The 72,089-nt window shown below is 38.9% G+C and overlaps 1 protein-coding gene across 2 annotated transcripts; it reads right to left on the reverse strand.

Annotated features, from left to right (window-relative positions):
- Positions 1-23,168: 23,168 nt before the first annotated feature.
- SPOPL (speckle type BTB/POZ protein like) lies at positions 23,169-45,217 on the reverse strand. Of its 2 annotated transcripts, none has more exons than XM_004703877.2 (10): positions 45,094-45,217; positions 44,793-44,914; positions 44,368-44,519; positions 41,989-42,116; positions 35,099-35,276; positions 34,958-35,013; positions 33,487-33,609; positions 27,139-27,281; positions 26,992-27,045; positions 23,169-24,087 (listed from the first exon to the last, which is right to left on the reverse strand). In XM_004703877.2, the coding sequence occupies exons 1-10, from the start codon at positions 45,169-45,171 to the stop codon at positions 23,943-23,945; spliced, it is 1,179 nt and encodes a 392-aa protein (XP_004703934.1). In that variant the 5' UTR covers positions 45,172-45,217; the 3' UTR covers positions 23,169-23,942. The 2 variants fall into 2 exon arrangements, with proteins under 2 accessions (XP_004703934.1, XP_045155228.1); XM_045299293.1 differs by having other exon boundaries at positions 45,079-45,149.
- Positions 45,218-72,089: the final 26,872 nt, after the last annotated feature.

A 72,089-nucleotide genomic window follows, 5' to 3' on the forward strand; every position in this document is an offset into this window, starting at 1 on the left:
CAGAATTTTAAAAGACTGGGAAGCTAATGATGTTGGTTGAATTGAAAGTTAGGAACGTTTCAAAAATAACCCTTCTGGAGATTCTGTTGAAGGATTCGGGACATTAGGAATTATCATCAAATGAAAGCATACAGGCTTCATCAAAGATCATGTTTGTTTCATAGAACTTGTTTCTATTGCCTTAATTTTAGGAACTTTACAAAGTACGTTGTTGCTATCAAGCTTTTCACCTAACTGGTTCTATTGACAGGAAGTCCAAATTAGACCAAATTCCCTGAGGGATTACTGTTCAAATTTTTTATGAATTTTAATTTTGAAAAACTTTGCTAAGGCAAGACCTCCTAGCATTTTCAGGAACATGCTTACAGCAATACCTAAATTCAGATATGACATCTCAATCTTGAACTATTTAAAATAATAACTTACAAAATGTAAACTGGACCTAGATACTGCTTTAAGTAATGAGGAAGATTGTGATGTAAACTATAGAACTTTTTAGAGCTTGATTAAAACTTTTTAATGATAGAGATAATTTTAATATGAAATGCATTATTACTTTTGAGCATGAGATATAAGATTCCTAATACATATCTGGCATGCTCAGTCCAGAACTACATGTTTGAAAGTAATTAAACTATTTTAATTTTTATTCCAAAATATTTCTCAGCAGTATGTGCAACCGTTGAAGATCCAGTGCTACATCATGGTTCTCTCCTGATCCCCAAGTTAAATGTAAACAAGAACAAACAAGAAAAGGCAGAACATGACTGCGACTAGATACTTGATTAGGCAAGATTCTAGGGCAGCTAGATCAGAGAGAAAAAATTGGACCAGTTAATTAATTTGCTGTTTCTCTGTATCTAAGTTCTCCTCCCACTCAATCTTCTTCATGTCTATCTTCTAAGTTGGCAGTCACTTAACTCACAAATCTCACAATCACCTGCCTTTCAAGAATATAATCTACTCCCTTCAATTCAACTGCAGCTCATAAAACCTCTACCAACTGGAGTAGAACTGCCTCGGCAACCTAAAAACCAAACCCAAACCCGCTGCCAGAGTCAACTCCAACTCGCAGTGACCCTAGCTAGGATTTCTGAGGCTGTAGATCTTTCCCCTTCAAAGCAGCTGGTGGGTGTGAATCACCAACCTTTGGTTTGCAGGTGAACGCTTACATGATAGTGGCCCTGGAGCTCATTTGCCGTGGGTTAAGTGCTCCGGTCCACAGCCACTGTATGCATAGCACGAAACTCTGCACAGCCTTACACCATCCTCACAATTCTTCCTATACCTGAGCTCATCCATGCAGCCACGGTGCCAATCCGTGTCATCCTGGGCCTTCCTCTTGCTCGCTGCCCCTCCACTTTACAAAATATAATATCCTTCTCCAGGGACTGATTTCTCCTGGCAATCTGCCCAAAGTATGTAAGACCAAGCCCTGCCATCTTTGCCTCTAAGGAGTGCGCTGGCCTTTGACACGTAGGGACAAATAAAGACTCGTCCAACGTTTCCTTTTGTAGCACAGGAAATCTTGCTGAGGAGTTAGAATTACGCAAGGACAAATAGTTTATTAATGGTAGAATCCAATGTCTTAGTGGCTTAAAATATAACACTGTCAGGGCTACAGTTTGGTGTGTTCTGCTGTTTAAACACAGTTTTGGTCACATGTGGAAACTTTACCCATGACTGAAACTTGCCTTGTGGGTTGGCCATCTGGTTCTTAAAACCAAAGATTTCTCTGAATATATTTTTCACTTGCCACCTGTGTGTGGTTTGGAAGGTTACTGTGTGATTCAGATTTGCAAGCCAAAGGCATCTAATAATAGAAGTAGTGTTTTAGAAGGAAAAAAGACCCCTAATTCAAATGTAATTTAGAGACCCATTTATTATTACACAAGGCTAAGACAAATCATCCAGTTAATGGTGTCCAAGGATTCACAGCAACTCAGCCTCTTAGATAGATAGGACTTGGAGAATAAAGGAAGCAGACACAAATCATGAGTGGCAGCCAATCAATTCATCACAGTTGCAGGTAGGGCTGTGGACGTGGGAAAGGGACCATGATTAAGATTGGACACTATTACAGGTTAGAAAGATTAAGAAGATTGGTTCAGAGTCCTCTGACTAAGGTAACCACGACATGATTCGTGACTATGCCATCTTGTATCTCAATGTCCATCAAGGACACAGGCAGGCAGGTCTCTGACAGCAAGGCTGCCCATGCTGGAACTGGCTAGCGGAGTGGTAGTAAACCCTTTTAAACACATTGCTTGAGGCCAAAGCTTTTGACATTGCTAGTCAATGGACAGAGAGAATCAGCGGAGGCTGAATCAATGTTGGAGTTGTGAAGTCAAGGCAGGTTCCGACTCATGGTGACCCTATGCACATCCGAAGGAAACAAGCTGCACAATCCGCACAATTGTTCAGGTTTGAGCCCGTTGGAGCAGCCACTGCATCGATCCACCTTGTGGAGGGCCTGCCTCTTTTGCCGCTCATCTACTTTACCAACCATGATGTCCTTCTCCTGATCTCTCCTGACAACACGTGGAAAATATATGAAATGAAGTCTCATGATCCTGCATCTAAGCAGCATTCTGGCTGTACTTCTTCTAAGACAGATTCTCTTGGCAGCCCACAGTACTTTCAACATTACTCTCCAGCACCTCATTCAAACGCAGTTTCTTCTCTGATCTTCCTTATTCAATGTTCAACTTTCACGTGAATATGAGGTGAAAATTTCATGGCTTAGTCCTCAAAGTAAGATCCTTGCTTTTCAATACATTGAACAAGTCTTGTGCAGTAAGTTTACCCAGTGCAAACCTACTGCTCAGATTTAAACTCTGAGACCATAGGAAAAAGCAGACAATCTGTCTAAGTATCTAACCAGCAATCCCAGGGACTCATTTGGAAAGATTTCCTTCTCCCTACCCCACCCCCTCTTCAATCCCTCATTTGAAATTTAAACTGGCATTTCAAGCAGATTAGAAGTTTGTGAGAAAACACTATATATACCTATCTGAAGCTTCTAATTTATTGAACCCAGGTGCTTGAATTTAAAGAAAGCTGGACGGAACAGAGCAGAAGCCCGCCAGGCTGTCAGGAAGAGCTTTTCCCTAAAGGACTGGCTTGCAGATGGGAGCACAGCTGCTGGTGACACTGACCAGGCAGGGCTCCCAAGCAGAGAAAAATCCTGAATACTTGCCTTTCCACGTTGTTTTTTTGCTAGGGTTTTCCTTTGGCATGCCACAAGAGTCTTCTGACAACCAAGCACTCTTGTTTAAAGTGTTTCAAACTCAACCGCTTCTAGAGTCAAATGGAGTATCAATTAGGCACCTCCTTTTCCAGGGAAGGCAGAGAGTGGCAGTGCCTGGTAACCCAGTGCTGTCTCTGCCCTAAGACTCATTGCCCCAAGACTAAGCTGTGGGCCAGGGGCAGTGTGCCTGCAGAAAAGGAGCAGTTCCCCTCAAGAGGAACATTTTAATGGGTAAAGGAGAATATGGCCCCAAATAATATGCAAACTAATGTGTCATTAGCATCCTAAGGGAATAACTCAAGCATTCTAAATGGAATGAATGAATGAATGAATTCCAGCTATGGTGGCTCAGGAAAAGATACAAGCCCAGGGAGAGTACCGTATGGGTCTCATCTTCCCTCAACAACCAGTACCACCTGCTGATAGTATTGTAGTTATTCTGGAGTACATGCTTGTATGCAGGCAGCTCATACATAATCAGTAAGTTATACCATTTCCTCTAATGGTTTGAGAAAAGCAAGTTCTTTCTTCTATATTTGCAGTTTCTCTGTAAATTTGTGATTGTTTCAAAGAAACAACATTTTGAAAGACTAATACTAAACAAATTTTAAAGACTAATGCTAAAACACATTTTTTAAAGACTAATATTATGTTTACATAAACATACAAAAAGAGCCATAGAAGGATTATTATTTGTGATTCAGAATATTTATGTAATGACTTTTTTATACCTTGATAATATAGCCATGAGTGGCTTATCTAACATGGATAGGAAGAGAAATAAAAGATCACTATTAGTAGATGGCATAATATACTTGTAAAAATAAGAAAAATCAACTGGAAAATTACTATGAGCCGTAAGAGAATTCAATAAAGTAGCAGAGTAGAAAATTAATACATAAAAATCAATAGATTTCATGTTTACCAAAAGCAAGGCAAGAAAGTTAATACAAAAGAGAAAAAACCACATTTTTTTAAATAAAAATAAATCATTTTATTGGGGGTCTTTTACAAATCTTATGACAATGCATTATTCAGTTGTATTAACCACACTTGTACATATGCTGACATCAACATTTCCAAAACATTTTCTTTCTACTTGAGCCCTTGGAATCAGCTTCTTTTTTCCCCTCAGCCCCCAATGAATCTTTGCTCAATTATATATTATTGTTGTTATTTTGTGTCTTACACTGTCCATTGTCTCCCTTCACCCACATTTCTGTTACTCATCCCCCTGGGGGGTGGGCGATATATCCAACCTTGTGATGGGTCTAATTGAAATAACAAAAACATATGTGAGCATGTAATCCCAAGGGGAGGAGAGAAAGAACCCTATAATATACGACAGGGGTTGTGGCTGCATGATATGTGCGTTATATTTCAATAAAACTATTTTTGAAACATCAAGGAAAGTATTTTTAGAAGTTTTTGGAAATGAGATGAAAAGATAATGGGATTTTCCCACAAACTTGTTGGTCCCTTGTTTGAGTCTTATGTGAGACCAACATTATAGAGGACACAAGATGTAAACAAAAGGAAAGACATGCTTATGTGGAAGACTCAATATCACAAATATGTCTGTTTTCCCTAAAGTATTTAGAAATGCAATATTACAAGTTCCACCAAGATACTATTTTTTAATTACTAAAAAATGTTGATCACAATATTTATATGGAAAAATAAACACAAAAAACAGCCAAGATTGAGAAAGAGAAGCATTGAAAGGGATCTGGAACTAATGAATGTCAAAGCAGATTATGGATTTGCTATCTTTAAAATCATGTGGTCTGAGTGCAAGAATGGACATTGTGGCCAAAGGAACAAGACCAAGTGTCCAGAGATACAACTTTACAAAGAAGCCATCTGAAATGTGAGGGATACTCGAACGCTTCTCTAAGTGATGTTGGAAAAATGAGATAGCATGAGTGTGGTACTTACATAAATTTATGTCAACTTGAAGATGTTTAAAAATGTAGGAGTTGAATCCAACCTGTCAATCAGGTCACAGCTTCAGGGTGCCTCCTTGTGGGTGTGGCATTCTCGTAAGGAGGGCCCTGGGAACCTCCCAGTGTTAGTTCTGATTGGCCAAAGAAACAAATCCAGGGAGACTCATATATGTAGAGGTAAGAGCTTCATATCAAAGAGTAATTGTATATTAAGAAAACATCCCAGCCCACTTCAGACCAACTCAAGTCTGATATTAGCCTATATGTCCGATACTGGTCTATAAATTCTCGATTCCCGTAACATATGCAATGATGCCAAAAGGAGTAAGATCACATGCCAGTGGGTGGAAAGTCTTGTGGATCCAGTGGAAGTGAAAGCATCTCAACGCTGGCATGGGTCTCCACGTGGCTCCTCCAGCTCTCCGAGTGTCTCAACCAGCAGGAAAGGGAAAGCAGAAAGAACGTGCGTTCTGCCTCCAAGAAGGAAGAGATGAAGTTCCCAGAATTCTCATGATCAGGCCACGCCCACAAGGAGACACCTTCAGGCTGTTACCTGACTGACAGGCTAAACACCCCATCATTCTATTTATCAAGTCATGAAATTATGTAACTACCACACTCCCCCTCTCTCTGCCACTCACCCTGAGTGCTGTTACAGTCCTGCCTTATTTCCACCGATCTTGGATTTACACAGCTCTGCATCCACCAGCCTGTGATCTTCCTGCATGCTGCATCATTGCATGTGATTGGGCTGCTACATTTCTTGATATGAAACTCTTTTTAAAGCATATGAGTGTCATTGGATTTGTTTTTCTAACCACCCCAGCCTAACATAATTAGAAAAAAATATATTGGTCCAACCTCGCATTCTGAAGTAGGGGAAATTCCATATCAATCAAATAATTAAAGGCTTTAAAAATATAAAAAGGAACAAGAAAACATGAGCAAAATTCTTTGCAATCTTGAAGCAAGACTACAATGACTCAAAATCTAAAAGCTATTGAGGTTAAGATGGATACTTGGATAAGTTTACCTCTATAAAAATGAAAATCTACATGTTAAAATAAAAAACAAATTAAAGGGAAAAAACAAACACAATAAGAAAGGTGAAATACAAGTCAATGGGAGCAGTGTTTACATCTATTAAATAACATAGTGTTGGAATTAGTTAAAAATTAGCACCTTATCATTTGATATCCTTTTTCTTTTTTTGGCTTTAAAAAAAATCATTTTATTGGGGGATCATACAACTCTTATCACAAACCATACATCAATTGGGTAAAACACATTTGTATATTCGTTATCCTCAACATTCTCAAAACATTTGCTCTCCACTTAAGCCCCTAACATCAGCTCATTTGTCTCCCTCCCTCCCTCATGAACCCTTGATAATTTATAAATTATTTTGTCATATTTTACACTGTCCGACGTCTCCCTTCACCCACTTTTCTGTTGTCCATCCCCCAGAGAGGAAGTTATATGTAGATCCTTGTAATCAATTACCCCTTGCCACCCCACCCTTCTGGTATCGCCATTCTCACCACTGGTCCTGTAGGGCTCATCCGTCCTGGATTTCCTGTTTCCAGTTCCTATCTGTACCAGTGTACATCCTCTGGTCTAGGCAGACCCACAAGGCAGAATTGGGATCATGATAGTGGGTGGGGAGGAAGCATTTAGGAACTAGAGGAAAGTTGTATGTTTCATCGTTGCTACACTGCACCCTGACTGGCTCGTACCCTCCCCACAACCCTTCCGTAAGGGGTTGTCCAATTGCCTACAGATGGGCTTTGGGTCTCCATCCCGCACTCCCCCTCATTCACCATAATATGATTTTTTGTTCTTTGATGCTTGATACCTGATCCCTTCGACACCCCGTGATCACACAGGCTGGTGTGCTTCTTCCATGTGGGGTTTGTTGCTTCTGAGCTAGATGGCCACTTGTTTACCTTCAAGTCTTTAAGACCCCAGATGCTATATCTTTTGATAGCCAGACACCATCAGCTTTCTTCACCACATTTGCTTATTCACCCGCTTTGTCTTCAACGTTGATCTCCTTTTCACCCATTTAAAATTTGTTCTAGTTTTTAGTATTTTCTACTTTCTGTTCAGTTGAGGTTTTCCTGCTTTACTTTATTGTTGTTTTCTTTGTATTTTTTTTTTTGCATATGAAATCCAGGATAGGGAAATCTATAGAGACCATAATTGGAATAATGACTTCTTGGTGGTGTGATTTAAGCGGTTGGGTGGCAATTGGGCAATAAAAGCAATGAGTACAAGAAGAAAATGTTCTAAAATTAATTTGGGTGGTGATTGTACTTACTTGCATTTAATTCTTAATATGAGTGAACCATTGAATTGTATGATATGTGAATTATATGCCTATATAATTGATAATTATATTTGTGCCTCTTGAGTCAATCAATCTCTTTCTTGAGGCAGGAAAAGAGCAAAGCCAGCAAAAGGAGAAAAATGGGGTAAGAGAGATGCAAGACAAAGGCAGAGCTCCAAGGAACCAAGAAGTAGAAGCTAAAAGAGACAGGGAAGGACCTTCCTCAGGGCCAACAAAGAGAAAGCCTTCAAAAATAGATTTTTGCCTGTGTGATATTTCTGTTAGGGCTTCACTAGATAACAAACACACAATTAAATAAATTCTTGTGGGGAGGGGGGAGGAAATAAAACTCTTCCTTAAATAAATGATAAGACACTAAACTGCATTCAAAATCATCTAGATACAAATTAAAACCACATTAACATACTACACAACAAATGTTGCTGGTAAAGTTGTGGGGAAATGCCATTTCCATTCATTATTTGGTAGAAGCACAAACAGCCCTGTGGAGGCAATAGGACAGTAACTATCAAATTGCAACTATATCTATTATTTAATCATACAATTCTATTTCTTAGAATTCCTGTGAATGATCCCTCTACACATATGAGCAATGTCAATGTTATCTACTACAACATTGCATACAATAATTTGAAGATTCTAATCAGGAGGTCAGCTAATCTGAAATGATTTCAAAAATCAGTCCCAGCATCCTTTTCACTGAACCAACCCTAAGAAGTCCCATCATTGACCAGGAAGATGAGAGATCACTAAATTTCCATGTGGATTAGACACACTGATAAATACCAGTAGATACAAGAGTAATACCTACAAGTCATGATTCTAGGGGCTTCCAAAGCATCGGAAAAAGGAAGGAAGAGGAATGAAACGCTGCCTGATTTGAACACACAAACAGGCAGATGTCTGATCCAGGCAGAAGGAACATAAAGCACGTGAGGAACATTTAATTTACAGATTAGCAAAATGCTGCAGCTTCATCTGTTTGCTACTCTGGCTTTTCATTCTGCTAGGTTCTAGCTCAGAAAGTTGGTCACACATGCGTTTTGGGGGGAGTGGAGAAGCGAGAGGGTGGGCCTTCTTATTAGACAGACTGTTACAATCACAATAAAGGGGATGAACGTCAAATGCAAAATAATTATATCTTCCCTCAACTGATCTGCTCCTGTTCACCTACTCTTTCTTTATAATGGTATTTAAAGTCATTTTTCCCCCAAGGAAATGGCAAAGGACTTGCTCTTAGAAAATGTGAGATTAATAACAGCAAACGTCTGAGTAAAGACAATCACAGGAAAATGCAAATGCAGAATGATCACTGCCCCTTACATGGGAGGAGAGTCTATTCTCCATCTGTTGAGCTGGGTGACTCTTTACAATTTCACGAAGTTAAAAAACAAAATAAGTTATTATAGTGGAAACCTCCTTCACTAACTTTCAATTCTCAATGTGAAATTAATGACAAGATCACCAACGTTTCACTCCCTGCTTCTCACGTGGATTCAGATTCAGTGATCTTATAGACCCCTAAGGGATCTGTCCATCTTTAAGGAGGCAGACAGCCTCGTCTTCCTCCCACATTGCAGGCCATGGTTGTAAACCTCTGATCTTTTAATTAGCACCACATCCCCACAGACTAGCCCCTGGGAAAGGACATTATGCTTGGTACTATGGAGGGCCAGTGACAAAGAAGACTTTTAATGAGATGGATTCACACAGTGGTTGCAACACTGGGCCCAAACAATTGTGCAGGACCGGCCGCGTTTCATCCTGTAGTCCACAGGCTCTTTTTGAGTTGGACAGGATTTGAGAGCACCTACACACAAAAACAGTAGCAGATGAGTGGAAAGAGTTCTTAATAGCAGTGCAATTGAAATATTACTTTGTAAATATCCACAATGTCGACATTTCCTTTAGAACTGAAGCTACCAAGTGGACCTATTTTCATTGCAGAAATAATTGAAACCCAATGTATGCTCTGTACTAAGTCATTAATAAGATCTCTAAATCTGTTTTCCATTAGAGAGGGAATTAAAGTAAGCATTTATACAGAAGGCTTCAATTGTTCATGAAAAAATTCCCTTATCTTTTCATTCCATTTTCTCCTGAACATTTTGAAGGCCCTTTGTAGATGGAGCAATAGCCGAGAGAATATCAAAAATTTTTCTTTTGGTATCTCAAGGCCTAGTGTCCTGACTGCTCCGTACTGCTGGGAGGAGACAGGGAAGTTTGAAAGACCTCGTGCTCATTTACAAGAGAAAGTCATTAAACACAAGGACACCCAAAGGCTTTGGCCAACATCTGCTCTAGGACACCGCTGATCCATTACAGAGAATTAAGAGTCCAATTGCTAGGCTCTAAAAGCACAGAAGTCATTTCTGAGAGGAGTTGCGTCTGTGGAATGATTCATTTGCGTTTACTGATTAACCGGTTATATGAGAAATGGACTTACGGCTTTTCCTAGAAAAACAACATGATCTCACTGACAGGGGCTGTTTTCAGGTTCTGAGAGACTTGACGTTTATACACTTTAGAGGAGACGGCTCTTTAGGAAATAAGAACTAAATTATTAAAATAAACTTTGTTCAAATAGTGAATATTAAAAATAAATATTCAGAATGATAAATTATAATAAATTTAAAAATTTTGAATGCTGACAGATTCCAGAAATCATAAAATATAGCACAATATTTTTGTATTTGTTGTTTGCCCAACACACACTATACCTCCCCTATAATATTTTGGCTGCATAATACTTTGGATATTTCCTTGTATTGGTGGTAATTTCAGAAAATAACATTCTCTGAAGACAGAAACAGAATGCAGCCAAACATGGCTGATATAGTTCATGTTAGAGTATTAAGTTTAAAAAAAACAAAATATTTTTGGCTCCCTAATCCATTATTGGTAATGAAATGCAATATGTAAAGATGCATGAAACATAATTCAGCACCCAGGTGTACCACTGCCTATAATATGGCTACAGGTTTTGTAGCTTACATATGCAGAGATTTCGATGAATTTCACACATATTCCATCAAAAAAGAAAACAGTTCATGCATTAATATTTTTATGTAATTACTGAGCTTTATAGGATAGAATGTCCATTATGTATTCATGAGAACGGAATTTACTTCTTGAAATTTTACACATCTAATGGTTAGAAGAATTATATACAGGCTCCATATATATTTTAATTATTGTTTCTCCGTCAATACTCATATACTTCAATGGAAGGTGCAGTAGAACATATTCATATTATGATACAACACTTGGGCCTGCATCTTTTTCACATGTTACAAAGGGATTGGCATGGTGGGCAGTAAGAATATTCCTTAAAGGAATATTCTTTGCCAGAACAGCTACCAAATGGCTTACCCATTCATTAGACGTTTGAGCCACTTATAAATTCCTTGTAAAATTCAAACTAAATTCATTTCCATCTTAGTTTCCTTAGTTATAGCGCCCTAATACTTATGGCCAATACAATCCCACCCCATAGGGGGCAAAGATTGCTAATTGCTATGAAAGTATCTTATTTTGTGAAGATTATGAATATGCCATAATATTGCCAGGATCTCTCCCAAGGCTGTGGAATGTACTCACTAATGCATGTGAGTGGTCGTAAAGTTTCAACTTCATTATGGGAAATTTTATTTGCATACCAACCACATCAGCCTTTTGGAAATACAGGATCTGTACACCCCTTCACATTGTAGCCATCAGTCGGATTTTATGGCTTCAGATTCTAATTTGTGTACATCAACTGCTTATAGTTTGTTTCCAACCTCACCATGTCACTGTTCTTACCTTTACAAGCCAGCCTCGTCTTTTTTTCCATTTTGTCTTACTATTTCTTACCTTGGAAACTTAAACTGACTGCCATTTGCCTCAACTAAGGGTGAAAATTCTTAACTAAACCTCAGGTTGCCTTTAATTAATAAATAGTTCATCGTTAACTAGCGTTAAGAGATAATGTTTAGTTTAATTAAACAATGATTGGTAGTTGATGGTGGTGTTGGGTAGTTGAAAGCTACTCCACTCTGAGAGCCCCGGATGCATCAGATGTTACACTCACATCCACTCTTTCATTGAGTCCTCACTACATTCCTAAGACAATAGACATAGAAACATGTTTAAGGAGGAGGCAATAAACTCAATCTGCCCATGACCGCACAGTTAGTAAGCAATGAAGCTTGGATTGCACCGCCACCTGCCTCAGGTTTCTCAGTTTAATTAATGTATGCGGAGACCAGGAAAATCTAACTGTTGTGGCACCCGACTCTTCATCACATGGCTTGGAATGAGTGCCTGCTCAGTGCCCATGAGGACCACTTCATCACTGCTGTGTAGTTTACGACATCCTTCCTCTGAGCCCTACGGACATTTATCTGTCTCATTAAGTCAGAAAACTATGCGAAGGTCGGAGCAGAGACATATTCTATATGCCTATTAGATTTGGGCACAGTATAAAGTCCAAGAAAAGTTTACAAAGTCGAAATAGTGCCCTTCGGATTGGAAGGCAGTCTAAACACAACGGGGGAGAGCTGCCTCCTGGAAGTAGAGATTACTTCCATGACATGGAGTGGAATGCCAAAGGCGGGAACAAAAAGGGATCTGTGAATTTGGAAAACACGGCCTTGGTAATAAAACTGATGTAGGAAATCTCATGGCAGAAGTTTGCAAGCCCAGTGACTCTTTCACTGAAAACACTCTCTACCCCGGCAACCACACACGCAGCGACTATGAATGAAAACAAGAGTGGAAGGAGTTACAACTATGGAAAGAAGATAGAGCAGCTCCATAACATCCATCAGAATAAGACTAGGAATCAACTGCAGGATCATCAATAGCTCACATGGAAGTTGAAACAACGTAAATAAAGCCATGAGAGCTAAAATGCAACTTTGAGTAGACTCCACCTGAACTTGGAGACCACTTCCAGGAGTTGTGCGATGACCCGAAAGAACAGCTTACATAAAGAAAACAAAAAATCATTTAAAAAAGGAACAAAAGGAAAGATCAAAATGATTTTCAAGAGATGGAAACTTGTTCTTGATCATGGAGCAGTAGAAAGAATTAAAGAACTGACGAAGTAAAACAAAAACATGAAACAAAAGAACCCTGCAAGATTTCTAAAATCAGCGCGAGAAGACTAAGTATTCTAATGAAATGTGCAAAGACCTGGGTTAGACACTAAAAGACATTGCTTGACTTTTAAAAAATGTTCCCAGTCAACAATTCATATACATTTTGTTACATGACATTGACTACAATCTCCACAATGTAGTGTCACCTATTCTTTGTTCTTCCGGTTTCCATTATTTTCTTGTCCCTTCGAAACTTTGTCCTTGAGTAAACGCTGCCTTTTGATCTCAAATGATTATTGTAGGGTGTACCTACTCCCTAGTATTATTGCTCCCCTAAAGGACCTGTCTATTGTTTGGTTGACATTTGAGCTATGGGAGTTTCAGCCTTGTCTAACATTGTCTTAGGAGTGCCTCCAGTCTAGATCCCACTAGTAAGCTGCATTATGATTCTGCTTTGTTAAGACATTTTACTCCAAAACTCTGGTATCTTCTAATGTGCTCCTTTCAGAACAATTGATAGCGGTGGTTGGGCAACATTCACTTTCTCCAGTCTCAGGGTGGTGGAGACTGATGGTCACATAGTCCATGAATCGAATTGTTTTTAATGTGTCTTCTTCATGTCTATTTCCTCTGCCTGAGAGACAGTAGTTATGCCATAGCTGCTATTAAGACACCAGTTGATACAAAAGTATGATGTAGAATATTGTCTTTGTGGACTGTGATGCCAGTTGACCTTGGTTAACTCCTGAGACCATGGTCCAGTGGCTCAATCTTCAAGGTGTTTGATTACGTTTAAAATGTTTTCATAACTTTACCTCCTGTATGTTTCGCCACACTTGTTAAAGCAAAGGCAAATTCACATGTGCCCTCTATCAAACGTACATATATTCACATGTATAGTCACACTGTCCCTTGCACACACTCGGCAACCTATCTACTCACCGATCATAGTTCTTCCACAATTGTCTATGTAACGATATTTATGTGTTGCCTTTAACTCTTGCAGTCCTCCCAGTGTTATCTGCCTTTTTGCTTTTGCTTTGCTGATCTCTTACCAATTGTATATTGTCTTCCCCTTCACTCCTGTTATCACATCTACTCTCTTCTAGTAAGTTATTTACCTCTGGTTAGCATCAAGGAAGTTGTGTAAAAACCTTACCTTGACTTTTTCCAATAGTTGGCTCATACAATATTTTTTCTCTTAGGATTGACTAATTTCACTCAACATAACCTTAAGTATAATGTTTACTTAATTTAACCTACAGTATAATGATCTCCAGGTTAATTCATGGTATGAGGTATTTCACAGATTCATCATCATTCTTTAAAATTACATAGTACTACCTTGTGTGAAAGTCAATCCATGTACAGTCATTTAGGTGGGTTCCATCATTCCACTGTGGTGAAAAGTGCTGTGATGAACACGGGTGTGTATCTATCTAGTGGTGGTGTGACTCTTATTTCGCTAAGATGCATATCAAGTAGAGGGACTGCTGGATCATATGCCATTCCGATTCCCAACTTTTCAAGGAAGCATCTTGCAGTTTTCCATTGTTGCAGGATCCCACAACCCCACCAACAGGGTATGAGGGTTCCTGTCTCCAACCCTCACCAAATTTGTTGCTTTCTGTTTTGTTTTTCAACTTTGCTATTAATGCTGGGGTGAGAGATCTCAATTGTTTTGAAATGCAACTCTTGAATAGCTAATAATCATGAGCATTTCTTCATATTTATTGGCTGACTGAATGTCTTCCTTGGTGAAGTGTTAGCTCATGTCCTCTGCCCATTTTAAAATTGGATTATTTTTCTTTTTGTTGTCAAAATATTCAGAGATTAGTTCTTTGCCACATAATTTCCCCCAATCTATGGGTTATCTCCTTATTCTTTTGGTGGCATATTTTGATGCATGTGAGCATCTTTTAGGAGGTACTGCTTACATAGTTTGTCCTCTGCTATTTATGTGGGTTCGGTTGTTTGACCGTGTATGTATTCCACGTATTGGAGTCCTAAAATTTGTACCTTTATATTTTAAAAAATAATCTTTATAGTGAGGTTTTACACTTAGATCTTTGATCTAACTTTAGTTTTTATATATGGTGTATGGGTCCTGCTTCGTTTTTGTCAAATGGATATTAAGTTTTGCCAGCACCATTTTAAAAAAAACTACCTTTTCCCCATTTAATAAGTTTTAGCTCTTTGTTAAGCATCTGCTATCTACTCATATAGTGGATACGCTTCCCTTTAGGTTCTCAATTCTGTTCCATTTGTCTATCTTTTGACTACCATGGCTGGGTAAGTTTTTTATGCTTAACATTTCTAAAACTGAAACAACAAAGGACAAAATTTTAAGCCTCAAATTGCAATATTGAAGGATTTATAGGCAAAATATTGACTGATAAAGGAAGCATCAAAAGAAGCTGTTATATATATTCATTGTACCAAAAATAATTGATAAGCATTCAACCATTTCAATTGATAGCAAATGACTAAGAATGAATGGTTTTGAAGAAAGAAGTCCAAGCTACAATGAAGACACTGGTCACAACGTAAGCTCCAAGAATCCACAACCAGTTGAGATGGTATAACAATGAATGCAAATGGAAATGCTTACTAGTTTATGCTGGGAAATTTAGAAGACAACTACCTGGCCAGCAGACTTGAAGAAATCCATGTTTGTGACCATTTCATAGCAAGATAATCCAACAGAATGTGGAAATTATCAAATATCACTATTAGCAAATGCAAGTAAATTTTTGACAACAGTTCATAAATAATTGCAGCAATACAGCCAGATTCAGATGTGAAAGAAGGGATGGCATTGCTGATGCCAGATGGATTTTGACTGAAAGCAGATGACCAGAAAGATGTTTATCTTTGTTTTTACTGACTATGCAAAAGAATTTGGTTATGTGAATCTTAAGAAATTACGGATAATATTGCAAATGGGAAATCCAGAACACTTAATTGTGCCCACATGAAACCTGTACACAGACCAAGAGGCAGTCACTTGAGCAATACCGCGTGGCTTAAAAATCAGAAAATATGTGCATCAAGGTTATATCCTTTCGTACACCTACTCAATATCCATGTTGAGCAAATAACCTCACAGGTTGTGCTTTATGAAGAACACAGTATTAGAATTGCAGAATTATTAACAAGCAGTGAGGTAGATGACACACCTCAGCTTTTAAAAAAAGCAAAGATGTAACTTCCAAGTCATGACATTTTTAATCTTTTATATGCAAGAGAAAGCTAGCAATGAATAAGGAAGTCTGAAGAATTTTTTGAATTATGATGTTGGTCATAATGAGCCACCAGAACAAGTATGTCTTGGAGGAAGTCAGAATGCTCTGTAGAAGCAAGTATGGTTTAAGTATGTTGGACATGTGATCAGCGGGGAGCAGAGCCTGGTGAAGGACATCACGCTTGGTACAGTCAGTGAAAGTAACTTGAAGATTCACCATGAGTGGTAATATGCGCTGAAACACAGCAATGATTATGATGGTGCAAAGGCCAGCAGTGTGTCATTTTTGTAAACGAGATTACTATGGGTCCCATAAACTTGCAAGGCATAGAACCACCATCATTACTGAGTTTCAGTCAGTTGAACGACCATGTCTGTTACCTGGGGGCCTCCATACTTTCCTTTCAAATTTAATCCTGATCATTAGGTAATACTGAGATGTGCTCCTTAATATCCTCTATTTCCACTTTCCCAACACCTACATGAAGGGGCTCAAAAAGTTCATGGGCAAATGCAAGAAAAAGGTAATGGAATTTTCCCATGGACTTTTGAAGCCCACTTATACGTTGTTAAATTTCATCAGAACAGTGCTTATCTCTGTCAGTTACACTCAGCTACCACAATCTGATGAACGAGATCATTGGCAAATAGTGACGGTTTATTTTAGTAGGGTTTCTGGGACTGCAGATCTTTATGGGAGCAGATACCCTCACCTTTCTCCCTCCGAACTGATACGTCTGAATGATTATATTGGCAAAGAATATTCAAAGTACTGTGAACAGCCAGAACAAATCTGCTTCAAAGGTACCGCCGGAATTCTCCTAAAAAGTGAGGCTGGAGAGACTGTGGATGGTGAGAAACCTTCTCATGGATACTGTGGACAAATTACTGGAAATCAGGCCCTGAGAAGGATATTATGCTTGGTGGAGGGTCAGCACAAAAGAGGAAGCCCCTCAACGAGATGGTCGACAAGGTGGCTGCAACAGTGGACTGTAACAATGGAGGATGGCACAGGATGGGGCTGTGTTGGACATAGATCTGTTAGAACCGATTTGATGACACCTGAAAACATAAAATGCATAGTTCCTGCTTAGTGGCCTAAACACTGGCCTTCTCTTCCTTGTATACAGTGGGATGTTACTGTACTCATTTTCACTGCCACCAATGTTCTACAAGAGTCTGGCGCCACCGTCAATTTCACATCCTAGCTTAGACGACATTGACTAGAGGCACCTCCAGTAAACGGCCTTGATTTCAACTTAGAGATCACTTTCTGAAGAATGCGATCTGCAACACCCATATCAACATTAAATTCTCTTGCAATTTTAACCGTCGTTATCACACTGTATTTCTTTTCTCCCAGACAACAGATTTCAAGAGGACAAAAGTTTGTAACAAAGAGTTCAGTTGGGTCAAGCCATTCCATTTTATCAGCTGTTGAGATCTAGTTGAATCATTGCTCTAATCTCTCTATTCTTGTTATCTGAAAACACCTCTCAACTTTTTCTTCTATTGCTTCAAGTCTGCTTTACTATTTCTCGATTGTTTGTTTTTTGCAAGTTTAATGCACTGAACTTGACAATTCTTTTTTGTCTTAAAATTTTATTTTACCTTGCATAAGCTTGTTCAATTTTCAAGTACCTGGAGCTTTTTTCTTTGTCTGGAGCAAAGAAGAGTAAAGAAAATCAAAGACACATGGAAACTATTAGTCCAATAGACTGATGGACCACAAGAATCCCAGCTTCCAAAACGCTGTGACCATAATTAGATGGTACCCAGCCACCACTGCTGACTGCTCTGAAAGGAACTGCAAGAGGTGGTCTTGGATAGAGTGAAAGAAAATGAAGTATAGAACTTAAAATCACAAGAAGTACAAGGCTTACTGGTCTGACAGAGACTGGTCGAATCGAGACTGTGGCCCCCAACACCCTTCACATCTGGAACCAAACTCAAACCTTGCAGTCCAACTTTCAGCCAAACAGCAGACAAGGTCTACTAACAGGTGAGCAGTAACACGAGGGAAGTGATGCACTCCTTCGACTAGCCAACCCTGCTAGATCTGAAGGGCAGCACTTGCGCAGGGATAAACTTCGGAAGACAGGCAGGAAGGAATGGAAGCAGTAACACAGGCAGGTAGTGGGAAGAGTGCTGTCCTACGGTGGGAATTGTAACCCATGTCACATATCAAAATACCTATCAACTGTGGAGTAGAAAACCAATTTGCTCTGTATACTTTTACCCAAATGAGAAAAAGTCAAAACAAAACATTCTAAAACTGTGGTCCTCAACCTTCCTAATGCCACGGCCGCTTTAAGACAGTTCCTCATGTTGTGGTGACCCCCAAGCATAAAACTATTTTTATTACTACTTCATAACTAATTTTGCTACTGTTATTTATCATAATGTAAATATCTGATATGCAAGATGTATTTTCGTTACAAATTGAACATAACTAAATATAATTATAGTGATTAATCACAAAACAATATGTAATTATAGATTGTGAAATATTTGTTTTTCTGATGGGTCTGGGTGACCCCTAAGAAAGGGTCGTTTGACCTCCCAAAGGGGTCACGACCCACAGGTTGAGAACTAAAACCTGCTTATGGAAATAATTTTACAGCAAGGCGATGGTCATTTTTCAGGGCACTGGTTGGTTTTTGTATTGCCATTCTTATTGCTAACCCTGCCATTTTTCTCTATTCTTTATTAAGGTCTGGCTTGAATTTGGGCAAAAAGATTAGGATCAGATCTATTGGAATTTGGTTATAATTTCATGGACTGGCAAAGAAGGATACTTGAATCCTTTACAAAAGGACTAAAGTTGTGGGGCAAGAGACAGAGGTGGAATAGCAAGCAGTCATAATAAAAATTTACATTTTTTTGGCCAATATCCACTGCAGATGTATGCAAATCTCCCCAGCACATCACTACACAAGTTACTAACAAAGTTACATCGAAGATTTCTAACATGTCTTCCATTTAAAAATAGCAATCAAAGACACCACCACTCTGTACTCTGGTAGTACATAAATGAGTTTGAGGTGGCAGCACGGAGGAAGCCCAGCATCCCAGTGTTCTAATGTGAAGTGTTAAGAGAGATGGCTGCTGTAGATTAGGAAGCTATAGTGTGTGTTTACCAATAGTATGTTTTTATAGACAAGCTGGATTATCAGCATTTAGAACAATACCACCTGTACAAGTGCACAGAAAATATTCTGTTAGGGAGTTCTTTATTTTTTTAAGGGGAATCTAGTTTGTGTGTAGATGCATATGCCCTGGGTAAATATGGCAAGAAGTTATTTACTGTGCCTTTTTATTGCCATCTTGGCCATAATTTGTAAGCATTAATTCTTGAGTTACTGCTACTAAACTGGTCGAGAGATGCACTGCCCCAAATATGCATTTTTGGTTGCAGCAAATAATTGTGATAATGGAAATTCAGACAAGAGCTAGGAAAAAGGTGATTTTCAGTGTTATATTATTGCTACATATTAGTCAGTCAGTCAGTATTGATGGTAGGCATTTAATATGTGTGTGTTACTATTTCCTAATTAAAAATAAGTAAGTCTTCAATAGGTTCTAAAAAATACAGTTTCTCTGTGTTCGAAAGGAGATTGCACAATTTAAATGACAGCATATTAAAGATGACTCTTTTGCAAGACAACATACTAATCTATAATGAAGATTTCCTATTTTTCAAATAAACACAAAATAAGCCAACTAATTGTGAATAAGTAATAACAACTTTATTTTAACTCGACGTGCTGAAATGCAAAAAATATTTTCAGCAACAAGATACAAAAAGTATGTATCTTACCGTTAACATCAACTGATTATTAAAAATGAGGCTGAAAATTTCATTATAAGTCTTTATGCATTTGGATCTTGAAAATCAAGCTCCCCTTCCCCAAAATAAATTTTTAAATAATTGTAGCAGAATTTTTCGTTTTCAAAAATGGGACTCACTTAAGTTACATCTTCATTCTAAAAACCTAAAGGCAAAATTAACTGGGTTACAGTATACAATGATAAACTCTTAACAGAAAAAGATTTAAATATAAGAATTCCTTTTCAAACATAAAGTCCACATACTACAAACAGAAGACACAGTGTGGTGATTTCATTTCTAATGAAGAGAAGTCTTGCATATGGTAGGCACTCAATATTTGTTCAATGGGACCTAAAATTTACATCATTCCTTGACACCTTAAATAGAGCTCTTGCTATGTACAAAAAAGGCTTCCAAAATACTTGTATGTGTGCTGAAAGTGCTGTCTTTATAGTCTGAGAACATTAAGATACACCTACCTATCCCCTCACCTAATTCTGCGAGTATTTCCATTTTATCCATCAACGGAGGGCTAGAATGGCTGAGTCAGAACACTTCCTCTCTTCACGTACGCCTATGAGAAAAGGTTGTTGAGTTGGATTTTCACACAATGCTACTTACTGAACAAAGTTCCCATTCTGGTAGAAATACTGGGTAGCATCTATGATTTAGAAAGAAGTCTTTCTTCAAATCTATGCACAAAAAATCGAAGGGAGCACACATACATTCGTAATTCTACTTTCTACAATTTAAGTGCTAACTTAGGGCTGCTATAAAAATAAGCTAACAAAGTTCATGACAACTTAAGGGAACACTACTATTTTCAAACCTAATGTTATAGCTGATGTCTTAAAAAGGCACTGTTTGCACATTTCATCATGCAATAAACTGGTCACATTTTCGAAAATTTCCTCTATCACTTTAACTTGTCCCTCCCAAATAAAGCACACTTAAATGAAATATTTCAACTACCCTAGACTTTTAACATTTAACTGAGTCCTGTTTTCAGAAATTCATTCTTCTGAATATACCACACACAAAGCAAGTAAGGATGCACACGCGTACACACACATACACAAATGACCACGTGATACATGCAGGGGTGTCTTCAATGACTATTTCAAGGCAATGACACATGAGTATTCAAGGAGGTAACATATTAGCAGGCCATATTATGGCACCTTCATACTTGTGCTCCAAAATACCGACACATGTTAAAATTGTAAAAGGAGAAAAAAAGCGCACAAAGAGAGTGTTTCTAATTCATACTCCAATGGTTGTCCCTATAATATGTAACATTTAAGACCATTCGCTACATTGCTATGGAGAAGCCTGTTCAGGTGACAAGAGGGAACCAAAAGCAGGCATAGTTCCAAAGGCAAGACTGTTCTGGACAGAAGTGGTTTGCATTGAAAACCATGTTTGTGGTCTCAAATTTAAGAAAAAGGGAATAAGAAAGGCTACTAAGAACACTCACTGCAGATTTTTTTTCATTGCCTCAAGAACCCACAACACCGAAAATATACATAATAAATTAAAAAAGTTAAGTCAATTTGCATACAATTGTTAGAATGGTAGGCATTATATTATCTGAAACATGGACATTTCTACAAATGTGGATATTCTTACATTTAGAGCACAGTGTCTGACATTTTTGGTAAAAAATGTGCTACCAAACTTAAAAAAAATTCTTTATAATAAAATCCTCAAGATCTGCAATAAACATTAAAGTAACAAAAAGTTGAAATGTTCATAATACCATTTATTACCAAAGTCACTATGGTAAGAGCTTAGATTCTAACAGTGAACTAATTCACAATCTGCTTGTGTGCATTTGATATAAAATGGAGACACTAGTACTTTCATATGACAACAAAATTCTACAGCCTGAGGAAGAAATTTTTCTCTTAGAAGACCCTAAGCAAAATCTTAAATTACAAGTGTAAGCCTGTGTTTTAACTTTCACACTGTAAACTTAATGGGCTCACTTACAGTGGAGTCAACAAAGTGAGCTTCTGAACCCCATTAATATCTTACATAGGATGGAGTTCAGTAACAGGTAAAAATCCTTTCTCTAGCTCAAAGTCCTCCAATTTCAAGTGTAAGTGAACACACAACGATCCAATTAAATTTCCCAGAAAGAAACTAAGATCTGAATATGGTCTTTCTAAAACTCGCTTGTTGTAGATAACAAAATGCTAATTTGACTTTTTCTTTCAAGGTAAATATGAACCACTCTTTTGCTATATTATAATTATATCAAGATAACAAGATAGCAAAAATAAAATCTAGTTTAAAACAACAAACTTCATCCCCCTCCTCCCACCCTCAATTTTGTCCTAAATTCAACCACTAGACAAATTAGACAAATTTTGACTTGGAGAATAAAGTTAGACAGGCAAAGATATAGACATATGCACTTGTTGTTTTTTTCCAGTGACACATTTTTCCCTTGTGGTCAAACACCAAACTCCTCTAAGAGGCACACTGCACTGTCGTGGTTACAATGAGTCTGTGGCGGGGACCTGACATGGATTGTGCCTGCTATTCTGGGACAATGTAGCAGAACAGACCACAACTGTGAACAGCTATCCAACACTGATCATGTGTATATGTTTAAAGCTAAAACTCATGGGTAATAAAGAACTGGCCCATGGAAAGCAGTTTATGTATGTAATTTATCCTGTTCACATTATGCAGAATTTCAACATCATCCACCATGTCAGTACAGTAACTGAAACAATAACTGAGAAGGTAGGCGTGGGGTGGGGGAGTTTCATAGCATGGTCTGGCAGGCATAGCCTAGGGGTTTTCGCCTTCAGTGTGCACACCCCACAGGGAAGTGATAGCAGTTCAGTGTTTTAGAAGGAGAGTAGACTGTCTGAGATTGCTTTAATTATTTGGGTGCTTTCTCCAAACAGGAATGAATTCAAAAGTGACTATCTGAAATTCAAGCCAATTTAACTATAATCAAGGACATCCTTTTTGTCTGTTTTCATAAACATCCCAGTTGCTTCCATTTGTCTTTTAAAAATTCTTTCAAAAGTTAAGACACAATTAATTATACCTTATAAACTCCCTCAAAGGCGAAAAAAAATATATATGTACCATTCAGCATACAAAAGTTACACATTAAAAGTGCATATATATCATTCTTAATTGGCCCACTCATTAAATTTACATTTGGTCATCCTTACTTTTAACATCTACAGAATTCTTCATATAAATGGAAGTCAAGAAAACCCCAAACAAACCCACTGTCATTGAGTCTACTCCAACTCACCGACGCCCCACAGGACAGAGTAGAACTGCCCGCCGGGTTTTCCAAGGCTATAGATCTTCATGGAAGCAGGCGGCCACAGCTTCCTCCCACACAGTGGCTGGTGGGTTTGAATTGCTAGCCTTCTGGTTAGCAGCCAAGAGATTCAATCACTGCACCACCATGGCAGATAAATTAAAAAAAAAAAAAAGACGAGCACAAAACATCCTTTCTTGGTGAAATCTTAACTCCAATCAGTTTTCAATCACTATAAACTTGGATAAACTCACAAAGAAACAACAGCAAAAGTTTATGTTTCTCCTAGTTTGTTGAACAGTTAACATACAAACGTCACAAATTGTACTAAAAACTTGGGCCAACTCATTGCATATTTGCCCCCTGAAATGAAAAATAAATTAGAATTGAAGCCGTGTATATTGCCATAACTTACCTTGTAGGTAAGCAGGTTCTCTTGTATTCATAGAACTTAGACTGAAGACACTCTTGGTAATCTCCAACACAAGTGCCTTTCAGGAGAACCTAAGTTTTAAACTTTGAAAAGATAACATAGGATAAACCCTATGAAATGCATTTTGCTTTCCTCAAAGTAATGGAAGATCCTTTTGAAACTTAATATCTTCAGTTATCAACATTACTGCATTATGGAGCTAGTGCAATCCCGCAGAGCCTTGGTCAAAATGACAAGGCACAATACAAAAATTAAAGTATTATATGAACAAGAGAAGTCACTGACGATAATTTAAGGCCTTGAAGTGAATCAGAGTATAATCAGTCTAATTTAAAGCTGAAGAATAAACCATAAATTATCCACCTGAAAAGCTAGCAATATGCTTTTTCAGTTTCTGTTCTGTGGACAAGAAAACAGAAACAACGCTTGCTTGTGGTTCGTGTATTAGAATCCTTCTGGACCTGGAGGAGTACAAGTCACTTCCATTCTCTACAGTGCATGGGCGACTTCAGGACTGTTTTAGTCGTTTGCGCGGAATGCCAAACTGCGGACACTGTGCAGATGCTAGTGCTCGGAAGGCTTCTGCTACTAGGTGAGGGTGAGACTGAATCATAGACTTCCACCCGGCGGTTTCCATTATGTCTGTTGCTTGGCTGCAAGATAAAAATCCGATGTTCATGTCAGAATGTTTTTCAAAATGTATGGTTGCAGTGTCATTTAAAATAAAATCTAGATTTCAAAGTGTTTTTAACATTATTATATCTGCCTCTGTGTATTTAAATTACTTGAATTCATTAAAACAACAGCTTTATCTTACTGGCATTTCCTGTTGCAATTGAAACGATTAAATCTTTTCGGATGTTCTATTCCTTCCAGGTATGTGATACTCGTTTCCATCATTCCACTCGCAGTGGAAACCACTGCTGCCCCAGCCCCTGCAAGATCTGCTCGTCCTTACCAGCCCCTTTAACATGGGTTTCTCTTGGGCTTAGGGCCCACCGGAAGAAATGATTTTGACATCACGGCTAATACCAAATTCTTAGCAAAACTCAAGTGGATATCTTCCCCAAATCACTGATGCTTTGCAGTAAGTGCACGAGGATGATGACCCATGTAAAACCATGTTCAGCTAGATCAGGGTTAAGGAAGGTCAGGAAGACCCCAAAGATGAGTTTGAGGCAGAGAGGCCAGCTTGCAAGATGAGGGTAAAGGCATAATCTTCATAGACTCTCTTGAAAGACACAAGATGGTCATGGGGTTTGCTAAGGGTTTTTAAGAATATGGAGAAGAGTACTTATGAGAAATTAGCATCGAGCAGTTTTTTCTTGTCCGTTATGACAATGCACCTGCTCCTCCTCGGAGTGTAGCATGGGCCGTCCGGTAACTTGATCATCAGGAAGCTCACCCTTCTACCTGAACATTCTCATCGTGCCTCTGCACACTTCTTTTTTACAAAACTCAAAGAACACTGAAAAGGAACACGATTTTTTTAGCTCCTCTGCAAATATGTCAAAGTTGCCATTTTAACGTGTCGTACACGGAGGAATGCAGAGTTCTTCAGGGAAGGGTTAAAGAGAAGAAAGCACAATGACAGCTTTCCAAAGTATAGAAGCAGACCTCGGCCACGGCCCCCAAGCTCACTTGCTCTGCAGCCCCTTTCCAGAAGAAAAGTTACTCGGGGTCCCCCTGGTCCGTAATCCAGGATACTGAGTAGGCACCTGCTCTTACAACCTACTAGGACTGCTCCAGTGCTGCCCTACCACCCACTTGGGGAAACACTCGAGAGGAGATGCAACAGCTTTTCATAGGTTTGTTCATAAAGGCGTCTATTATTCTGTAGCAACACTTGCTGTCCACCTTACGCTTGACAACATGCTCTCCTGAGTAGAGTCTCTGCTTCTGCCCTTTTTCTTGCCTGCACCTACCATCCAGATACTATCCAAACATTGGAGATTCTCCTCCAAAACGTCTGCTATCCTGCCATTTTACTTTAGTCCCTCGGGCACCAAACAGTTGAATTTACATTTCAACTTTCATCTTTTTCCCTCGGAGCAACTAGTGGTTTCAAATGCTGACCTTCATACTTAACATAAGCCCTAACAACCCCTTTGCCATGCTTCCAAAAAGGCTCCTTCACCTTCCATCTCATCTGAGCCACTTCCAACAACTTGTGAATTTGAACTTTCCCTTCATCTCCCTCCACCCCGCGCCCACCAGCCTCCACATTCTAAGGACAGAGGTTAAAACTCACACCTGACCATGACCATGTCCAAGCCCAGGTTAACTGGTTTTACTGATTTCCAAACCACACACCAAATAATGTCTCAGCACCCTATTGTTATCCACATGGCCTTTAGAATCTGATCTGGATCTGTTCCTACAGTTTCTTCTCAGAACCTGTCTCAAACCCAGTTCAGGCCTTTGTTTTCACACTTCCTCAGAAAGGTTTTCTTACTGAAATTAGATGTGAATGTCTGCTTATCTGTTGTTAAGCCATAAACTCTACGAAAGCAGGGAAAGCAGAGGCAACATTAAGTATCTCTCAAGTATGAAAATGACTGCTTCCAGTACTTGGGTCCATGCTATCCTTTCTACCTGCAATCCACCTTCCTTCCTAAACTATTCCAACTCCATTTCATGTTTTAAGACTCAGCTCAGTCATCTCCAGGAAGTTACCCATAAACCTCCAGGCTTAAGTCATGCGCCTTACCACAGCGTCTGCTATCACATTACCTACCACCTTAAGAACATCAAATTTTCATTATCTTTACAATTGTAATTAGTTGTATAGAAACATGTAGATAACTCAATATGCGTGCCATTTCCATTTTTCTAATTAATAATTTTTAAGCAATAATTTTTTTGCAGCATGTATGCAAAGGAGATTCAAAATCGTGGGTAATATTTTTAACATAAAAAATATAGGTTGAAGTAATTGATATTTTTCTAACAGTAACATTTGAACTTGAAAATGGTATTAAGTATAAAAGATCTCAGATGTATCATTGGGTTCCTGTCCATGTTTTCCTAAGATCGAAGGTGAGAAAGATGTATTAATTAAGTACTTCACCCTTTACAGTTTCAGCAGGGAAAAGGAAAGATCACATTTATGGCATTTTTGGAACATTACACAAGTATTGATGCAAGGTAGTTGGTGAACCTAAGAAGCAGTAGGTTAGCATTCAAATGTAAATGCATTCCAGACATATCTGTAGGGCACGCTACTCATGGGGGAAAAAATAACATTTTTAGAAATACTTTCTGAAGAGGCAATGATTAAATCTCTATCAGTCCTAAAACTCTGGATTTACATACATTCCATATGAATCTATCTTTAAGAAATTAGCGCACTCCTCCCACTTCATATAATCTACCTAAAACCCTAGCTCCAAGAATCCACTAGTCTAATATATTATAAGATAACGTAGTTTTCTTCATGTGACTGATATAAAACAAACACCAAGACTTGTATGTTCTGTAGGTGGAGCAAAGGCTAAGTGAACATTTAATCTCATTTATGCAGATCAACTTTAAGTCAGAAATTAAAGCCATCTTACTTGCTGTTCCAGTTTTTCCCATCTTTACACCCAAGCTGCCGAAGTACACTGCACCTGCATTGAAGATTGAAAGCACTTAGAACAACAACACAATCTGACGGAAAGCGTTGAAGGTTCCGTGTCCACGGAGATACAAGCATGGCTCACCTATTAATAAAGTCTATGGCTTGTGCTTTCAACTGTTCCGCACTGTGCAAATCTGCAAGGACAAGGGTGTCGGCCACGTTTTCCACTGAGAGGTTACTACACAGAGCTTCTTCACACATGACCTTCAGACGTTCCAATGCGTACTGTCCAAAGAAAAACAACCATTAAACACTAGCTCAAATCACTAAGCATTCCCATACATGCTTTTAATTTAGGAGTTAAAGTTAAAGCAGACTGGATCTTGGGACTGAGGGTCTATAAAAGTCTTTAAAATCATTTCTTTAACCTAATGTGATGAAAATAACAAGGGATATATTTACAAGACTCACAATTTCAATGTGCATAAGTGCAAACTATGGTCTTTATCTTCAACACAAGGTTTACGTGAAAAGGCCCTATTTTTATTAAAGTCTCCCCAACAGTATGTGTACTTGTCTGTTATACTATTTCAAACACTGAATGTTGCCCAGCTCACCCTTAAGAGTTTATTAGTGATTAATTAAGCTGAACAAACCCTATTCATAACCATGAAAACTTCTTAGGGTTGTTAGAGCTTATGTTAAGTATTTTAATAGCTTTAGTCAGATAAAATTAACATCCAATAAACTATACTGATTTAAAGTACATATGTAGTATGTTGCGCTTTCGACATGTGTTCATAGAAAAATGGAATAGAAAGAGAATGGAATGTTCCATAAAGGATTTGAGGCCCCCTCATATGCACATATACCCATAAAACCTTCGCAAATCAAGACCGTGAACACAACCACCATTCTCGAGTTTCTTGCTAGCTCCATACAGTCCAACCTATCCACATCAGATAACACATCTCAAATGTTTTCTATCACTATCGATTAGGTGTGATTTTCTGAAAGTTCCTATCAATGGAATTATATATTCTCGTGTACCTGGCTTCCTGCTCTACAAATATTTTTATAATTATTCAGAGAGCCATGCATATTGTTTCTTTTGATCAATAACCCCTTTTCATTGCTCAGTAGTTTTCCACTGTAGATCTGTTGCCATGGAATGGATTCTGACTCAAAGCAATGCTGCTGGGCAGAGTACAACTGCCCCTAGGTTTTCCAGGCTGCACTCTTTATAGAAGTAAGCTGCCATATCTTTTTCCCAGGGAGCAGCTGAGATTTAACTGCCAACCATTTGCCTAGTAGTCAAGCACATAAACACGTCAGCATGAGAGGGCCTTATTCCATGCTATTAATACATTACAATTCACTTGTTGATAAGCATGTGGGTTGTTTCTGCTTTGGGCTACTAAAAAAGAGGTTGCTGTGAGCATCAGTATGCAAGTCTTTGAATGGGCTAAGTTTTCTTTCCCTGTGAATGACAAACAAAAAGCAAAATCACTAGATCATATAATGAGTAGTTTTTAAGAAGGTGGCGATCTGCGCCCCAGCAGTCATGCTGTAGGTGCCATCAACTCAGTTCCGACTCACAGTTACCCTATGTACGTATGTGCACACCCCAAAAGGACCAGGAATACTGAACGGTACAAAATCAGGGTGTGCGTGTGTGTCGGGGCTGTGTTCTTTCACCAAACGGAACCTGTTCCAAAGTAGGTGTGCCATTTTACGTTCCCTCCAGCAAAGCATGAGACCTGCTTCTCTCACATCCTTGACTGCACTTGGTGCAGTCCCTTTAATTGTAGCCAGTATGCAGGTATGTGAAAGCGATGATACCTTTAATTTGTAGTTCTCTAATGATTAATAATGCTGGGCATCTTTCAATATCCTTGACATGATTTCATGACATTACTGAATAAAAAAGTTTCGGATACATGCACTGAAAATATTTTCTCCAGGCCTCATCTTCCTTTGTCTTTTGAAGTACACACTGTTCCTAATAAGCAGCATTATTTGGGTTTTGCTATTTTGTAATCGGACAATCTGTGCCTTTGAGGTTTTGATCTGTTTACATTTAAGAACATGGTGAGCTTTAAGCTTGTCATCTTGCTGTTTGCTTTGTTTCCTCATCTTTCTCACCTTCTTTTGAATTGACATTTTAAAAAATTATTCTATGCTAGCCTATTAGCTATAATTTCTTGTTTTCCTATTTCAATAATTTATTTAGCATTCATCAGGTTCATCGATATTCTATCTACAAACCCTAATTTGCTAGTAATTTTACATAGTTGCATTATTCTGGGTACTTTAGAGAAACAAATCCACAGAAACTCATGTATGAGAGAGTTTTATATAAAGGGTAAGTGCACATCAAGAAAGCATCCTAACCCAGTGCTGCCCAAGCCCACAAGTCCAACATTAGCCCATATGTCTGACACCAAGTCACAAAGTCCTCCTCCACCTCACAAAACACATGATAAATGATGCCGACTGCAGGAGGAAAGCTGAATCAGTGAGCTTGTAAGCATCTCGGCGCTGGCAGGGGTCTCCACATGGCTGCTCCAGCACCCAGGGCTGCAGCACGGTAGGTCCACGAGGTTTCTCCTCAGGGATGTCTTGCAGGAAGTGAGCCTTGCCAGCTGTAGCCGGGAACTGGCTAAGACAGATGCACCTTGGTCTGACCATCAGAAAGCAAGAGACCCAAGAACTAGAAAGGCAACGCTCACTGAGCGTTATCTCCCTGCCTTTCAATTAACTCCACATGTGTTTATCGGCCAGGTTGGCACAATAACTACCTCAATAGTATCTGAAGTCATCTGACTTAGGTCCTTTTTTAAAAAAAATTTTCCAAATCTAACTTTTGAGCACCTAAAATATAGTTCTAACGGTGGTCTTCTAACATCTGTCGGCTTTACGCTGACTTCAACTGATTTTTTTGCATTCTTAATGATTTTCACTCACATGCCAGACATTGTGGATTTTATGTTGTTGGATGCTACACATCTTAAAATCAAATATACTTTACCCTTATTCTAGGACAGTGTGTTACTTGGAAGTACTCTTAATTCTTTAAGACCTTAGTTTAAAAACAGGCAGGACCAGAGCAGCATGTATTCTAGAGCTAATTATTCTTTACTACTGAGGCAAAGAGGTTGATTATGAAGCAACACCATTCTTAGTATCCTACTCCATGGCCCATAAACTGAGGTTTTCCAGTTGGCAATATTCTCAGCTTTCATATGCATTGGGCATGGCTATATGGAATTCATTCAAGGAGTGCATTCCTCAGCTGGGTAACTTGCTAACACATTTGCAGTAATGAATTCTACGCTAAATATTCCAAAGGAAACCCTTCTGAGCAGACTTTCCTCTCCAGGACTTTGTTCGGCAAACTCAATCCGCTCGCTGTACTCTTCCTGGGCTCTCAGCTCTGTTACCCAGCCTCGGCAAGGGGACGTGCTGGGTCAATCACAGGCTCCCCAAGTGCTCAGTGACCTTGCTGTATCACTAGACCAGGATCATAAAAACCACTGTTTCCCATATATTTGGCTGTTTTCCTTGTGCATTCCTTGTTTTATTTATATTGTTTACAGGGGAGATGAGAAATCTAATTCCTGTATATAGCTCCTATATTTAATTTCTGAGTTGCTCCATAATTATCTTTATTAAAACCAAATTATTCTAGGAAAGGGATTAGGCATAATCTTAGTTACCTAATCTTGCTACAACAGAAATCTCACAAGTGGGTGTCTATAAAATACAGCAATTCATCTTTTTACAGCTTAGGCTAGAAATTCAAATTGAGGGTATAGGCTCTAAGGGAAGGGGAGGAAGGCCCATGTCTCCCTTTGGTTTCTGTTCCCGGTTCCTTGGAGATCTCTCTGTGGCTTGGCTTCTCTCGTCTTCCATGTGTGCTCACTGAATCTGCTTCTTCTGTATCGAAGGACAGAAGCCAAGATAATACTAACACAAAGAAAGCCCCCTCTTAAATGGGATTATAATCACAGAACTAGGGATTAGGATTCAAGCGCAGATTTCTTAGGGCCACAACAGGCATCAAATGTCAACTATTTAACGCAGTAAATTTATAAACTCTGTAGTAATCGGTGGTAACAGGAGGTGGGGGTTTGTTAGAAATTACGAACAAAAGAGTGGCAACAGATTTTGGTGCTCCCTGTTACCTAGCTGATGCTCAAATATATGTAAACACCAAGGTCACTAATTTTACTGATGAATGTTGACATGACAGGGGCAAGTTTAGTGAAAAGAAACCTTAAAAGAGAGATTACTGCTGTTTTGTTTTTAAAGCTAATATACTTTTACATAAGAGAAAGCAGGGCTGTTATAAGAAAACAAGAAACACCAGAAATATAAACCTGACTGTAAGCCTATTTCCCAAAGGGCAGTAAAACATTTACTACCAGGCAATATCCCCATCCCTGGATAAGCGATGGGCACTACTGCACACAATCGTTTCAGATAGCTCTCCCTGGACTTGGGTAGCATGCTCGCATGCATGCACATGCAAATCAGTTTATTAAAAGCCAAACATCTAAGAATTATATTTTAGGTTTTTGCTGGGTTGAAATTAATAAAAGATGATCAACTGGGTAAGAATTTTCTTAAATATTTTAATTGTCTATGAATCTGACCTATCTTATCTAAGCAGCTCAAATGGAAGATGTTATTTTAGAGATAATACAAAGCACAATTTTCATAGTATTACATTGAGTTTATGGACATGTTACTGAGTTCAATGTCTCATAATTTCAATGATAAAATATAGTTTAAATATTTTTAGCGTTTTTAATCATACAACAGTAAGAATTGCTAAGAAATGAACACGGCACCTTTATATAACACAATGCTGATTACTCAGACAATTCCATTTTAAAGATAAAATAATTCCAAGGCGGTATTTCCATAAATCTCTCAAATTTCACACATCTAAACTACAAATTCAAGGTTAGTAAATATACCATAACTTTCAAAACTTACAAGTGGCCTGACTTGTCAATGTATGCATGTGCATGTGGTTGTATCTTCCTATACATCTATCCAAAACTAAAATGTTGGTAATAAAATTAAAATTAGTTTTTAACCACTAATCATATGGAGTATATATAAGGCCATCCAAAGGAGATGTGCTTGTTTCACTCTTTGTTTTACTTTAATATTACCTAGTGCGCATCCCTGAGTGACACAAATGGTTAAGAACTGGGCTACCAACCAAAAGATTGGTACACTGGTTCACACCCACTGACCACACCTCAGAAAAAGGCCTAGTGATTTGCTTCCAAAAGGTCATGACCATGAAAACCTTACGGAATTCTACTGTGGAACAAGGGGCATCCACCATGAATCAGAGGTGAGAGGGATGCTGCGGGTAAGCACTCCCCATCTCCGTTTTATCTATTGGGTGTGACCTATCAGCTGCACAGTCTTATACTAGAAAAATGACGTTACAAGAGTCACATAGAGGACAGGGCATACAGTTTAAAGCAGTGGTTCTCAACCTTCCCAATGTCGCGACCCTTTCATACAGTTCCTCATGTTATAATGACACCCCCCAACATAAAATTATTTTCATTGCTACTTCATAACTGTAATGTTACTACTATTATGAATTGGGCAACCCCTGTGAAAGGGTCATTTGACTCCAACCGCTGGTTCAAAGCAATAGTTTGGAGCAATGGTTCTCAATTTTGACTAACACTCAGAATCACTTGACAGCTTTTAAATTAAGTATCAAGATCTAAGCTTCCTTCCATACTAATTAAATCTGGTTTTAGTGGTTGGGAGTGGGGGTGGGATGGGTCTCAGTGTTTTTTGTAAGAAGTTGTCTAAAAGATTCAAGTGTGCTTTCATGATTAAGAACAACTGACTTTGTGATTTTCTAGTATTTTTATATTTGCAGCTTCCCTAGCTTCATGAAACACTGCTACAAAGCATTATTAAATTGATAATATCCTCTTTCCTCTATGTTGTCAAAATTGAAAAACAAAAGAACCACAAAAAACAGAGAATTATACAAAATACTCATTATTCTGTCCCTTTTAAAAATAAAGGCCATGTAGTATCATATCATGGCTTTAAAACAAAGAGCGCTGAGCAGATTAAAGATAACCTGAAAACAGCATAAGTTATATGCGACTGGGCATGTGTTCTTATAAAACAGGCAGTCAAAACTATTTTTACATCTTAACGTCACATGAAATATTCACTCTCTTCCATATGCTCTAACTGGCTTAAGATAGTTTTACATTTCGTTGATTTAAAAAACAAAACAAGAAAACCTCATTTCCGTATTATCCTACCATATGCTCTTCTTAAAATCCTCAAGCGTCATCTCCCAGGTAAGCCATCTACACACAGTCCCAGCTAACCCAATACTCCCCTTAGTTGGGGTTTTCGCTCAATGGCAGCTTTCTACAGACACCAGGCTGGAAGGCGTTTTCAGCTTCCTTGAGACCTAATCACTTACTTTGTCCGCAGCTGCTAACAAACTGTCAGCCATTTTGTCGAGGTTTGGTGCTTTTCCTGTGTAAACGAATCTCATCATTTCTTTAAAAACCTCAGGGTCTACGTCGTTTATTTCTACTCGATTCTGTTATTAGGAAAAGGAAGGTGGGAAGGGGACAAGGAAACATAAAAAAGTGGTCTTTAAAGAACTCACATATAAGTGAACCCAAGTAAATCCTGGATAGTGAGTTAGAAGCCCCGAAAGGCACCATCAGTACTTTACACCTCAGATGTCCAGAGAGATATTTGTAAATATGACTCTAAGTTTGAGAAGAGTAAATCTTTGGTAAGCTAAGCATTCACAGTGAAGCAGGTACATCTAAAGAGACACACACACTATGTGGGTGAGAACCAGGGCCAGTTGGAGAACCCACACCTGGACTAGTTCATGGACTACCTTGTATGAAAATAAGTCCGTTTCTCGATTTAAAGCAGTTAGAAAAAATTACTATGGGCTAAACTGAGCCATATTATAATCGCTCAAATAAAGGATGAGGGTGATTAATTTAGTATTTTGTTAAATTCTTAAATTCTAACATAATGCAGAAGATCCCCTAACCAATGATTCTATTCTCAAGATTAAACAAAATTAGGAGCTCAAAAAGAACTTGCCATCTCAGAAATCTCTTTCCTAACAATGGCATGCTTACTTGACTTGAGATGTGTTCTGCCCAAAGAGGACTGGTTGCTTTTTCTTCCGTATTTTCGTATTTAGTTTCTCTCCAGGAAACAATACACACTAACCAATACTTCTGATCATTTATTGTCAATAACTTCTGATGTCCATGACATCTCCCCAAATGAAAGCTTATCAAGAAAGCTGATCAGAGCACTTGCCCAGACTGATCATCAAAGGAAAGAGCACAGCTATTTCCTCGTGGTCTCTGGTTCTACTCAATGAACACAGTTGAGCCTCAGGAAGACATTCTGGAGTTGTCCAGCTAGTCATTGGACTAACAGCAGAGATTTAACTTCGGACCTCTAACCTGACTACATTTCACCTGACTACAGGTGAAAATGAAAACATCTGCAGAAGTCAAGTAGATTAAATATGGTTTTAGTGATGAAAAGAATACCGATATTGTGTTTCTGGAAAAAATTCCAAAGATTGAATCATGAAGGCTGGAAACAGGGAATATACATTTTAAGTAAGGATGTCTCCAGGACAGGCCTTTTGGAGAACCACGCATTCCCACCCAGCCGAGTGGCGCTGACACAGCTGCTACTTTGAATAGTGACTGAGCATCCCCATGGGGCTCTCATACTCTACTACAAAGACAGAGACTCCTTCCATCTTTCCACAAGTTTCTATTTTTTCCTCTTTTTTACAATGATAGTATGACGATGAAAATATGTACTGCTACTTTTTTAATTCCCATTTTATTATTCTACATTTGCACAAATTCAATATTAAGCCTTTCAACTATATTTACCTTTTTGCTTTCTTCCATTTCATGCTCAAACATTGCATTAAAAACTGGAGAACGAGCTGTAACAAGATTTAAGCACCATTATTTAATGCACAGTTTTATGGGGAAAAAAGACTAATTATACAACTCAAAAGTAAAAAGTACCTGCAAGCACAGATTTATGAGCCTTGAATTCTTGTCCTTTCACAAAAAAACTGCAATCTGTGAATCTTGTATTTTCCCAGAGATTACCTAGATCTTCTGCTAGTCGGCACTCGGGTACCTTCAAAGTGTTTGTGTTTGTATGTCCTGATATGTTCACTGAGTCTTGGACCACACTCACCTAATTAAAAAGACAGCAAGAAAAATGCTTTCACAAACTGACATCAACAATACGCTACTGTGCGTAATTAAATTTAGGTTTAACATTACTTGAAAATTCCAATGTACCCTGGAGTTAAAAAAGCCTGTTTTCTGGAAACTGAATTGAGAGACATATTTAAGGAAAAGGAACAATATAGAAAAAAATTAGAAACACAAAGAATTTCCTTAATTAGTGAAATATTATATAAATGGCATATCAGTTAGTTGGATTAACAGCCATTTCCAACAAAATATATGCCATGCAAAACAGTCCAAAGATATTGTCCTATAGCCTACTTAAACCAATGCCTGCTGCCATCTAGTTGATTCCAATTCACAGGAACCTATCTATATAAATTTCTGAGTCTATAAATCTTTACAGGAGTAGGTACCCTATTGTTTCTCCCACAAAGCAGCTGGTAGGTTGGAAGTCACCCAAGTCCAGTATTTACCCATCAGTGCCATGTGGGCTCTGCCTCCTACTGTGGTGAGTGGCAAATGGAGTCTTAAAAGCTCACGAGCAGTCATCTAAGATACAACTATTACTCTCTCCCCATCCACAGTAATGGGAGGAAGACGAGGCTTTCTATTATCGTAAAGAATTACAGTCTCAGAAACACAGGGTAGTTCTATCGTGGCCCTAAGGGATTATCAAGAGTTGGGAGTTTTTTTGTTTACTCTAGAGAAGAATGATAAAAATTAAAAGCCTTATGGAAACAATTATTGCAATGGACCATGAGACATCAGTCTTCACAGCCTTGAGAGAGAACAGAACAAGGCAGTTTCTGACTACCACTATTAACTGCTCTAAACAGGCTCACATTAGAAGGTCCTGGATCGTGTAGAAGGAAAACACGTGGAACTCAGTATCATAAAAGAGACCAGGCTTATTAGTCAGGAGACTGGTACGCCCTCAGTCATACTTCAGGTCTGGAACAGAACTCCCCTCCTTTAGAAGATCGGAAGGGCAGTGAGTTAGTTAATTGTGCCAGCCTGGCCGATAATCACATGTGGTGCTGGTTGAAAGGTGGAGGGATAAATGGGTGGTGAAGCCTCGCCTTTCTAGTTCTCGGGTCTCTTGTTTTGTGATGGTTGCATCGGGTGAAGCTGCCTTAGCAGTTCCCTGCTTCAGCTTGCAAGATGGATTTCCTACAAGACATCCCCAAGGAGAAGCCGCATGGATCTATCCCGATGCAGCCCTGGGTGCTGGAGCACCCGTGTGGAGACCCCTGCCAGTGCTGACATGCTTACACGTTCACTGACTCAGCTTTCCTCCTGCAGTCGGCATTATTGCCCCTGTTTTGTGAGGTGGAGGACTTTGTGGACTGGTGTTGGGTATGGGTTAATGTTGGACTTGTGGGCTTGGGCAGCATTGGGTTGGGATGTTTTCGTGATGCACATTTTCTTTGCATAAAACTCTCTCTTATACGTGAGTTGCTGTGGATTTGTTTCTCCAAAGTACCTAGACTAATACAGGCAGCATTCACTGGAGCACAAAGTTCAGCAGAGTGAGCAAAGAAGACTCATGAGACAAAAGGCACAGCAAGGAAGTGGAATAAGCGGACGAGGGAAACAAAATGTGTATGAATTGTTGAGTATAAGACTGATGATATGCTTTGTAAACCTTCATCCAATTCACAATGAAAGTCAAAGAAATAATTTCCACATAATATTAAATGCATATAACTTAATTTTTAATTTCTCACACAAATGTGCCATGGGGTGCAAATCAACCTTTCACACTATTAAAAAAGAAAATTACCCATCTACAACATACAAGCTGGCAATTATTTTAAGTGTCATCCCTATATATTTCAAATCTAGTAAAAGTAATTTAAATTGCAGAAATTTTCACCAAAAACTGGTAATTTTTTAAGTTCATAAAATCTTTTGTAGAAAAATCAATAGAGCAATACAAATACTCCTTAATTCCATTTGTGAACACTGCATTGCCCAGTCGCTAACAAAGGTTATTGTGATTATGACACTATTTGTAAGACAGTTCCAGTATAATGTGTATTAAGTTATCTTCCATTAAAATGGCAATATACTGAGTATTTTATGGAAACGTTCCTAAGTGTTTCCATGTCAGCTTTAAAAAAATAATATGGTATTCTTTTTGATATTTCACATTACATTTAATAAACTGAAAAACAAATTAAAAAAAGAAAAACAATACACCTCAACAAGTAAAGCAAATGTTTTAGAATAGACTTTTTTAAAAAACACAAAAAGTACTTATCTAATTGTCGCTTCAGCTGCTAAATTTTGGGGTAATTTGTTACACAGCCATAGATAATATAAGTGCATTCATTTAAAAACATATTTCAGAAGGTTATATTAGATGTAATTAAGTTTAAATAAGGACACATATAATAATTAATTGCACAAAATTTAAATTAAAAAAGATAAATTTCATACTAGCACATAAAATATCAATGTATACACTTTCTACGAACACTTCTAAAGAACAAGTGGAAAACCTGTATTACATACTACCTTTTGGAACTATATGTGCATAGAAATAATCTAAGCTAATCATCTCATTTTATTTAAAGAGTCACTGTGAGATCCAGAGAAGGTGAATAAAGTACGCTAGATGGCACAGCTAGTTAACAGCAAAGAAAAACTAGACTTTTATAAGCAGATTCTTTTTTAGGGATATATGTAGATATCCCTTGGGATTTTTTTAAATTAATTATGTGACTTTAAAGCAACTATGGTTCAGAAAGCTTTCACTACAACGTTGTAAAATATTTTTCTAAATATGAGAACTACAATTATGTACATAAATAAATCTACTAATGAAGGTTCTCCTAGCCTATTAAGTTTTTAATCAAAGATATTTCTAAAACTTTAATAACTACAAAATAGAAATAAGCTTCAATAACCCTTAACTAATTGCCCCACAAAGCCATATGTGATAACTTAATGATACACAAACCAAAACTGTGCTGGTGTTAATATTTGGGGCTCGGTTATGATTGCTTTTTATTACACGCAATAATTATTTAGCAATATCAACACTGTTCTTGAAATTCCTAGAAAATATGAGCTGGCTTAGTTTAATCACATAATGTAATATTATGTAAGTTACAAAAATGTGGAGTGATATTGAATTTAAGGAGCCTGGGTGGCATAGTGGGTTATGCGTTCAGGCAGTAGTTTGCAATCCTCCAGAGAAGGATGCGCTTTCCTGTCCCATAAAGAGAGTTACAGTCTCTCAGGAGCCCACGGGAGCAGTTCCACTCTGTCCTGAGAGGTCACTATGAGTTCGGACCAACTTGATGGCAGTTAGTTTTGTCACATTTCATCTAGGAAAGTATTTTACTCATTTTATTAGCTTAACTAAAAATAATACATTCAACATGGACATTTTCTAAAATAAAGGGATAAAAAGGTAAGTATTTATATTAGCAGCCATAGACAGACTGATGTTAAGCATGTATTCTGAATAAGTAACTGTTTTTCAAAAGGCTTTATATGGTTGACATCAACATATGAAACCACAAATTTTAACCAAGACACATAATTAGTATTTCATACACCAGGATTACTCAAGGGATTGCTTAAAAGTATAAAATAATGATCCAATCAAGAAGCAATATAGACTAGATCTAGTGGTTATTTTATTAATACATATTATCACACACATCAGTTTCATATGTAAGGTAAAATTTTCATTTCTTCTACTACATATTTAAATAAGTAAAAAAGTTCTATTTGAATGAACCTAGAATGAAAAATTCAGAAAAAAGGCTGACATTATTTCCTGAAGTTAAATTTGTTTTTCTTTCATGCAAAAAATCTTAAATCTGGATTTCCTTCAATACAGAACCAAGCTACCAATTTAAGAAATTTGTTTCTGCTTTAACGTGCTTCTGAAAGCTGGGAATTCCCAAAGCTGCACTGCGGTACACTTTTGCTGTTCCAGTCAACGTTCTGACCCCCACCACTGCTCATTAACTCCAAAGTGGGGGCTTCTCAGCAGTCGTTTGCTGTTTTCTAAATGATGGGTCCTCAATTTTTAAAGTTTATAGTTCAAGATTATCCTTAAAAATTCAGGTGATAGGAATAGTACTGCCCCTCTTTGCCCAGAAAGGACCTTTCATTGAATAAAGCACCATCCACTATCACAAGTATTTTTAAAATAGAAAGGCTATCTTTGCAATAGAATAGGATGGGGGCAGGGGAGGGGGGGGAGACGTGACCTTACAAATGATTACGTTTATGTAACTTTAAATACAAAACACATTATATATATTTTATCTGTGAATATAATGAAATGGCATGGGTCTGGCACACAGAATATTTCAAATCTACTTCATTTCCAAAATGAGCAATGACAGAGCTGTTTACCGTGCTAGAAACAGTTTACCCGTGGCCGCCTGAAACACTGTTTGGAATCTGCAAGATTATGCTAGGTCTTGCATAGGAAGGGTAGCGCCAAACTGCCTTACCTGTCTACAGCACCACTTGCAGGGGAGGGGGAGGAGGCAGTTCTTTAGGTTGTCTCAGTGCAACGCTTCCTCCTCTTCTGCAAGCAGTGCAGGAGACGCTGCAGAAGGAAGGGGCATCCATGAGAGTGGTGGAAGAAAGAAATGGTGGGAGGGCATGAAGAAGGTGTAGTAAGAATACGCTTTGCCCAGCTATACTAAACATGGTGCCCAGAGAATAAGTATCTCTAACAGTAAAAAGCTGCATGCTTCAGGACTGAAAACTGCATTTGACCTACCAACCAATTGAAAACCTCTGTCAGAACGGATTCTCTTAGTAGGGTTATTACCACGCATGATTTGGCATGTGAAATACTAAGCATGATTCAAAAACATGTTATCAAAAAAGGATCTTAAACTTAATTTCAGCCTTAATTCTGAATTTCTTAGTTGTCTAGGTTCCAATGATATATGTTAAGGAAAAGCTGTAAACACTATTTTAATTCTAAAAGGATTATTTTCTACAGAGATTCATTCAGAAAAGACTTTTGCTGTAGTTGTTTTCTTTAAATTGAGTGATTTAGTCTTTAACTTCTAACATGATTTTTGGAAACACTTGGAAATTTATTTGAGATTACTGATAAAATTCAAGAAGTGTCTATTTAATATTAAAGATGCTAAACAATATTAAATAGCATAAGCTATATTTATTTAGACTATTACCCAGAATATTTGTCTATTAATAACAAATGATTTAATAGCTTCTACCCCTGCTTACCAAAACTGCTTAATGATAAATCCTACTCAAGACATGCTCTATCAGTCAAATAATTGTATTCATAACAAATTCAGCATACAGTTCACTTAACTTGTCTAAGTGAAAATAAGATGCATTCTATTTGCACTGGGTAATCTCTAGGGCCATATTTCAATTATTATTATGACACAAAATAATGACATGCAATTAAGTTGTAATTCTGCCAGGAAATTTTTACACATTTCCTCTAAAGAGATTAAAGCTACCTAAGTATCAGTTAAGAAAATTATCATGCTTTGAAGACACTCATCTATCCACAAAACCCTGATGAAATCGAGCAGTGAATTCACTGAACTATAACCTTTTGTTGCTTTCAACATTTCTAAAATTATATTACTGATATTCATTATAAGTGGTATTGTTAATGTAATAATCTTTAAATCACTTCAAAGATGAAGTTCAAAAGTTTATGTACATTAAAAACTACGATACTGACAGGCACAAATTAAAATTTCAAAATTTTCAGAAATTATTCAGCAGGACAATGCTGCTAACTTTAATATACCTCATTATGTTTATACAAAGACACAGGTGGGTGTCAAACATCTGATTAACTATTAAAATATAAAGCAAAACCTGTTGTGTCAATGATTTCAATCACAGTCACCCTACAAGGCAGCACACACAGAGCTGTTCGTAGGGCTTCCGGGGCTGCAAATGCTTACGGAGCACACTACCACCCCTTTGTTCTGTGAGGGGCTGCTGAGTTTACAACCATCAGCCTGTCAGTGAGGAGCTGAGCACTTTCACCACTCTCCCTCAAGGGACCTTTCTATCTTTGAATACTATCTTAATTTTTCAGGTACTTTTCATTATGGCTTGCATTTAGAATCAAACTGATAAACTTTTTAAATATGATCAATATAACAAAAAGTATTGGCAGTATCAATTACTCAGAATGAAGGAGACATTCAGAAATGTTCATCTACATGTAAACACATTCACAATCTTTTCAAAAAGAAGTTGTTCTTAATATATATGCTAGGTGGACTGCCTCCATCATCAGGGCACAATGCTGAAGCTCTGGGCTGCGGACAACCCAAAGGCTATGGTGGTTGGAACTCATCAGTGGCCCCCAAAGACCTGGCAAGATGCTCTCCCATAAGGATCCTGGCCTGAGAAACCCTGAAAGGCAGCTCCACTCGGTTCTATGGCGTAGCTGGGCATCAGAATTGACTCAAAGGCAAACAATTTCTGCATTTATACTTAAAAGCTACATATAATGACAGAAATTACAGAAATAACTAATTTCCAATTGGACTACTGCACTGATTCATATGGCAAAATCTAGTCAGCTATCTACAGTCAAGCACTTAAAAATAAAAACTTTACCAATATAACAATAGATTTTAAACGTATAATCAATACTATTACAGTTAACACTTTTGCTAAATCACTAAACTGTTCCTTAAATGAAAGAAGACAAATAAAGTACCTACCTCACAAAATAATGTAAGCTTATCATCTGGTAAAAGACCATTAGCTTCATCAAGCAAAAAATCCCTTCTAATGAATTTCTTAAAGCCCCAGTCCTTCCCTTGCACAAATCGATAGGCTCTTTGGCTTTCTGGTGGAAAATAGAATACAAGTTTAAGTAAAGCATGTATTAAACAAATATATCTATTAATGATAACACAACTGAATAAAATGAACATTGAAAAAGGGGTTGATCAATACAGGCATTAGAAAATTATAGATGTGTTTTCACAAATGAAATTTCTTAACATTCAAGTAAGGTGGCACAAGATCACTCCACATTGCTACTCAAATGTTAGCCATCATGAAATGAGTTCAACTTTGAGTGTCTGGGTCCTAAAGAGATGAAAAGCCTGATCAAATTTTGTAGATAAGGAATCACTTTTATCAACCTAGGTCATAGGTGACAATGAAATATGATCAAAAGTACTGGCATATGCATACTGTTCACCATCTCATATCAGAACCCTAATTAAAGCATATTCTACCTATCATTTCCCGCTTCTCCTTTTAAAACTGGATGCAGGAAATTACTATGTTGACCTTTAAGCTATGCTGGGACATCTATACCACTGACTTAAAGTATTAACCGACTACAACAAAACCATTAATTGATGAAAAACTTTAAAAGTTTCTTTAGTAGCTTTATGTCTTTAGATGTAATTCTTTTAATCCTCCCCCAAATTATACTTCTAGTATACTTTTATAAGATTTAATAGCTAAAATTAATGTTACCAATACCTAGCATACTGCATAATTGTTGTATTCTGAAAGACAAAACCGTCAACAGTAAGTAGTCCCCATCTGGTATGCAAAGAGTAAACTAGACATATGATACCAGCAATATACGGGTACATGTACGTCAAAAAATATTGCCACTAGCGTGCCAGTTTAGACATGCTTAGGTTTATTCCAAGCAAAAACTGTTTAAACGGGTCTCTGCGATCGGTGGATGGCTGCAGACAAACTCTCCCAGCAATACACTTCTCTTAGACGCATCATGGTGCCTTCAAAGAGTGTACTCAAAACACTGGGATCTTCTGGGGCAGGGTGGTCCGTTCAGAGGGTAATTAATAGTGAATGTTCTTTACACTCCAAAGGAGTAATCCTTATAACTGATTTTTCTCTAAAGCTATAGAACTATCACAGAGAAAAGAAATTTCAAGAAAATGAAAAACTGCACTGGAGAGAAAAGGGTCGGCAAAGTTGAATCCAGGCATTTTCCATCACAACGAAGCCCTTCGCCATCCTTTGAGGGTAGGCAAGGGCGATCCTGCAGGGATCCACCCGACACCTTGCCCATTCAGACTTCCCTTGGTTCCCCAAATTCAGAGAATATTGAAAGGGAACAAAGTCTGAAGCCTCAAGGATGGCGTCAAAGCTGCCAGTTTTGTTTTTTTTCAGAGAAAGGTAGAGATGAAAACTCTTGCCTTTAGAAGTGTATAAACCTACATGGAGCATATGTTGAGAAACATCGGCTTCAAATCTTTTGCTTAATAAAGGTTTCTATGGTTGCTTAGTAATACTTCTTGACTTGAAAGTCTAATCCTGAAAACACTATTATCGTAAAGAAAGGTCAGACGATGTGAATACATGTATGGCAATGACAATAAAAGGTACTATTTTTGAAACTGCATGTGTGGAATAATTTTTTGTGTGATAAAAGTTACTTGTTTCTGTGATTAACATCTAGAAAATATAAAATTTAATGTGGCAACTTATGATATATTATTAATTATGATATATTTCCCTACTGTGCATATTGCAAAATTCTTATAATATTCTGTTATGAATTTCAGGTTACATAGTTTCATCTTCTATAGATATAAATCTTGGACTGGCTTTAACAGACCCTGTGACAAAGAAAAACTGACTGCTTTTAGTCAATGTCTAGGTCACTGCTTAAAAAAATTCTGTTTACAAAATGGTAAAATATTCTATCTCATTTCACATTACTCTGAAGATTTTATTACTGGCAAAAATAGCAAGGAAGACAGGAATATCTTTTGAACACCTATTACATTGTCAAGTACTGAACGAAGCATCTTACTTTAATAGCAATTATTTTTCCCCAAGAGATAAGTGAATGTCATTTTAGGATATTTTAATGAAAAAGTTACATTTTAACAACATTTTAGTTTTTATTGGTCTTGTGAAGTCCAAGATTTAGTAGACCATGTCTATGCTAGCATTTAAAGCTGATCAAATACTGGCCAAATTAAGTGTTTTAAATGAAGTAAATATTTATGGAAAAAATAATTCTCTGGTTTTCTTTGTAAAAGTGCAGAAGTCATATAACACAGTTACACAGCGACTTCTTCACTCAGTTTCAAATTACTTACCCATTGCTTTTGTTTCTTCCCTCTTAGCATTCAGAAGGGAAAATTTGAATTTTGCTCGAACTTCACTTTTGGGGCAGCTGACTAAAAGCAAATATAAGGACAAGTAGTCTTTACTTTCATCATCTAATCCCTTGGGGTTTACCCTCAGGCACCTGAAATGAAACAACAGGTTCGCAAGGAGGAACATGGCAAGCATTCAAAACAAGAGAGGCAACACGAAAATCATTCATTACACAATATCACAGAGTACTCGGTAATTAATACACCCATGAGTCTGTATCATTCTCTATACTATACTAGGAATTGATAACCAATCATATAAAATTAAATTAACGTTCACTCAGGAAGAACCACAAAATCATAAAGGAGCTGATGGGAAAACATCAAAAAGCAAACAACAAACATAAAAACAAATACCACCTTACCATTTCATTTTGTCATTTGGACCCGATGAAAATGTTGAGCTTTTTAACACTTCACCCATTTCTTCTCGACAAAAACTGAAGTTATTAATTGTCCACATGTAGGAAAACTTTACCACTTTAACCTAAGAGATTCAGAAAACCACTTTAATAATGTAACTTTGTGTTTTAAAACTCGTCATATCCTATCATCCACTTTTCTAGCACTTTTAAAAGCTACACACAAGCTTCACAATATTCTCTAAATCGTCTAACAACTTTAAATGACACATCTCAAAAGGCAAGGCACCTTTTACAGCAGTACCTGTGTGTAACACCAGCTTTCTGCTATAGGACCAGCAGACATGTCTCCAGGTAGAGGCGGGGTGGGCTCCTGAGACATTGCCACGTTATTGCTGTCTTTTAGAATTTATGCAGTATCCAACACAGTTAGGACTTTATCTACAAAAAAAGAAGTTCCGTTTACTGATCAAGAAGTTTAACTGACTGTGGCGATGAAAGTCATGAAACAATTCCTTCTAATTAGATTATGATGGAACAAATATGGATTTGGATTTTTGTGATTTTTAAGAAATGAACTCATCAGTCTTTGTGACACAGTACATTTGAAATTTACACAAGAAAACTAAATATTTATAGATCAGAAATTATACTGCCCAATCATGCATTCCAAATATTACAAATCAACTATCATTTATCTTAAATAAGTAAAGTCATAAACAGAGAATCACAAAACAACGTGGAAACTGAATGAGAGCAAACAATTATATCGGATTCACTTTCCTTCATCTTTTCATTGGCATATGCACGAAAAGCAAAAGGGCTGCAGAGTTTATAACAGCCGTGAGAACGAAATATTAATTACTCGTGCTTTAAGACCCCAGAACTTTTCACCAAGGGAAACAAAGTATAGGCAATGCTTTAATAATAATACAGATCTTCATTGTCTCTTTCTTTCACACAAACAAGCTATCTTCTAAGACTTCATCCAAATCAAAGCTTCCTATAGAGATCAACCACAAACTTCCTTCCAGGATACATAATTTATTACTCATAACCTGGCCAGAATATTCATGACTAGATGATAATCTCCCCCTCCCAGGGTTGAATGTATCCTTTGTTTCTAGATCAAAATTTTAATATGCTTACCTATTCACAACTTTTTGAAATACCCTTTCTCCCACTCACTGCCACCGAGTCAAAACTCATGAGGACCCTATAGGGCAGAGTAGAACTGTGCCTGGCCAGTGAGATTCCAAGACTGTTCATTCTTTACAGCAGTAAAAAGCCCCATCTTTCTCCTATGCAGCAGCTGGCGGTTTCGAACTGCTGACCTTGAGGACTACAGCCTAACGTGTAACCCCAACGCCACTAGGGCTCCCTTTTCTACCTCTAGTGGTAGGTTACCGTTGCCCTCATAGACCATTCACTGTTTGACTGGAAACTGAGCCATGGGAATGAGTTTATTTCTGGACTAGAAGGGTGAGGTAGGGCCATACTCTCAGATATTCCTCCAGTTTCTATTTAACCAATGAGCCTAGATGTTTTTATGATGTCGAGTTCTGTTACATTTCTCTCCTATCTAGGACCTTCTAATGGGATCTCTTTCAAAGCAGGTCATGGTGATAGCCAGACACTAGCTCGCTCTTCTGGTCTCGGTGGTGGAAATTGATGTCCTTTACTTCACTGGACTAATTGCTTCCATGTGTCTTACATTCTTTTCACTCCTCTTTCTTCCAGACAGGAATGAATTATCATTATACCTTAGACAGTCGCTCATGAGCTTCTAAGACCCCAGGTGCTACTCACCAAAGTAGGATGTGGGGCACTGTGCTTGTGGACTGCGTTAATGACTTCATTTGCCAAGAAATGGAGCCCCAATAGTGCAGTGAATTAAGCACTGGCTGCTACGGCAAGACCAGCAGTTCAAATACCATTGCTCAGTGGAAGAAAGATGTGACTCAATGGCAGTGGGGTTGGTTTGGTTTTGGTCTGCTCCTCTGAATTGGCTGAACAAGTGTCGAAAATCCTTACCAATAAGCAGAATAGTGGCCTGCAAAGAGTATGGTTTAAATAAACAGAGCGCTGTCAGGTCTATTCTCAAATAAGGGTTTTACCAAAGAAAACAATTAAGTTGTGCGTTCACACCTAAAACCACTGTAGAGAGTGCTTTTAAGTTACTCTGCACCTGTACTGTTTAATACAGTAGGCACTACCCATCATGTCTCTATCTGAATTCAATCCATTTAAATGAAATTAAAAGTCCAACCCTTCATTTAAAGACTCATTTTTAGTTTTGACTGGACATCCATAGTTAGTGGCTACTATTTCCATCATAATAAACCAAACTCACTGCAATCGAGTCTATTCTGACTCAAAGCAACCCTAGAGGGCAGGGAAGGAATTGCTCCTGTGAGTTTCTGAGACTTAGAGGAAGTACAAAGCCTCTTCTTTTTCCTGCAGAGCTGCTGGTAGTTTTGAACTGCTGGCCTCGTGGTTAGAAGCCCAACATGTAACCATTATGCTACCAGGTCAAGTGCTGACAGCTGTCACGATACAAAGCTTTATTGAACAGTGCTCTCTATGCTCTTTGTTTGGTAGGGCTGCTCAGTCATTATTTCTGCTTACATAACCTAGAGATCCGCAAATAACCTCACTCACTGCTATCCTTGTGGCTCATACATCTTACAGGCTACAGCACTGAGTAAGGCAAAACAGGCTAATCAGTCAATGTGGCCTGTAAGGGAAGCAGCATCACCGCAACCACCACCAAATACGTTTCCCACCATCACTCACAACCTCAGAGTGGTGGTTGCCCCGAGTCATTTGCGTCCTAGCCCACTGTCAGCCATGGAGATCCCGTGTCCTCCATACTGACCATCAAGGCAGAGTGTTAGCTACATTTTATTTAGGAAAAGTTAAGTAAAAAGAACGGTTCTTAGTAGCTATCTGTCAGCTTTTACTATACACTACTGCCAGAACTCTAATCACTATGAACATGTCGTATACTTTACTAGATCAGACCATGGCAACAAGCTAGAAGTAATAAGTGAATGTCTACAGAATAACAATTCTAACTTGTAAAATTATCACAGGCAGAGAGATGTTCTTCACAATCTCGATTTTCACTTCCTAATTCCAAAAAGAAGCTCCCTCTTGTCAAGTCAATTCCAACTCACAGTGACCCTATTACAACTCAAAGCTCACTGTTACCGCGTCAATTCTGTCTCAATAGCAACCCTGTAGGTAAGTGTAGAACTGCCTCTGTGGGATTCCAAAGCTATAATTATGGAGTTGAAAGCCTCACTTTTCTCCCTCCCGATGAGCAGCTGGTGGTTTTGAACTGTTGCCCTTGAGGTTAGCAACCCAATTCATAACCACTATGCCAGCACGGCATTAGTAATGAAAAATACCGATTAGCAAAGCAACAGTTCCTTCTGTGACATCTATAAAATAAACTACATTAATGATAAAGAACTAAACTTAAAACAACACAGCAGGTTGTGGGCACATAGTGATGTACATTTTCTATACTTGTTCTAAAAGCAAAGTAAACTTTACGTTGGGAACGTTTCCCTTCTTTTAAAGGGTTAAAAAAAATCCCCTCACAAAATACTGTAGGAACATAACCCTACAATCTGGGTGGACACTCAAGCTAGAGCAAATGTATTACTACCGTGTGTCATGAACTTCCGACCAATGTTGCAGATGTACCCAAAGAAAGAGCCTACAACCTCTTCATGAATTTCCAAAATCCTAAAGCCTTTTCCATGTTTAGATGTAGTTATGGAGCTCGGCTTCTAACCTCAAGGTCAACAGTTCAAAATCTCTAGGCACACCATGAGAGAAAGATGAGGTTTTCTACTCCCATAAAGATTTTCAGTCTCAGAAACTCCTGGGGCAGTTCTACACTGCCCTATAGGGTCCCTAAGAATTGGAATTGATTCAATGGCAGTGAGTTTGGAGGGTTTTGCTTTATATTATCAACCTGGCAAGACAACCAGAATCTCAGAATGGATTTTGTGCAAATGCATATCTCTATTAGTTTTCTTTGGCGTGCGCATGGGAGGCCTTGTAAATGGGGAGGAGTGGAGAATGGCACCATGTATTTTGAGAAAGCCGCCTATCTACCTAAACTGCAATATCACCTTACAGCTTCCAAAATGGTTAAATAAATAAGACAACTGGAATTCTCATTCACTACTGATAGCACTATAAATTGGTATAATCACTCTGGAAATATATGCTAAAGTTGATAGTCACTATACAGCATGGCTCAACAATTCCTCTCCTAGACTAATACGCTACAGAAACATGCACTAAAAATATGCATAACACACACAAACCATAGCATTGTGAATGAGGGGGAGTATGGAGTGGGGACCCAGGACCCATCTGGGGGAAATTGGACATCCCCTTGCAGAAGGGCTGCGGGAAGGAGACCAGCCTGTCAGGGTGCAGTGTAGCAATGATGAAATATACAACTTTCCTCTAGTTCTTGAATGCTTCCTTCCCTCCACTATCATGATCCCGATTCTACCTTACAAATCCGGCTACACCGGAGGATGTACACCGGCACAGATAGGAACTGGAAACACAGGGAATCCAGGGCAGATAAACACCTCAGGACCAGTGCTGAGAGTGGCAATACCAGGAGTGTGGAGGGAAGGTAAGGGAGAAGGGGGGAACAGATTACAAGGATCTACATATAACCTCCTCCCTAGGGGATGGGCAGAGGAGAAGTGGGTGAAGGAAGACGTCGGATGGTATAAGATATGACAAAATAGTAATGATATATAAATTATCAAGGGTTCATGGGGGAGGGGAGAGCGGGGAATGAGGAGGAAAAAAATGAAGGGTTGATACCAAGGGCTCAAGTAGAAAGCAAATGTTTTGAGAATGATGATGGCAACATATGTACAAATGTGCTTGACACAATGGATGAATAGATGGTTGGATGGATTGTGGTAAGAGTCGTACAAGCCCCCAATAAAATGATTAAAAAATATATATGCGCCAGAATATCAAAAAACTCGGTGTCCACCAACAATAGAATGGTTCAACTATGGTTCAATTGAGGAACAAGGAGTCCCGGGATGGTTCAAACTGTCAACAGACTCAGCTGCTGGCTGAAAGGTTCAGGGCTTGAGTCTACTGTCACAGGGGCACTTGGGAAAGAGACTTGCTGTTCTACTTTGGGGGAAATGTAGCCACTGAAAACACTATGGGGCAGTTGCACTCCCACGCAAATGGGGTTGCCCTGAGTTGAAATCAGATGGAGCAACTTTTTTTAATGTACATGCCATAAAAATTATGGTGTTGGCAAAGAATACTGAAAGGACATGGCCTGCTAGAGGGACAAGTGAATCTCTCTTGAAGACCTATAGCCAGAATGCTCCTTAGAAGCGAATCTGGCAAAGCTTCATCTCATGTACTTTGGAAATGCTATCAGAAGAAACCAGTGCCTAGAAAAAGACATCAGCGAATCAGAAGAAATGAAAAAGACTATCACCAGGATGGGCTGACACAGTGGATGTAATCATGGGCGCAAATGTAGTATCTGAGGAGCAGTGCTGCCCAGGCAGGGTTTAATTCTGTTGGACACGCAGTCATTATGAGGTAGAGTCAACGTGAAGACACTTAAAAACAGTAACATGATGAAATGTGTATATCTTTGAATTTAATGTCAGTAAAAGTTTACTTAATGTAAATAGCAAGGACATATTAATAACTAACAAAGCACTTTCGATGTTTTAATGCGTATAATAAAATCCTTTATCCCAGTACTATATTCCTTCCACCCCATAATACTAGGACACTGATTTTTTTCCCCTTATGCTAATTTTAAATCTTCTCAAATTAAACAAAGAAGGTGATCTTAAAGTAATAGAAGGCAAAAGTCATCATCTTTAAGAGAAACACAAACTCGGAAAAAGGCTTAACAAAGCCACCACACTGACCACGTTACTCAAATATTCCCTTCCCCTCCCACTTCCCCCCCCGACCCCCGAGCGCATTCTTGGTCACCACTTATTGAGTATAAACTCTTAAGCAGCCCTGACTCTTTAACATCAGGCGTAAGAAATAAATAAGTAGAAACTATTAATAAATTCCAAACGAGTACTTCCAGGTCAAGGGCTATCTTCAGTTCATTAATGTAAGCATTTAACAATAGGTGGTCAATAACTATTTGTGTAATAAATAAATGGTGCGACCATGGGGAGTAAAAGAACAAGATAAAAAACAAGGCAAAGTGGCAATGAAGTTTCAATTAAGACATTCAACATGAAGTCTTCTATTTTTCCATCAGTGTATGACAAGATTTAAAATCCCAACATGAAGAACAAAATTTATACCTGCATACAGGACAACAGTTTCCTCTATAAGAGAGGGCTGCAAAAAATGTGTGGAGACACTGGATTAAAAGATTGTCTCATCAATTTTTTTGAAGCTCTCTCATATATGACCATTCTGGCCTTGAGTTTATACTGGTAATTCTGTGAAAATAATTGGCTGGGCTACAGTCTTCAAGGTATTGGTTAATTTACTATGTAAATGAGGTATATAGACGCTTGCTTGGATTCCTCACTCGGAAAGTGAATGATTTTTGGTTTGCTGAGGTGTTTGGTTAGTTTGTGATCTTACTGGGGGCATGGAGGAGATAGCTTGAAGTCAACAAGGATATCAGCAGCTAACCCCAAAGAAATTTTTAGGGAAAGACTGGGAAAAAGAGAACGGTAATCTGAAAATAGCAAGAAACAGTATGAGGTAGGAGAAGCAGCTAAAAGGTGGCAATGGGTCCCACAGCTGAAGTAAAGAGCCTGCAAACAAGGCCAAGCAGCAGCTACAGCTGCCTGGTTGAAAGCTGTCCTGACTGATAGGCTGTCTCATGTCCCTCAGTTGTCCGATAGTTTCAAGTTATCCAATCCCTAGTTGTAGCCTGCTACTTTCCTAATGAATCATTTAACTCAGAGTACAATCAGTGAGCTCTGTGAAACGCTGCAGCAAACTACAGAACCCAAAGATGGCACGAAGAGTACCAAGGGGAGGTGTGGTGACAAGAAATGTCTTCAAATGGTGCTTCTGTCATGTCACTGTACCTCCCACCAAATGAGTGGGCGGGTACTAGTGGGGATGAGTTAGTTTTAGTTGCCACTTTGCTGACAGGAACAGAGCTATTTCAGAAGCAGGAACAAATCCCCAGGACCACCTAGGAAGAAGAGAAACAGCAGAACACATGGGAACCCCTGCCTGAAGTGGCAGAGTAGCATCACAGCGGGCTGGCTTCCTGGCTCACGGAGGCAGAGGCCAAGGGACCAAGTGGCGGCTGAGAGCCTGAGGACCACAGAGAGAGGCTTGGCTGTTGAGTGAGCAGAGAGGTGACTATGGACCTGTCACTGAGTCAACTATATTCTCAATGTTTTCTGTTTCTGACTTGTGATAAAGTGATAACTTCCCTATAACTAACTTCCCATGCATGTGAAGATTGTCCCTGGCTTTGATGTGGTCACTGCAACAGCTCCTGGAACCCTGCAGAGAAGTAATGTGTCACAGGAGGTACAGCTGGTGTCAGAATAGGCTCACTGACATTTTAAAGCTGGTTTAGTTAAAAAAAAAAAAAAAGTGGACCATGGACCAGGGATGTGAATAGCTTTGCTAACATGCAGGACACATTAGAAAGTGGATTATTGCAGATGCACTTAGGTTAACATTTAGCACCCTATCATTTGATCTTCCTTATGATCCATTTACATTTGTTCTACTTTTCAATTTTAATATTTCCTGCTTTAGTTTCCTTTTTATAAAGCGTTTTATTAGGAGCTCATACAACTTTTTTTAAAAAATCATTTTATTAGGGGCTCATACAACTCTTATCACAATCCATACACACATTAACTGTGTAAAGCGCATTTGTACATTCATTGCCTTCATCATTCTCAAAACATTTGCTCTCCACTTAAGCTCCTGGCATCAGGTCCTCATTTTTCTCCTCCCTCCCCGTTCCTCCTCCCTCAGGAGCCCTTGATAATTTATAAATTATTATTTTGTCATATCTTGCCCTGTTCGATGTCTTCCTTCACCCACTTTTCTGTTGTCCGTCCCCCAGGGAGGAGGTCACATGTAGATCCTTGTAATCGGCCTGCTTTAGTTTCTATTGAGCTTTTTATCAGTTTTACTTTGCTACTGTTTTTTAGTGTTTTTTTTAAATGTTTTTCTATGCATGAAATCTAGGATAGGCGAATCTATCAACAGTTAACTGGATTAATAGTTCCTTGGGGGTAAGGTAAGGGAGGCTGTGGGGAAAGGGGGAGCTAATAGCGATGAGTGCAAGAAGGAAGAAAATGTTCTAAAAGTGATTGTGGTGATGATTATACAACTCTTCTTGATATCACACAAGTCATGAATAACTATTGATTTGTATGATATTTGAATTATAAGCCAATAGAGCTGTAAGGGAAAAAAAGACTAGAGTAAAAGAAAGAGGAAAGGTGGAGGCACAGTGTGGAGACATACTCTCCTACCTACTAAAGCCTGAGGAGGTCAGATGTGGCCTCCACACCATTTACTCAGGAGGGGAAAGAATTGATGCTAGAGGTAAAAATGGGAGAAAGGCGAAGCTTTCTACGTCCATAGCGAGTCACAGTCTTGGACACACCTAGGGGAAGTTCTATAGGGTTGCTATAAATCAGAACTGACTCAACAGTATTGAGGTTTTTTTTAGGTAATAAATTGGTACAGCAGCTTGGAGAAAATGGACATTTAAGATTCTTATTTTTTCATCACTCATTAAGGCAAAACCCCTCAATAAAAACTGGCCTTAGTATTACAAAGCAAAACTATCTTTTAACTAAAATTATGAGTCTTTACTATTGAAACACAAAATATTCTGAATTCGCTCTTCATAAGGTTCACAGGAATAAGCATATCACAGGTTATTTTCGATACAAGCATCACAGCAAATCAATATTTTGATCAAAAATGTAGTATCAGAGATGAAAAGACAACAGGTTTCTGCTGAACCTTTTTACATTTTTAAAAAATATATATAATATAGATAACAAGTTAATCCTAAACTGCAATTTATATTCTAAAACCAAAATGAGACAAAACTCACTACCCTTGAGTCGAGTCTTACTCACAGTGACCCTGTTAAGACAAGGTAGAAACTCTCCTGTGGATGTCAAGACTAATTCTTTACAAGAGTAAAAAGCCTCATCTTCCTCCTGAGGCAATTCATATTAGTTCTAATAAAAAGATCAACAAAATGTTTAATCTTTGTGTATAAAAAATATCAATAAACAGTGTGATGTGGTCCTTTCTCTTTTTTAAGGAAAAAGTTATTTCTACAACTAAGTTATTTATATAGCTTAGATGAGAAACGTCAGATTTCAAATTTGTCAACATTTCCACAAATTATTTAACTATGTAAAGAGCATTATGCTAAGTGTAAACATAATTCATTTAATTCTTGTAACAAAAAGCCTGGTGACACAGTGGTTAAGTGCTCCGCTGCTAACCGTAAGGTTGGTTGTTTAAACCCACCGCAGGAGAACACATGGCCACCTGCTTCTGTAAGGGTCTACCACCTTAGGGTAGTTCTACTCTGTTCTGTTGGATAGTTATGAGTGGTAATCCAATTGATAGCAAGACGTAATTCTTAAAAGCAATCACTCTATAAAGTAGGACCGTTATCATGCTATCGTACACATCAGGCAACAGCTACCCACTACTTAAGTGGCATGCTCTAACCTCTGCTGCCTACAGAGAGAGCTCTGGAGTACAGTAGAACTAAATTACCCTGACTTCACTTGGGACACTGGAGACTGTTTTGAGGACTCGAGGTTAATGAATATAAAACCTAAAACTAGACTATTCTGACTCATGGTGAGCCCATGTGTCACAGAGTGGAACCACTCCAAGGGGGTGCGCTAGACTATAATCTTTACAGAAACAGAGGGCTACATCTCCCTTCTGCACTGCCGCTACGCAGGTTCAAACTGCTAATCTTTTTTCGTTGTTGCTGATAATGAAATTTATTTATTTGTTTTTTAATAGTTTTATTAGGGGCTCATACAACTCATCACAACGCATACAAACATCAATTGTGTAAAGCATATTTATACAATCATTCCCCTCATCATTCTCAAAACATCTGCTCTCCACTTAGGGGTAGTGGGGAGGGAGTGGGGAAAAAAAAAGACAAATTGCTAATCTTTAAGTAAGTAGTCGAGAGCAAACCACTCAGATACCTAATTATAAAAGAGGGTAGTACTAATTTTGCATTTCACTGATTCTAAGGGACCATACTGTCCAGATTTGAACATTTATGAAATTGAGTTCATATTACAATTGTAACTGATATTTTTGTTTCACTTTCCCTCTCTCAGGAGCACATAAAATGACGGCACATGTGGTAATTGGCAGTAACCGCTTAAAAATTATACCATTTATAACTCATTGATTAGTGGTAAGGGGGACATCAGATAAAATATCTAGAGTATTAGACACAGTGTCTGGTATAAGTGCTTTGAAAAAAGTAATTATTACCACTCACTAAAGCAACCCAAATCAAATTAAAGCATTTCACTCAACAACAGTAAATACATTCTTTTCCAGCACACATGAAACATTTTCAACAATAGACCATATATTAGCAAACAAAGTAAACCTTAATAAATTTTAAAAACACTGAGATACGACAGTTTTCTAAGCTCATAGTAATATAAAATTGGAAATCAGCAATCCTAAGATTAAGAGTAAAAATCAAATATATGGAAATGGAACAACATCCTGCTTAAAAACTACTAGCCACTTGAAAAATTAAATCTCAAAATTCCTTAAAGCAAAAGGGAACAAAAACCTTTGTGACCCAGCAAAATTAATATTGAAGGTGATATCTAACAACACGCACATCAAAAAAGTAGAAAGAACCCAACTCAACGCCTTAACCCAACATCTGCAACAATTAGAACAAGAAAAACAGTAGACTTTGGGCCATCAGGGGGAAAAAAAGAAGGAAAGAAAGAAAGAAACACTCGTAAACAAACAAAAATCCACCCATCCATCCATTGTGTCAAGCACATTTGTGCATTTGTTGCCATCATCATTTTTAGAACATTTTCTTTCTACTTGAGCCTTTGGTATCAGCTGGATAGAGTTGTAAGAGCTCCCAATTAAAAAAAAAATTTTTTTAATTTTGTAATTAAAAAAAGGTGTAGGGGTGGAGCTTAGCCTGTCAATCAGGTCACAGCCTAATGGCAACTCCTTGTGGGTGTGGCCTTTTCATAAGGAGGGTCCTGGGAACTGCCCCCCTCTCTCTGCCATCACCTTACTGCTGGCTGACCCTGGTTGCTGTGAGCCCTATGATAAGGCCATCGCCACTGGATCCACACAACTTTGCACCCACCAACCTGTGATCTTCCTGCATTCTGCATCATTGTATATAGCTAGATGAGTCTGAAAAGGGATTTGGGACTAGTATCGGACTTATGGATTTGAGTGGGACTGGGCTGGGATGTTTCCTTGGTATGTAACTACTTCTCGATATAAAGCTCTCTCTTATAAAAAAAAAAAAAAAATCCAGGAGCAGACTGCTTTACCAAAGAATTCTATCAAGTATTAAGAGTTGACACCAACTCTATTCAAAGGAGTCCAGAATGTAGAAAAGGACAGTAAACTCTTGACCTCACTTTATGATACCAAAACAACCCTGAAACCATGCAAAAGCATAACCAAAATAGAAAATTACAGCCAACATCCCTTATGAACACAGATGCAAAAGTTCTTAACAATATTCTAACCAACAAATATTTCTTAAAAATACATCATGATCAAGTGGAGTTCATACCAAGTATACAAGGATGGTTCAATGTTTTTTTATAAGCAGTGCCATTCACAATCATAAATAAAACAAAATGCAAAAAAGCAGTTGTACCATCAATTAGTAATCAGAACTTGAAATGTATACTCAAATTATAAAACAGTATCATTGATATCACAGGCAATTAAAATTTGCCGAAGATCATCCACCAGACGGTTGCAGCTATACATTGACAAGGAGCTGCCAGAGGTTCGGGCTGGGTTCATAAGAGGACATGGAACAACAGATATCATTGCTGATGTCAGATGGACTTGGCTGAAATTGTGTCATATTGACTATGACACAGCATTCAGCTGTGTGGACCATAGCAAACTAGGGACAACCTTGAAAAGAATGGGAAATTCCTGAACATTTTCACTGTCCTCATGTAGAACCTGGATGTGGATCAAGAGGAAGTTGTACAAACAGAAAAGGGGCATACTGATGGTTTAAAATCAGGAAAGGTGTGTGTCAGGGTTGCATCTTCTCACCATAGTTATTCAATCTACATATTGAGCAGATAATCGGAGAAGCTGATTATATGAAGAATGTAACATCAAGATTAGAGGAAGGCTTATTAACAACCTGTAGTATGCAAATGGCACGGCCTTGCTTGCTGAAAGTGAGGACTTGAAGCACTTACTGATGAAGATCAAGAATATCAGCCTTCAATATCAAAGGCTATAAAGGCTTTATATTCTTCCATGTAAAGAAGACCAATGTTCTCAACTGGACCAATAAATAGCCTCATGATAAATGGAGAATAGACTGAAGTTGTCAAAGATTTGTCTTGTTTGGATCCACAATCAATGCTCATGAAATAAGCAGTCAACAGATAAAATGGCTCACTCCACTGAGTAATTTCAATCAGCTCAGAAAACTGGACACTGAATAAGTAAGACCATCGAAGAAGAATTGATGGATTTGAAATATGGTGCTGGCTAAAAATATCAAAGTATCACAGACCGCTGAAAGAACAAACAAATCTGTCTTGGAAGAAGGAGACCTAGAATGCTCCTTAGTGGCAAGGATGGCAAGACACTGTCTCAAGTACTTTGGACAAGTTTATCAGGAGAGACCAGTCCCTGGAGAAGGGCATCATGCTTGGTAAACAAGCAGCAGAAAAAAAGGTCCCCAACAAGATGGATTGTCAAAGTGGCTGCAACAATGAGCTCAAACATTAAGCACAATTTTGAAGCTGGAGCAGGCGAGGTAGTGCTCTGCTCTGTTGCACATAGGGTCGCTATGAGTCAGAAGTGACTCTACGGTGCCTAACAACACTATGAGTAAAGCTATTTCACTCTGCTGCCATTGTACAGCTTGACTCAGGGCCCCTGAGGTCACGGTACAACTGTCCTGGTGGGGTTTCAAAACTGTAACTCTTTTCAGGAACAGAAAGCTTCACTTCATTCTTTTTCTACACACAGAGTGGCTGGTGGCTTTGAACTGCTGATCGTGCCATGTGATTAGCCCAAAGCATAACCCACTACACCACCAGGGCTCCTGAGTGACGTTACTCCCTCTGAAAAGGAGAAATATTATAGGAGTGCACTGTGTGTGTGTGTGTGTGTGTGTGTAAATAAAGGTTTAATATTTAATAACACCGTTATCATAAGGGAAAAAAAGAAACCTGATTTTCACACAAAAAGATAAGACTTTGAAGAGTCATGAGGCGCCCAGGGACAGCAGTGGGAATAAGAGGAGGAGAGGGATAGGAAATATAGAGGGAGGGTGGAAGGATGTGAGGGGGTGGGGGGGGGCGGGCGGGAAGAGTACCACATTTATGGAGGAGTGTCTAATGGGACATTATTACTGATTTAATTTGTTGAGTTGGCTGTTTCTTTTTTTAAGAGAGAATGAAGGCTCACTGCCTTAAAAAAAATCCCTCCAGAATTTTTACCCTTCAGAGCTAAATATTGGTATAAGCCAGCGGTTCTCAACCTGTGGATCACGACCCCTTTGGGGGTCGAACAACCCTTTCACAGGGGTCACCCGATTCATAACAGTAGCAAAATTACAGTTATGAACTGGTCAGACAATGGCCAGCCTTTCCTCCAGCTTGACTTGTAACTAATAATACCGTAAATCAAACAGACTGCAGCTGGAGAAGGAAAAAGCAGAGTTCAAGGGAGCCAACCATAGATCTTAGAAACAGGACTACCTACAAACAGGGATGTGGTGTCGCAGGGTGGCATTTCAAAGCAGTGGGGGAAGGATGGATTACTCAGACAGTGGTGTTGGGACCACTGGCACATCACCTAGAAAAAGGTGGAGGGTCACCACAACATGAGGAACTGTCTCAAAGGGCTGAGGCATTAGGAAGGTTGAGAACCACTGTGTTAAGATTTACAGTCTGAGAACCCCAAGGGGCATTGCTACTCTGTTCTAAAGGATCACTACCAGTTAGAATGGGCTCCAGAGCAGTGCATTGTGAGTCTTAAGGTTCTACTAACTACTGTACATTTCAGGAAAGTCATCCTACGGATTACCTCTTTTCTACTCATAGTGGATGAAAGAAGTCCAGGGGTATACAGCCTCTCTGTTTCACATGCCTTCAATTAATATGGCTCTTCTGACCATAATCCCTAATGTGATGCATTACAAATTCTGGCCTCTAGTCCTTTGGCTATAATCCCATTTTGGAGGGAGTACTCTGCTACGCAGAACTCTGGTGGCACAATGGGTTAAGCATTAGGCTCCTAACCACAAGGCTAACAGTCCCACCAGCCTCTCCACAGGTGAAAGATGAGGGTGTAAAGTGTTAATGTGGGAAACCTGCAGGAGCAGTTCAACCCTGTCCTGGAGGGTCACTAGTGACACAACAGCAGTGCGTTTGACTTGGTTTTTGGTTTTCTCTACTATGCCAATTGGCAGGATTAAGGTAGAAATAATCTTCCACTTTAGTAAAGGATGTGAACCAAGTCCACCATCTTTTCCCCCTTGGTTGGCTGAAAGAGAGCCAAAGGCTAGTCTTAGAAGCATGAGGTCAGATATGGCCCCCTCTATCCCATTTTATTTTGTGTTTTTTTCTTTTGTTTTTACCTCCATTCCATTTTAACAGCAGCGTAATACAACTTAAGATATCAGGTGCCCGTCCTCATTCTACTGATTACAATGGCACAATCACTGACTACATACCTAAGGTTTTATAGTAAACTGTTAGCATTGCTCAGCAAGGCCTTCGTTTTCAATATCCTCAATTTGAGGAAAAAGTAATGGGGGCTGTGGGGAAGTGGGGTGCCTTCAAAATTTGGGGGAAGAGTGTCATTATTTTTCCACTCCATATTTTCATGAACTTTATGAAGTACTTTGGTATGTACAATCTTCTCCACTAAAAAAAAAATCATTAAGCCCCCAAAGACAGTATTCCTGCTTGGAGCAGCCAATGCCCATAGAGGACCACAGGCCGGCCCTACTGCAAGACATGGCTTCCCCTCACTGACCCATAGTGCACTGGAGACACAGTGCGAGAACTGTGACCAGTCTGACCCACACACACCAGGGCGAAACATGAAGGGAGGGCAAGGAGCAGCAAGAAGAGCAGAACAATAAAGTCCCCGGGGATCCCCAAAATAGACGTGGGGGCAGGACTTGGCACCTCATCAAACTCAATCTGAAAATATTCATAAAGGTCGACAGAGAAACCTGAAACTATTTATAGGCTTCCTTTTTTTTTCCATGTACACCTATATAAAATAGGCAGGATAAACAAGCCCAAGGAGAAAACAGGTGTGTTTTTTTTTTTTGGGGGGGGGAGACACAGGCGATGGGGAGGTCGAGGAAAGGAAAGGGGGAGCCAACAAACCAAGGGATAAAGGAACAACAAGTGATCCTAAATTGATGGCGAGGAAGGCATAGAATGCCTGGAGGTTTGGTCAAGTGCAATGTAGCTGAGAGGAATTACTGAGAGCCAAATGAAGGTCAAATATGATTGCAAGATAGGAAGAAAGTAAAAGGAAATAGAGGAAAGAACTAGGAAGCAAAGGGCATTTATAGAGGTATAAATACAGGCACATAGATATGTAAATATATTTATAATGATCGAGACATAGATCTATGTACATTTATTTATATGTTAAGTATTAAGGTAGCAGGTGGACATTGGGCCTGTACACAAAGTCCTCCCTCAATGCAAGAATACTTTGTTCAATAAATTGGCATTCTGGGATGTTCACCATCCCAACACAATTGCTGAAGACAAAATGGGTGCATAAGCAAATGTGGTGAAGAAAGCTGATGGTGCCTGGCTATTAAAAGATATAGCATCTGGCGTTTTCAAGGCTTGAAGGTAAACAAGCAGCCATTTAGCTGGGAAGCAGCAAAACCCATATGGAAGAAGCACACCAGACTGTGTGATTATAGGTACACTGGTACAAGTAGTGATACCAGGAGGTTAAGTGGAAGATGGAGGCAGAAAGGGGGAACCGATCTCAATGACTGACGTATAAGCCCCACCCTTCTCCACCTCCCACCCAGGGTGACAAACAACAGAAACATGGGTGAAGGGAAACAGTGGACAGTGCAAAATGTGAAAATAATAATAATTTATAATTTATCAAGGGTTCATGAGGGTGGGGGAATGAGGGGTGAAAAATGAGCTGATACCAAGGGCTCAAGTAGAGAGAAAATGTTGAAAAGGATGATGGCAGCATATGTGCAAATGTGCTTGACACACAAGAGTCCCCAATAAAATGATTTTTTTAATCATTAAAATATAACTGAAATATTTAAGCTATGCTTTCAGTTACATGAGTCTTTAAATAATCAAAATATAAACTATAAAGTTAACCAGTAGAAATAATACAATCTTGGATAATACATAATTTCTAATTTTTGAATATTCAAATGTGTCTCCATATTCAGTGACTGCATGGATTGATGATATTCTCCAAAGTAGCAAACAGAAAGAGTTGAAAGTTCAAATGGAAGCCTTTGAATGATGCAATCAACCTTTTCAACTGATGACCTATGTCATGGGATCCAAATCTTGTCTTTACACTCTTTCAAATACCTAAAATATAAGTTCTTCAAATTCTTCAATAACTGTACTGACCATTTTACCAGAACTTTCTCCCCAAATGTCATTTTCCTAAAGAAGCTGCCCCTAGTGCCTATCTTGTGTGCATTCAAAGCAATCTGTATCTTATAGATTGAATTATTCTCCCCCAAAATACATGCTTGAAACCCTAACTCTTATATCCACTTCCATCGAACCGATTCCAAGTCACAACAACCAGATAGGGCACAGTAGAAGTGTCTCTTGGGACTTCAAGGTTGCAAATCTTTACCAAGCAGATCTTCTCAGTTTTCTCCCAAAGAGTAACTGGTGGATTTGAACTGCTGACCTTTCGGTTAGCAGCTCAATACGTAATCCTCTATGCTACCAGGAATGGAAGCCTATTAGGGAATATGATTCTCTTTGCTGTGTTAATAACTTTACCTCAGTGGAGAGTGTGTCCTGAATTTACTCACTTCTGGGTTATAGGAACAGATGAGACACAGAAGCACACATTCAAAAGCAGATGCCCTCTGAGGACCACCAAATAAGCAATGGGGCGAAGAATTCCCCAACAGTACAGACAGCCTTCATTATACTCCTGCCCTAACCAAAGTCCTCCAGTATACTCAATGTAGCAAAGGTTCTCTGTGTGGTTTAGGGGGCAAATTCTAGCCCTGAAGGTCCTTGGTGAGCTTCAGAAGGCATCCATTTCCCCGCTTGTGCTCGCTCCTGTGTCTCATCTGTTTTCCTAACTTAGAAGCAATTGGGTTTAGGACACTTGCTACATTGAGATAACATCATTAACATAGCCAATGAAAGAACCCACCAGTCGCTCCTCAAGGTAAAAGATGAGGCTGTCTACTGCCAGAAAGTTGTATAGATTTGGAAACCATAAAAATAGACATTATGAGTAGGAATCAACCCTGAGCAGACACAAGTTCAAGTTGTGAGAGCTATGATATGACCTACCTTATATCTTGCTTGAATTCAGAGACCCTCTTAAAAACAGATTTGATACATTGAACACTAACATTAGAAGACCATAAGAGTTGGGATACTACATCAAGGACATCATAAATGAAGAGAGTAAAAGGTTGCTAAAGAGACAGGAAAGGAAGACAATGTCAAAATGGATGTCAGAAGAGACTCTGAAATTTGCTCTTGTATAGTTCTCAAAAACCAAACTCACTGTCGTGGAGTCCATGCTGACTTATGGTGAGTTTCCAAGACGGTACCTCTTTATGGGAGTAGACACTCCCATCTTTCTCCCATGGAGTGGCTGGTAGTTTTAAACTGCTGAACTTGAAGTTAGCAGCGCAGTGCACACCAGCGCACCTGAATGAAAAGCAGCTAAAGTTCAAGGAAGACGTGATGACATGAAAGAGCTGAAGAGAAGATCTCAAAAGGCAGCTTGAGAAGACAAAGTATTAAAATGTGCCATGTCCTAAAATTAGAAAATCAAAATGGAAGAATACATTCAGCATTGCTAATGCTGAAAGAATGATGAGAAAATTGAAACCTCTAGTTAAATATGAAAGGGTTCTATGGAAAAAATACTGAGTGACTGTCATTCAAACAAAACAAAAGGATACTGTGTACCTTAAAATCAGGAAAAGTCTGTCACCAATATCTATTAGCCTAGTACAGGTCACAAGGCAATGTTCTACATAGGAACTTAAAAGCTTATAAACAGCGATCTAGGATACAATCACTGGTCTCTCTCAGCCCAAAGGAGAAGGGTAATGAAATTCATGACCAATGAAAACAATGAGTCCAATGGACTAACGGAATGAATATGCAAAGTTGCAAGAGACCAGGCTTAAAGGTTGGATACAGACAGGTGGGACATGGCCCGCCCCCAAGACTATCTATGGCCTTTAGTCACCCTTTAGGGGCGGAAATGAACTCACCACGGTGGCAGAATATCAGACCATATCAGACCAAAAGGGCAGCATTTACTCAATGATATAGCTCCGAGGATTAGGAAAGGAGGAGGAACAGGAAGAGAAAACAGAGGGAGAAAGTGGAATAAGTGATGCTACACTGAAGGGACTGAAATGGCGTTGACATGAAATGTGAAAGAATTTTTGAATGATGATCTATACTCTGTACACCTTCACCTAATTCACATTAAAATGAAAGGTTCATATCCTTCTACCACACTTATGCAATCTGTATGCTGACTCTTATATGGAAGAACATGGCATCAGGACTGAAGGCTGTGGGGACTGCAGTACTCAATATGGCTCCCTAACCAGTCTTTGTAAATATCAACAAATAACTAGGTGGTGGCAGTTAGATGCGGTCAAGTCTTTCTGAGCTCACAGTTACTCTGTGTACAACTGAATGAAATACTGCCTAGCCTCCGTCCTCAAAATCGTTATGTTTGATCCCTTTATTGTAGCCATTGTAGCAATCCATCTTGTTGAGGGTCTTCCTTGTTTTGATCTCCCATTTTATCAATCATGATGTTCTTTCTTCTCCAGGGCCTATTCCCTAATGATGACAGGTCTAAAGTATGTGAGACAAAGTCATACCGTCTTGGGTAGAGCTATGCAAATGTGAAATACGTGTAGCCCACCAAAGGACTGGATATCTTGCTTAAGTAAATAGGGTGGGGAGTGGAACCATGCAAATACAATGTATAGAACCCTAATGAGGGAATTGGTCTGTTTTGCCATCTCATCTGGCTTAAAGTAAATCTGTTACCTTCCACCTGAGCGTAAACGAGCCATCCCAGAGATGGAAAGGAGGATCTCATGACTATCAAAAAAGAAGAGCCAGGAATTAAGTGCAACCTTTGGGCCTGGGGTCTCTGAGCTGGAAACCTTCCAGACCCAAGAAGCTAAGAGAGAAGGAGTTGTAACACATGCAAATAAGAGAAGTGGCAAAAAAAATAAACACCCAGCAGCAGACCCAGGACACTGGCCGAAGACCAGCAGGAGATGGTACCATGGGCTTCTGGGACCATGCAGCAGGAAGGCAGAGTGCTTTTAGGCAGGAGGGAGGTGCCTCTGGGCATTTGGTGGAGTTAGGTAGAGCTGAGTACCTTCCAACAAAGGCTTACTGGTAGAGTGTGATGCCTCTGGGTACATACTGGTACCCTAAAGAGCTTTGTAATGCTTGCCCCAGAAGATCACAGAAGATAGTAACAGTCTTGCTTGAAAATCTATATCCTGAGTTAGTACTGAACAAAAATTGTACCCTGCTTCTTTCTGAAAAACCTCATAATCCTGGTCTAAGAGTTCTGAGTGACCATCGTAACAAAATTATCAAACGCAACAGAGAAGCAGAACATTTCCTAGGAAGAGTATTTGGTATCACAACTGGTTGGAGGGTAAAGGCATGAGTCAGAATTGACTCAATAGTAGTGGCTTTTGGAGTCTCCACTTCATAGGAATCAGCCCCACACTACTGATTTCGATCCACTCCTTCCCTTTTAAAGCTAAAGGAATCCATTTTTGCAAAGGAAATTCATTAACAACCTACGACAGATATGCAGGTGATGCAAATTTGCTTGCAGAAAGACAGGAGGCCTTGAAGTACTTATTAATGAAATAGAGACTACAACTTCAATATAAAGAAAACATATAACCTCACACTGAACCAATAAGCAATATAAACAAGAGATTAAAGTTGTTATGGACTTCAAGCAACATACTGCACTGAGCACACATTGAGCACTAAGGTGTGCAATGGAGCTGGACAGATCTGACCTCCTCAGGCCTCCCTGTTGCCATAAGGCAAGAACAGACACGCCTCCACACTTTATCCTTTGTTACTACTCTAACACCAACCGTTTCTCCCATGCTACTCTATATCTATCCTGGGTTTGACAATTCAAAGCAATGGCCACACAGAACTCACAGAACAAACTCACAGTTCAGGGGGATTTATTAAGGAAGTCAACAGATTACAACAAGTCAGAATCAACAAACAGTAAGGATACAATCATTGGTCTCCTCAGCCAGCACCCAAGTCTCTCTCCAGTTCTCAGCCTCTGAAGCATGTGGCCCCAGGGTCTTGTTTCCATCCACCAGGAAGCAGGCCCTGTCGCTCTGTTGCAGTTCTGTAGTCCGGGGCCAGATGAGAAGGTACCCTAGTCTCTATACTGCTCCACTGAGCGTCTACGCCACTATCTACGATGCATTTGGTCTTGGCGGCCACTGCCACTTCAGACGAGATCTTGAATGTGCTTTTCCAAGGTCCTCAGCATTTCTCTCTCTGCAGTTACTTCAAAGATGGATCAATTTAAAGGCCAGGGAGGTGGCAACAAAAGCTAACCCATCCCTTCTGTTAGTGTGACACATGCCCTATTTGCATAGTCCCATCCAATCAGTTGGTGAAAGTTACAGCCTTGGATAGCAGAGCCATATTAAGAAATTTTATTCCAACACAGTATGCCTGATCCAAGCCATGGTACTTTCTATCACCTCATATGCATATGAAAGCTGGGCAGTGTGAATATAAGGAAGACTGAAGAAAAACCTTTGAATGGTGGTGTTGGTTAAGAATACTGGACATACCAGTCAGTGTATTCAAGAAAAATGAACAAATCTCTTAGAAGAAGAATATCCAAAGCAAACTGGTGGGGCTACGGAAGCGGGAAGAGTACATAATGTTAGAAGAGCTTACAGGATTGGTCCAGGGTCTTCCAACCAAGACAGGGCATAACTGATAGGGCATGACTCCTGACTATGGACCCCCATCCTTCAATCTCCATCAAGGAGCCCCTATAGGAGAATGCCCTTCCCAGGGATTGGCTGGAAAGGGAAAGTGGAGGGCAAGACTGTTCACATCCCTGGTCAGTGGCAGAAGGAATTCAACAGAGACTTAATCCACGTGGGGCTCTACAAATGGATTTTGGCCTTTCACCGTCATCCATAGCCTTCTTCAAACATGTGCTCAGAATTTAAGCTGTAATACCAAATGAAACTCACTGCCATCAGAGGCAATACTGACTCACAGTGACCCTACAGAGCAGGACAAAATTGTCCCTGGGAATTTCTGACACTATTAACTTCTACAGGAGTAGAAAGCCCCATCTTTCTCCTAAGGCACTGCTAGTGATTTCCAACTGCTGCCCTGAAGGATGGCAGCCCAAATGAGTTCAGGGCTCCTAAGTTCTAATACACTATAGAGAACATTTTCTTTTCATGTTGCCATATCCAATGCACCCTTTTCATTTCTCATCTTAAAAGATTTCCCAGCAGCCTCCAACTTACGGAATGATCATGGCCTCTTTTTTTCAAAGGTTATTTCCCTCGATTCTGTGATGTCAATGAAAACTTCCTCCAACTTTTGGCTACTCCTTCCTAGTCTCCTCTACTGGCTCTATTTTCCCTCCCAATATTTAAATGTTGAGACATCATATGGTTTAGCCCTAGCCCTCCTGCCTTTTTGGTATATATGATCTTAAGCAATCTGACCTCACATCTCGTAATGATGTCAATTATAAACCATACATTGACAACTTCCAAATTTACAACCAGTCCAAACGTCTTTGCTGAGTTCAATTTATATATGCCCAATCACTTGTAAACTTCTCTATTTTTATGTACCACTGTCTAAACCTGAGTTATGATGAACCATAACAAAAAGACAGTTACAAATAAAAAGTTCTTCCCTGAAATTAAAAAATAAAAGCTTCTCTTCCTCTCCCAGTATTCCCTATATCAGGTTTAAGACACATTAACCCTGGAAATCAACTTTACTCTCTCAAACTCCCTGCCATCGGGTCAAGTCTGACTCACAGCAACTCTACACTCCACAGGGCAGAATAGAAGTACCCTGTGGGTTTATGAGACTAAAGCTTTACAAGAGTGAAAGCCTCTCTTTCTCCCAGAGTGGCTGGTGGTTTCAAATTGCTGACCCTCTGGTTAGCAGCCCATTGCACGACCGCTACGTCACCAAGGCCCCCACTTTACCTCCTAAAATTGGTCAAATCCAGCTCTTTTCTTATTGTTACCACCATTCTGAACCAAATTTTCCTTTTAAAAACACTTTTTATAACAACTCACCAACCCCCCTATAGGTACAACCATACTGAACCAAGATTCCATCATCTCTTGCCTAAAGTACCTTAATAGCTGAACTCAGGGCTATGAAAAGTGTTGCCTATGGACCAACAGTGGTCCACAGACTTTTGTTATTGGTCTAAGTAAATACAGAAATTACTAGCAAACATTTAGAAACTTTTATAGCAATCTGAAACTATCACATCATCCTTTTATAAGTTTTACAAAAGTACCAGTGTCCAACAGATTAGATTAAAACAAAATTGGTCCTTCCTGCAGATGGACTTGAGAAGCACTGGTCTACATGGTGTCTTGCATGCACTCTGATTTCTCCCCAGCTCTCTATGAGCAGCCAAGTGGTAACTGAGAGCAGAACTCGGAGTTATTCTGTTGTTTTGTTGTCTTTCAGAGGCTTCCCCGTATAGCACTGAGATGTAAGCAAACGCTAGTCAGCAAGGATTCTGGTCATCGTCATTAGGCTACAGCCCTATTTCACATTCCCCAACGTAGTGCACCAAGGTCCAGCCCTTACTAAAGTTTTCAGTTTACAGAAGTTTTCAGTTCTAAAAAACTGAACTTGTCATCACATGGGTGAATCAGTCCATCATTCAAGTTTCACCCTGGAGGTTCAAAGCTACTTCTTCAGAAAAACACTCCCTTACATTTCTGATACAATAATAGTAGCCTTACACTGTATATAGTAAATTTCCTTTGTTGCTATCTTAACTATAATTATTATTTTTCTAATTACTTGGTCAGCTGCTTTATTCCCAAATCCTTGCACTTATAATAGTCCACAAAAACACATTAAAGCAACAGAAAATTTTACTCCTATTGCTGCTCTAAGACATCATGTAGTAGCTCGTGGAAGTCTGTTTGGGGAGAAATCAAAGTGTATGCCAGGGTGCTCAATACTTCGATTGCAATCTACTAGTCGCTCACAAATATAGTGTGGGTAGATCACGTGGCATTAAAAAATAGACGTAAGTCTATCATCAATTGGTCACTTAAATGATACACAGCGCAGCCAATCAGATGCAATCTTAGGTGTCAAATGTATGTGTAAACAACTACACTAAATGCAGCAAAACTGAAAAGCTAAGTTATCGGCAATTTTTAGACCTTGGTTTTTTTCTCTTAAACGTAAGAAAGGTTATTAAAATGAGTGGGGGAACTGGACCAAGTAAGAAGACAAAACGTATCACTTTGACACAGAATTGGAGACTTTGACACTACAAGCCGACATTCAGTTGAAGTAAGTCCAGCGCGCATGAACAGTTCTGGAACTTACTCACAGATCTGGAACTTACTCACAGAGCGAAAGTACCCAAAGATGAGAAAATATGCTACCTCCTTGACTGCATTATCGGCTCTACTTATTTATGTGAGTCAGCCTTTTCCCATATAAAGATCATTAAGTCCAAGTACTGTTCCACCACGACTGATGCTCATTTGGAAGTGCGCTTGAGGCTGGCTGTCAGCAGCTATTGTCCGGACTATGCATCTCTAGCTCATTCCATTCAGTGCAAGTCATCAGCGTAAACTCAGGTAATGACAAAAAAATGTACCTAATTAATTGTGTTGTGTTGTGGAATATGGATTCATGCAGTTATGCAAGGTATATAAACATACATTGTACATATAAAGAATTCTCAATGCATTTATGAATAAATGTAATAAATAAAAATGTTTTGCATTTTTGTAGTTGGTAGATCATTTTGACTTGATCATTTTATAAGCAGCTCGCATGCTGGAAAAGTGTGAGCACGACTGAGGTATGCAAAGAAATCAACTAGATCAATGCATCTCATTGCTCTGTGGTGATGAGGTAGTAGTTACATACTAGGCTGCTAGCTGCAAGGTTAGCAGTTTGAAACCACCAGCCGCTCCATGAATGAGACAGGGCTTTCTACTCCCATAAAGAGTTAATCTGGAAAACTCACAGGGACAGTTCTACCCTGTTCTAGAGTCTGGGTGAGTCGGCATCAGCTTAACGACAGTGAGCTTGGAGTTTCTTATTACACAAGATTTTTGCTTCCAAGAATAACCAAACCAAAGCCAAACCCACTGCCATTGAGTGATTCCAACTCATAGTGACCCTGTACTTTTGAGACTGTAAATCTGTATGGGAACAAATAGCCTCATTTTTCTCCAAGGTATGGATGGTGTGCTTGAACCATCGATCATGGGTTGGCAGTGTCCAATGCTTACCCAACATCACCACCAGATATTTCCTTGAATAAAGGTACCTTGTTATCAACATGTATCACCAAAGCCTACCATAGGGCCTGGCACAATCTGTTGGCTCAGTAAACTTTTGTTAAATGAACTAATCTGTCAGCAAAGAACATGGTGAGGAGGAACAGCACACACAAATACCATTAGTATGTAGTCCTAGGTAAGGCTTAAGAGAAGACTGTGTGACTGGTGCTTTATACAAGTTCAAACTCATCAGGTTCCATTAATAACATAAAATCTTCATATGAGAAAGAGAGAGAGAAATGACTTTCAGTAAGGTGAAGAATCTGGTCTAAAGTCCCCCCACAAGGAAGTGGAAGGTCTGAAAAATAACAAAGCATTCTGAAACCAGATTTCTTAGCTCCACTGCTTTCTTAGCTGTGTGATTTTGTGCGAGCACTCGGTTTCTAAGGTGCCCCATCAGTGAAATGGTGATTTTAAAGGCTTCTTCAGTAAGGTTTAAATGAATTCAGTAAGGTTTAAATGCACGTCATTTAAAACACTTTAGCTCTTATCCTTCATTACCTTTAATAATATTCTCAGTTTTCACTAAAAACTTTGTATGCGACCATACTGAAAATCCTACTGTGATCAAACTGATTCTGACTCACGGAGAATCTACGTAGGGTTTCCCAGACTGTGAATCTTTACAAGGTCAGATGGCCTCAACTTCTCCCATACAGTAGCTGGTGGGCTTGACTTTCCAACCTTGTAGTTAGCAGTTCAACAATCACCTGGTGATGCCATCAGGCTCCTTGTGTGGGCCATAAAGGAAACCAAAACCAAACGCACTGCCACTGAGTCCATTTGGACTCATCGTGCCCCTGTAAGACAGGGAAGAACTGCTCTGTGGGATTCTGAGACGGAACTTCTTATGGGAGTAGAAAGCCTATCTTTCCCCCTTTGGAGAAGCTGGTGGTTTCAAACTGCTGACCTTGAAGTTAGCAGCCCAAAACATAACCACTATACCACCATATTAGTAAGGTCCGTATTAGAACATAAATTACAGAAGAGATTACATTATTATTCTCTGATAGAGTTTTCCCAACTAGAGTACTGCAAGAATTAAGTCCTACAACGAATGGTCTGTGTAAGTTTCCTTGGTTTTCTGGATAAGCAATACCCTTCTAAGTATTAGGAGAGGTGCTAATTAATGTGTATACTTTGGATGTCTGAAAGCATTAAGGCTTTTTATTGGAATTTTGGTTTAGAATGGTTGTGTTCATTTACCCTGAATACCTGGCACACATTAGGTGTTCATTAAATATTTGGGGGGAAATATACACAAACAAAAGCAAAGGAATGGTGTGGCCAGCACAGAGTAGATGATTAAATGTCCATTTTAATCTAGCCCTTCAAAATTTTGATAAACCTTAAAAGTTTTACATTTTCTTCAACTAAGTTTTTTGACTCTAATATTCTTGGTTAAAACAATACTGCAGGAAAGCCAAGAAACTATGTGGAAAAAGAAGAGATGGAAGGTAGATAGGATATGAACTATGCACGGGCAAAAGTTTTTTCTGGGCAAGGGAACCACATAACCCAGGTACTGCAACCCAGAGTTTAGGGGCACACGGCACTGGTACTAACTTTTTAAAAACGGTTTAAGCCATACATAGAGAAGCATTTTGATAGTTACTTACGTTCATATTTTACATGTACTTGGAATAGCAAATTGTGATTTCAAAATTTTACTATTTTTAGCAATACTAAATTAAACAGAATCTATTTGGATTTGTTTCTTCAACAACTTGTAAGCAGATACAGTTTTAAAAAAATTTTAAAACACCCTATTTTTAGAGTCAAACCTGGGGAAATACCAAGAATGACCCTAACATGTTGAGAGTCTACTCAATGAATGAAGCCAAAGTTTTATCCCACATAATTCCCACAAATTCTGAGACTTGCAGTATTTACAATCTTGTGTGTAATATTATCATTTTCCACTATGGGCAATCCACACATTTCAACTTCATTTAATCCCAAAATAATGATTAAAATTCTGAAATAGCCAATGGATATGTAAAATATCAACTAATCTGCATGTAGCCTGGACATAAATCTGAAATAGGAAGCTAACATCTTATATTTTTCAACCAAATGTAAATCAGAAAGGCATTACATGCATAAGTCAAAAGCAATTTCCCATTCCCACCTTCCTCTCCCATCAGGATTAACCTACCAGG

Source organism: Echinops telfairi, unplaced genomic scaffold (genome assembly GCF_000313985.2).
Source record: "Echinops telfairi isolate 266 unplaced genomic scaffold, ASM31398v2 ScPeMD7_4;HRSCAF=17, whole genome shotgun sequence".
Lineage (NCBI taxonomy): Eukaryota > Metazoa > Chordata > Mammalia > Afrosoricida > Tenrecidae > Echinops > Echinops telfairi.

Bases quoted from the DNA above. Each gene is read 5' to 3' on its own strand.
- SPOPL (XM_004703877.2), bottom strand. From the start codon at position 45,171: ATGTCTCAGGAGCCCACCCCGCCTCTACCTGGAGACATGTCTGCTGGT. The intron at 44,915-45,093 runs GTACTGCTGTAA...TGAATCTCTTAG, and splicing joins AAAGCTGGTGTTACACACAG to GTTAAAGTGGTAAAGTTTTC. The intron at 27,046-27,138 runs GTGAGCCATGCT...TCTTCAATGCAG, and splicing joins GCCATAGACTTTATTAATAG to GTGCAGTGTACTTCGGCAGC.